Genomic DNA, 53,674 nt, shown 5'->3' on the forward strand with positions numbered 1-53,674 from the left:
TCCTTCTAGGAGAGAGGAGAGGGAGCTTTGAGACACAGACGCAGAGGAGAAGGCCGTGTGAAGATGGAGGCACAGACTGGAGGCGCCACTGCCAAGCAACATTGCGGATCGCCTGCGGCTGCCAGAGGCTTGGAGAGAGCTTGCCACGGCCCTCCCTCAGAACCTCCAGCAGGAACCCACCCTGCTGACACCTTGATTTCAGGCTTCCAGCCTCCACAACTGTAGTGGAATGAATCACTGTTGTTTTGAGCCGCCCAGTTTGTGGCAGTTTGTACCTCAGTCCTAGGAAGCTAGCAGGCAGTCCAGATAGGAATGGGTGGTGAGGCAGGAGGCGGCAAGGGGGCCCAGCGTGTACCCCAACCTAGACCACCCATCCCTTCTGTCCCACCAGCCCTGGCCCTCAATGTTTTGCACGCTTTGAGCCCTGATCCAGGGGCCTTCCCTTTCCATGATGCCACGGCTCAGCACCGCTTCCCCGGGGGCCTGCATCTTCTCAGGACGCACAGCGCCACGGTCTCGAGCCACGGTGCCTGGTTTCTGTCCTGCACCACTGTTGGTGTCATCTCCCTTTCCTACCTCTCACTCTCTGTGGAAGTGCTTTGTATACAGTGAGTGCTTAATAAAAGTCACTTTTCTCTTCTCCGAGTCCCCTAACTCTTGCCCCAGCCCCTTTCCCTGCTCCAGCGGAATTTGTGCCCTAACCTTGTCAGAGACAAGGATAAGTCCCCCCGCCCCCACCGCTCCAGTGTGATGGCGTTCCCTCCCCTCCCACACAACGCCCCGGCCTCACGTTCCCCATAGGAGCTTGTGGGGTGATCATTAGCCCATGTGCCTCCTGACCCCACTCCCTGTCACTAATTTGTGGGTAAATTTGGACAAGTCATGGCACCCTCTGCTCCCTAGTTTCCTCTCAGGTAAAATAGAGGGTTGGAGTAGACGCATTCACCCATGCATTCCTCCATTCGCTGGAAAGGTCTTTACTGAGACCGTGTGCTGTACCTCTGCCTTCAAGGAGCTCTGGTTCTATAGGTTTTTTTGTTTTGTTTTGTTTTGTTTTTTTGAGATGGAGTCTCGCTCTATCACCCAGGCTGGAGTGAAGTGGTATAGTCTTGGCTCACTGCAACCTCTGCCTCCTGGGTTCAAGCGATTCTCCTGCCTCAGCCTCCCGAACAGCTGGGATTACAGGTATGCGCCACCACACCCAGCTAATTTTTGTATTTTTAGTAGAGACGGGGTTTCACCATGTTGGCTAGGCTGGTCTTGAACTCCTGACTTCAGGTGATCTGCTTGCCTCGGCCTCCCAAAGTGTGGGGATTACAGGTGTGAGCCGCTGTGCCTGGTCAAGATTCTATGGTTTTAAAGCTGCTGCTCTGGAAAATCTGTCCAGGTGCAACCCAGGCATTTCTTCCTGCCGTGTACCTTTTAGGAAGCAGATTTTGGCTCAAAATAAGAAAGACTCTTCTACCAGAATGGCCCCGAAATGGACAGGCTTCCATAGAAAGGGGTGAGTCCCTGGTCCAGAGGAGCCTCTGGGATTGCTTCCAACTGTGGGATCCAGATAGCCTCCATAAAGGGTTTATTGAACAGGAGGACCAATTTAACTCTGTCCACATGAAAATAAATGTGGAGATTTTACTTCAAATTCAGCAGCTCTGGTGAGAAGGCTCTCACATGGGTCCCGCTTAGACCCACACAGACTCCATGACCATCTGAGGCCACCGGTGCACGCCAGACGAGGGAAACGGCTCGGGTGTCAGAATTGCTTTTATTTTTATCTCCAGTCAGTCACAGACCCCAGGAAGGCGAGGCCAGGGAAGGGAAAAGGCGCGGACAGTGGGTTGCTTGCAGGAGCTGAGGCCAGTGGATAGCAGGAGTGTCTGGGGTATGGCAGTGGGGCCAGGTCCCTGGAGCTGTGTCTGCCCTCAGGCACTCAGGAGGGCTCAGGTGGGGGTACACTGTGTCTGAGAGATGCAACCGTCGTTCAGCAAAAGGGCTCAGTGGTGGCTGATGAGAAGATGGGTCTGGGGCTGTCTGAGAAGAGCTGGTGGCCCAATCCTGCCCCAGCCTCCAGCCACATGGGCCCTCAGTGATGCTCCCAACCAGGCCCCGCGTTTCCTCAAGCAGCCACCAGAGGGCAGAAAAGTGCTTGTGCAAAATCCCAACCCACCCAGGCGAGCAGCCAGGACACCTGGGACTTTGCCTCAGGTGGTCCAGGGAGGGAGGTACCAGTCTTTTGGAAAACAGGTGTCTGTCCCATCCTGACTCCTTCGGAAGGAAGAGTAGAGAATGGAAGAACTAAGATTCTGGGGCTTCCCCAGGTGATACAGAAGTAGCCATAGGTGTTCCCCGGGAATGAGTCCCAGACTTGCGTGTGCCTCCCTAGCCCCCATCTGCCACTTCTAGGAGAGGACTTCAGTGGGAGACCCCTCACCTCACATTGCAGACGATCAGATTCCTGGCTGCCTCCAGCTTTACAAAACCCAGCCCACCCCTTCCCAGGCCCAGCCCCACCCAGGCCAAAAATGTGAGGGGCCCGCAGGTTCCCTTCCTCCTCTACAGCTGTGACATCTGCTCAGCTGCAGTTTCCTGTAATCCTGCATTCCTGTTCCCCGCCCTTCTTCCTTCCGACACCTCTCCTAGTGTTTCGGGGCTCCCCACTGCCTGGAGATGGAACGCTTAGACTTTCGCTTGGACTCTGCTGCTGACACTGTGGTACCTGGGACCCCTCCGCTCAGGAACCAGGAGTAGGAGGCTTCGGCATCTTCTGCCCAGCCTCCTCAGCTCACAAATAAGCCATTTCTCAAATGGCTGTGATGCGTGCGCTTCATTGTTTATAGCTGAGGGCCTGCTCCTCCTCCCCGAAGCCTTTGGCACTCAGCCCTGAATAAGTTTCTAAATCCCCAGTTTCTGCATAACTTATCCCAGGGAAAGGAGAACTTGGACAAGTAGATTCTAGGAAGCATGACCAAGGCCATCTGACAGTGGCAGGACCATGAGGTGCTGGGGCTGACCCCTCTGGAACTGAGGCCAGTGCTGAGGAGAGGAAACCGAAGGGCTGGGAGGAGAGGAGGTGGAGGAGGGTGGGAGCCAGGAGAGGAAGTCAGTGGAGAGAAGTGTTCTGGTGCCTCTCGAGCCCCATCCTGGTTATGAACTTCCATGTGGCAGATGGAAAAACTGAATCCCAGACAGCAAAAAACCCTCATCTAATACCAGGAGCCCGCTGGCAGTGGGGCTAGGAACCAGAAACCAGAAATCTTGCCTCCCAGCTCATGTCTGGATGGTAGAAACCTCAGCGTGCAAAACCTGGCGAGGGGTTTTGGGAGAGATAGGAGGCCGGGGTGGCACTGAGGACAAGAAATCCCTAGGGACGACAGGGCCTGACCACCTCCCTCTCTGGGCTCCCATATGGTCTCATTCCGGCCCCCACCCAGGCACAGAGGCAAGTGTCATACCCCGTTTGCGTAAGGCAGCTGTGGGTCTGAACCCCAGGCCCAGCACTAGCTAGCTCTATGACCTGGGACACATTACTGAGCGTTTCTGAGCCCCTCGGCTTTTCCCTCTGCGACTGGCATGAGTGGAGTGCTGCCTCTGGGGGGTCACTGCGATGGGTTCATTTAGACCAGCACACAGTGGGCATCCCACCCGTGCCCCCAGCGCCTTTGCCGTACATACACCACCCGCCAGTTCGTGGCTCCTTTTCTCTTCAAATCCCCAAGATGGAACAAAACTTCAAATGCTTCTGCAGTGCTTCTTAAAAGTGAGTAGGAAGGGTGGGGAGGGATGGGGTTGGGAAGGAACAGTTAGTACACCTCGTTACCCTTCCCGGGGCAGATGGAGCTCCCAGCACCGGAGAGAGAAGAGGACCCCAGAGGGCGAAGCCAAAGGAGGGTCCTGCTATCCGCTCAGAGCCTTCCCATCTCCTCACAGTAACTTTCCACTGGCCTGAAGCTGGTCACTGCACATGCTGGCTGCACGCTCCCCCAGGTGTGGCCTCCTGGTCCTCTCCCTGGCAGGCGCCCCTCCGGGGGTTGGAGGACTGACGCACACCCTGCCTGAGATCCCAACCGCCTGGAAGCTGATAAGGAGCCCTGGCCTCATTACATGGGACCAGCTGGAGGGACTGGCCCTGGCTGTTAGCATCAGCTGGATGGCTTTCAAATTGGAGAGATGCAGAGATAAGCGGCATTGGGGGCACTTAGGGACTCTGGGCTGAGTGAGTGGCCAGTGAAGCTAGGAGAGATGTGGACGCTGCCAACTACGAAGGCCTCAGAAGGCCTGGCTGGGGACGAGCCAGCAAGCAGCAGCCCACGGGGAGGGTTTAGGAAATGAGAGGTGCAGAAGGGACTCTGCATAGCCTCGGGTTAGGGCTGGGGCAGAGCAGGACTCCTTCCAGATGGGGCTGGCCTAGCAGCTAGAACGATCGCCTCCTCCCCCAGAACATCCAGCTGGAGGGCCCAACATGTCTCACTCAGCCTCAGGCCTGTGCACACAGCCTGGCGGGTGGAGAGAAGAGAGTGAGAGGTTGTGGGGCTTGGTCCTGCAACCCCAAATGCTTCCGGGTTGGTGCTGGTCTGGGTGGACTGGCGAGGCTGGCAGAGCTCAGACCTTCTGACTGGCTCCCCTGCTCCTGCCTCCCTGGGAGCCCTAGGACAGGCCATCACTGAGGAGCAGGGCCCCCGGCCCTCACCTCCTGCCCCAATAGTGCTCTGTCATGACCCAGGAGGGTCATTCACAGCAAGCAGCAGACAGCACAGGCTTCAGTCCTCTCCCATTGCCCTTGGTCTCCCCATCCAAATCAGAGCCAAGAGAAAATGGGCAGCCTGGGACAACCATCCTGCCCGCCCACTCTACCTGCCCAGCGGCGTCCCCCACCCCCTTTCTTACAAAGTGTCAACACCTGACCTGGATGAGAAAGGAGGATATAGACTGGACGCAGGACAGTGTGCCCCAAGGTCACATGGTTGTACGGCCCTGGGAGGAATTGTGGGGGCTCAGGGCTCCGTCGGGCTCCGAGGGTCTCTCTCCCACATCTGAAATCCTGCTATGCCTCTCCCACTTGTACCTTGGGCCCTCAAACCCAGAGGAACCTTCAGCCTTGACTGTCCCGGTTTGGAAGATGTAATGTGGGGAACGGGATGTCAAGAGGGGGTGACGTGGCCTCATTTCCTCAGGGTCCCCATGGCGTATGTACAAGCAGCAGAGGGCTGGGCTGGGCCGGGCTGGGGTACAGCAGCCTGGCCACAGACTGGGTTGGCAGCTAGTTTTATATCTGGTCTTGCAGGAGCGCAAGGGAGGGACAGGGAACCAGGAGGGGGCACATTCTCTGGAGGATGGTGGGATGGGGAGGGTTCCTCATTCCCGGTTAGTGCCAAAAAGCTGCAGGAAGAAGGTGAAGATATAGATGATGTCTAGGTAAATGTTGAGGGCTCCAAAAATATACTCCTCGGGGCTCAGCGAGTGGCGTCGGTTACCCATCAGCAACTGGGTGTCCAGTGCCAGGAACTGGAGAAGTGAGGGGAGAGAGAGAGAGGTCAGAGGCCCAGGCAGTGTGACACTGACTATGGTACCCACCTTAGGCCTACTTCCAATTTTATTCCCCTCACCTGCTGCCTGTCTGCCCAGTGACCCTCCTGTGACATCTTCTATCCCTAATTCTATTCAGCAGCTATTTCCTGAGCACCTGCTATGTGCCTGGCCCAGGAATACAGCAGAGAACAAGACAGCCAGGATCCCTGTCCTCACAGAGCTTAGAGTCTAGAGGAATGACAAGTAGAACAGGGTTCCAGGGAGCAGTGGGGCTGATAACAAGGAACCTCACCTACGTGAGTGTGGCAGGGAGTTAGGGAAGGCTTCCTGGAGGAGGGGACCTTCAAGCTGAGGTCTAGTCTTCTTTCCATTCCCTCGGGACCCTGCTCTCAGAGAAGGTGAACGCTTCAGGTAATGGTGAGCAGGCCCCAAGCATTGTGCTGGACAGACATCAGCCCATCAGTGCTGCTGACATCCCCATCAAGTAAGAATCAGATTCTTCCTACAGGAAATGAGGCCCAGAGACCTTAACTATTTGCCCAAGGTTACACAGCTGGAAAGTGGCAAAGCCAAGATTTGAACCTGAACGGGCCGGCTCCGGAGCCCCAGGTGTAACCATTCTGCCCTGCTGCTAACGGCACACAGGGTTAATGCATTTCCTCCGAGGAAGCAGGCTCTCCCCTGGAGCCCTGCTTGGCCTAATGGACTATGAACAGATTCCCTTTGAGACAGCACTGTGCCACCCTGCTGCCCCCTGCCTACCCTTCCCATGTAGCTTTCCTCTGGGCTCCAAGCCTAGGAGCAGAACCCTCGAGAAGTAGCATCTGAAATTTGGCAGGCGTGGTGTGCTTTTCTGGAGAAAGAGGTAAAAAAGTCCACCAGTGTCTCAAAAGTTACGAAGCACTGGTCCACATGGGATTGAAATTCTTTACATTGATTCACGTTCTTGTTAACTGGGCTCTTCAGTCACTTGTGTATGAAAGGTGTGTTCCCTAGGTCCTCTGAAACTCATTCATTACACAACAAGTATGCGTGGGGCGACAGCTGCATGCCAGGGACTGTCTGAGAGCGGGAGACGAGAAACACAAAGCCGCGCCTGCCTTGGGGAAGCTCACAGCGTCATGGGGAACACTTACAGGTCATTACAAGAAAACCCAGGAAATGCACAATTAGGGCTATGAAGGAGGAGCTACTGATTGGGCCAGAGGAAGGTGACCCAGGAGAGGTGGCATTTCACCCGGGGCTTGAGTAGGGGTTTGCCAGCTGAGGAGCCTAGGGAAGCCTGGGAGGCGGGCTTTGTGTGAAGAGGGAGGAACTCCATGAGGGAGGGGCTATGGGAGAAGCAGGTAGAGGAGGAAGGGCTTGGGGCCTGTCGCAGCTTGCACCCTGCTCAGGAGGCAGGGGTCATGCCTAGTTCCCTTTCCTTCACCCCCGCCACGGACTCCTTGACTCCCAAGACCCAGACTTCAGAGTTACTATAGGTGAGCCCTGTGGAATCCTAGTGGAATCCCAGCCCCAGTGAAACACTCCCCACCCCATGCCCAAGAGGCCAGGGCTCCAACAGGGAGCAATTCCAGCAAGCGGGACATTGAGGCAGGGCCACCCCTTAAATTCGGGGAAGTGGGGGCAATTATGAGCACAGGCTTGAAAGTCAGATCCACCTGGACTCCAGGCGCTGCTCTATCACTCATTAGCGGTAGGACCTGGGCAGAGCATTGAACCTCTCTGGGCCTGAGTCCCTATGTGTAAAAGGGAGATGAGCCTCGTCTGCCTCCTGAGGCTGTTGTGGGAATGAGATAATGCATGCAAGGGGCCTGGCACGGTGCCTGACACGTGGTAAGCACTTAATGAACGCTTGCTATTATATTAATGTGGCTTCATTGTTATTATCTGCAGAAGGAGAGGTGCCCTCTTGAGGATGTGCCTGCACTGCTGGTGAGACTCAGGTGTCTCTTGCTTCTCATCAGGGAGGCAGAACTGTTCCTGGGGGAGCTGAGTGGCCTTAACAGAGCAAAAATGGGGAGCCGTGCCCAGGGCTGAGGGGAGCCCTGCACAGGGCGCATCAGGCTCCTGAGCTCAGTGGTATTGAGGGAAGGGCACCCCAGACAGGAGCAGGAGTTGAAATGCCTGGGGTTGAGGCCCGGCTCCATTGCTGGTAGCCGAGTCATCCACTTGACCTCAGTGTCCTCATCTACAAAATGGGATAGCAGCAATGCCCACACAATGTGGTTGTGAGGGTAGATTTATGACCGTGTACGTGGCATCCACTATTTCTATTCTTTTTTTTCTTATTTTTTTAACCGCGATCAGGAGAACACTATTTCTATTCTTGAGTATGATTTCTCTCTATTCTGCTCTGCTCCTTCTGCATTTGATTAGGATCCCCAAGCACATTTTCCTTCTGCAGAGAGAACGAGCAAGCACAGGGCCCGGTGCGAATGCTTCGGGCTGCTTGGCAGTCACAGCTGCCAGCATGCGTCCATAAACTGCTGATCTGGCTGATCAATCAGTAGCTTGCTTGGTCGGTTTCCCAGAGCCTGGTCACCCCTGGGTGAGCTAATGAAATGGGGTCTCTCAACTTGGAAGGCTTGGACTTGTCCAACTTTGAGGGTGGCCCTTCTGAGAAGCACCCACGCAGGAGACCCCCTAGAGCAGCCAGCTGACTTTTCTCTTGGAGAGAAGAGGAATGAAATGATTTCTGCCCAGCCCTTGGCCTATGGCCATGGATGCTTATCTATGCGGTGCTCTCTGGGATGGCCTGCTTCAAATTTCACCCCAGTACGACCTGTCACTGCCACCTCATGCCTATGAATCAATCAAAGTCTTTTCATCATTTATTCTCAATAATATTTACTGAACACCTACTATGTTCCAGAGAACATGCTCTCATAGAACTGACAGTCTAATGAAGGCAAAAGCCATGATCAGAGATTCTGCATGGCAGAATCATTTACAGGGGAAAGGTATCTGCGGCCATCTCCTTAGAGATGGAAAGCATTGTTAACTAACGTCTTGGTTAGAGTTAACATCTTAGTGGGTAGCTAGGATCTTGGCTGAGAGCTAGCAATCGAGTTGACTACAAACCCCTGAAAGGAGAGCAGGTAGTTGAGTTGGTGGCTAGCTGAACAGGAGACCCTGCAGGAGGAGCACGTGGGATGGGGCAGGAGGCCCCCTCCGGACTAGGACGCTATAACTTACATCTGAAGAGCCCTTCCCCAGGCCAACACTTGATGTCATCTCCCTCCCCGCATTTGCCCTAGGAGGTGGGTATCCTCATGGTCTTACACATGAGGAAGGGAGTCTCAGAGCTGAGTGACTTGCTGATGGCCGCTTATCTAGTGGTGACTCCTACATTGGTGGAGATAGGGGAGGGGCGGGCTTGGAGGGAGGAGGGGAATGTGTGCGGAGGGCACAGGCGCCAAAGGCAAACTTCCCTGCCTCACCTTACCGGCCAGCACCGGACCTGGCCAGGGCCCCGGTCACACATTTGGCCTGACCCTGCCATATCTGGGGCTCAGGCTTATGTCTGTTGTCCTCCCTGAATGTGGCCCCAGAGGTGACGCTGAGGGGCTCTGGGCAGTGCATGCCATGGAAAGGCCAGCTCAGAGCCACCAGCAGGCAGGCACTGAATACAAAAAGCTGGGGTTGCAATGTGTTGAGTCAGCATAAACAGTGACACGTGGACTGTGTCTGTCCTGCAGAAATGCTCCTGTGAGGGCGTGGAGGCAACCCCCCCAGCTGTTGTTTGCAGCATCGGTTCTAACAGTGAGATGCTAAAACAACCCAAACTCTACCAACACGGGGGTGTTTAAATAAGCTCTGGGCAGCAGTACTGAGGTGGAAACATCTGTGAGAAAAAAAGCAAGTTGCAGAAAAATCCACATCATATGATCCCATACAACTATACATGTCAGAGGAGCCAACATAGCAATATCTATGAAATTCATATAGAAAGGTCTAGAAGGAGAGACAATTGACCATCGTGGTTCCCTCTGGGGAAAGAGGTGAGAGACACGGTCAAAATAACATTTGCTTTTTTCTACATTTAAGATTTTCCAAAAGTGAAATCTGTGAATAAATGTATTCACATATTATATAATTAGAAGTTTAAAATAGAAGGGTTAAAATAGCACAAAAGAAGAGTTCGTGAACTCTTTCACTGAATTCTCACCATAAGCCTCTGTGGCTGGGGTTGCACTATCAGCTCCATTATTTGCTGAGGACACTGAGGCAGAGACAGTGTAAGTAAGTGACTTGCCCACATCACACAGCCCAGGGACAGCTAGAGGGTGAACTTGGGGTTTGGGGATTCTCTGGAGAACAGACTAACAGCCATATGTCCAGGTGCCCCGACTGGGCTGCAGGAGAGCCTGAGGGTGTACGGGAGTGGAGAGAGACCCCTGAGTGGAGATCTGGGGCCCATTTCTTGCCTGATGCCAATAGAAGATACTTCTCCCCATTGACCTGGGTGTCAAAAATTTAGATGTCACAGACGACATTTGCACCCCCAGGAGGGTCACCAAAGGAACAGGGTCTGGCAGGCATTTAAGTCAGAAAGCCTGGCCCAGGATGAAAGGGGGGTAGTATGTGAAAGTGTATTAATGACACAGCAATTATCTATCTACTTTTTAAAAAGTAGGCTGGGCGTGGTGGCTCATGCCTGTAATCCCAGCATTTTGGGAGGCTGAGTGGGGGGCGAATTGCCTGAGGTCAGGAGTTCGAGACCAGCCTGGCCAACATAGTGAAACCCTGTCTCTACTAAAAATACAAAAATTAGCCGGGTGTGGTGGTGGGCACCTGTAATCCCAGCTACTCTGGAGGCTGAGGGAGGAGAATCACTTGAACCCAAGAGGCGGAGTTTGCAGTGAGCCGAGATCGCACCATTGCACTCCAGCCTGGGTGACAAGAGTGAATCTCCATCACACACACATACACACACACAAAAGTGAACCAGGAGGCAAGGTAGGCATCAATAGCCTGTGGCAATAAGTGGAATAAAATATTTTGTATGAAAGAGCCATGTGTGGTCATAGGAGGAAGGGCATGAGTCCAGGATAATACAGTGCTTAAGAACATAGGCTGGGAAGTCACACAAACCTGGGTTCAAATCTTGGCTCTGACCTTAGGCAACTTACTAACAGGTAAGGGTTATTGATCACTAACCACACACCAGGCACTAAGTGCTTTACATATATGAATGCATCCAAACGTCACAGCCACCTACGAGGGAGCTATTGTTCTTGTTCCCATTTTACAGATAGGGAAACTGAAGCACAAAGATGCCACATAACTCGGAGAGTCCACACAGCTAGAATGTGACAGAGAACAGCTTTGATACCTATAGTGAATGATAATCTTGTCATTTAGATCACCAGTGTTTGAAGCCAGGCTAAACCTGGTGATCTAAATGACAAGGTTATCATTTACCATAAGAGTAAAAGCCAGGCCGGGCGTGGTGACTCACGCCTGTAATCCCAATACTTTGGGAGGCCGAGGCAGGTGGATCACAAGGTCAGGAGATCAAGACCATCCTGGCTAACATGCTGAAACCCTGTCTCTACTAAAAATACAAAAATTAGCTGAGCGTGGTGGCATGCACCTGTTGTCACAGCTACTCAGGAGGCTGAGGCATGAGAATCGCTCCTGGTGTGCAGTGAGCTGAGATCCTGCTACTGCACTCCAGCCTGGTAACAGAGAGAGACTCCATCTCAAAAAAAAAAGTAAAAGCCGTCATCGATTGAGAAATTGCCATGGGTCAAGTGTGAGGAGGCTGTTTTACCTTCATTTGTTACCCTGTTCATCCATTACAACAACCTGTGAGACAGGCAAGTTAGCCCCATTTTAAAGATGAGGCCAGTGAGGCACAGAGAGTCAAGTTGTTTTGCCCAAGTTCACAGAATGTTAAGAGGAGCAGTGAGGCCTTGAATGTGACTTGGTCGGGGGCACTGGCCAGCTGTGGAGCCCCCTCCCCACTCCACACCCCCATTGGCCCTGCCTGCGCCTATTCCTGGCTCTGCTCGGAAGAACCAGGTCCTGGATGTGGGAGCATAAGTTCCTTTCCGCCCTGCAGGCAGGTGTGGCGCTGCATCTGCCTCCCCTCCCTCTGTCCCCCACCCCAGGGCTTCTCCATCTTCTGTCAGGTTTGAGCAGGGTGTGGGCTGGGGGATGAGGGCCTCAGGAGTGAGACAGGAAGGCCTCAGGAGGGGGCCTGCACACTCTCCCCTGAAGAAGCAATCACTGATCAGTCCCCCACCCCAGCCTGGAGGAACCCACTCCACTTCCAGGTTGTCTGGGTGAGACCTCGGGGGAGGCGGCGGGACTGTTTGAGTGGCAGAGGGTGGGTGATGAAATAGAGAAGGTTCTCACTGGCTCCTTCAGCCTCAGGTAAGGCATTGAGGGAAAAGGGCCTCTAAGCTCTTTTTGAAGTGTCTTCCTAATTGTGAGGAAGGTAGGGCATATATTGCCATCCCCGCTAGAAAAGCAGGGTGAGGGGTCGGGGTAGACGGGAGTATTTTTCTTAAATCCCTGGGACGCTGTGGGTCTGGCCCAGGCTGGTCATGGTGTGTGTGTGTGTGCACGTGTGTGTATGTGTACATATGTGCATACATATGTGTGTATGTGTGTGCATGTGTATATGTGTATGTGTGTGCATGTGTGTGTACGTGCATGTGTGTGTATGTGTTCATGTGTGTATATCTGTGTATGTGTGTGCATGCATGCATATGAGTGTATGTGTATAGACGTGAGTTTATGTTTGTGCATGTGAGTATGTGTGTATATGAATGTGTATATATGTGCATGTGTGTATATGTGTTCATGTGAGTGTATGTGTGTATATGTGAGTTTGTGTGTGCATGCGGGTATATGTGTATGTATGTGTTTGTGTTTGTGCATATGGGTATGTGTGTGTGAGTTTATGTGAGTGTGTGTATATGTGTGTATGTGCCTGTGTGTATGTGTGTGAATGTGAGTGTGTGTGTGTCTCTGGGCATGCTGTCTTGGCTTCAGTGCATGCTCAGCTTCAGCAGCAGCTTCCTCAGGCAGGTTCCTGCCAGCTCTGAGAGCTCCAGGTCTCAGCCCTGCTTTCCTCCCAGAGACAAAGGACAGATAGCTGTGTGTCTCTCCATAGTCAGTGGTCAACACCGGAACTGGAGGTCCAGCACCCCTACCAAGTGTATTCCTATCCCAGCTCTGCTCATCCAAATGCTATTAGGCTTGCAGCATCCAGTGCTGACCACACACAGTCTCCCGCTGCCCCCCGCCTCAGCTCTGGGACACTGCAGTGACCTCCTAACTGGTTTCCCAGGCTCTGGCCTGTCTACTCAGCTTCTCACTAATCTGCCTTAAAGCACGAAGGCTGTGATGTTTCCTTGCAACTGTCAGTGGCTCCCAAGGTCCTCAAATGGGCCGGGCTGGGCAAGGAGTGAAGAGGTCTATTCCCACTGGGCCCATCACCTAATTTCTAATGTCTTATGCCTCGTTCCTTCCCAAAACTTGGGCTCCCGATTTAGGGGGCTCAGAGACCTTAGCTTTCCCAAGGAAGGACCAACTCTGAGATGGGGCAATCTGCCCCAAGTCCCCTGGGCCCTGGAGGCCAAGCTGTGGCTAGAAGCCAGCTGCAGGCATGGGCTCCCACCTCATTCCCTGCCCCATTACCCCAGCCCGGCCCGACCCTCATGCTCCCCGTGTGCCTTTCCATGAGTTTCTACAGAAAAGCACCCAAAGAAAGAGCACTAGGGGGAACAGGAGGATTTGGCCACTCTGAGGTCAGAGCCATTCAGCTGGCTCACCCACTTCTATTGGCATTTGGGTTCTGACATCCCAAATGGGGGTGACATGGGGTAGGGGTGAGGCCAAAAACCCAAGGCTCCCTGAAAATGTACTAAGGCTGACGTGGGCAAGGCCTCAGAGGGGCCTGTTCCTTGAAGCTGGACCACAGCCCTAAGAAGCCTCAGCTCCCACCCCCTCAGGTGCTGCCCCTTCTGGCTTGGCGGCCCTGCCCTCAAAGATGGCAGAATCTCAAGGGAGGGGCTGATGTTTTTAGGAGAGAAAAATCACTGGATTCTCAAGTGCTTCCAAAGCTCAGGTTGATGAGAGTTGGGGGGAGGGTCCCCCTGGGGGTCTGGGCCCTCCTCCTACCCTTCTCTTCACCACACTCTCGCAGTCTCCTGGAGGCAGCACACGTGGCAGGAATACCTGCGTGCAGCATGGCGGGAGAGGGCAGGCTGGGGAGACCAGGGGACCACAGAGTCCGAAGGCCCAAGGGGCAGGATGAGGTCAGCACGTTTCTGAGTTCGAGTTAACGGGAGAGTATGGGGATTTAGTTATGGGGCTGGGCCTCTGAGGGCCTTCATCTACCTGAAACTGAGAGGAGGGAAGGGGAATGAGTCTGGAAGCCCCTCTCCTCAACATTCCCCTGCCCCATGGGCCCCAGGGGAGCTGCAGATGAACACGGGCAGGGGATCGGGTGACTGGCCCCGTGCTCTCCACTGTTGTTTCTATAATCTGCAGGATGATCCCGACCAAGACCTTTTGGCGTGTTGATCTCTTAATGAGATAACTGGCACTGCGGCTCCTCCTCCCCTGTGACTCACGGAAGACTGACGGGCAGTGCTGAATTCAACCGAGCAGCCTGTGTATTCTCTGCCTGGCTCCGTCTACCTCCGTGGACCCGGCCCTGCCCCCTGCCACACCTCAGTCATCCGTTCATGTCACAAACATCTCCTGGTTGCCTACTATGTGTCAGGCCCTGTTCTGGGCACTGGGGCTGCAGTGATGAATAAGCCAGGCTACAATTCCTGCCCTTAGGGAACTTGGATTCTGCTGGAAGGAGAGAGACAGTGAGCAACAGATCAGAAAAATACATAGTGTGTCAGGATGAGATGTGCTACAGAGGGAAACAGAGCAGGGATGGGGAGGGAGGGACAGAGCTGCGCACACCTGAAGGATGGGAGAGAGGGCTGTGAGCAGACCCTAAGAACAGACCGAGGCAGGTGCAGAGGCCCTGGGTTTGGAGACAGCCTGCCAGGCTCAGGCAGCACGAGGCCAGTGTGGCTACAGCAGAGGGAAGCGGGGAGGTCAGAGAGGGCCTACAGGCTATGGGAGGTGATTGCTGGATGCTCAGTGGAGGAATGGAGGGGACCTAACAACTCCAGCTGCTGTGCTGGCATGGACGTGGGGTGCAGGGGCAGCCTGGAGGAGGCCATGGCAATAGTCAATCCAAGCTAGAGGTGACGGGGACTGGGACAGGGAGTAGCCACGGGGCCAGAGACCAAGTGGTCAGATTCTGCATAGGAGCTGGGGCCACAGCATTGATGCGGGGTGTGATGTTAGGGGTGAGGAGAGGGTAGGAGTGGAAGGTGTCACCAAGATATTTGTACTGAGTGACAGGAAGATGGGCAAGGCTTTGGGAAAAGCAGGCATCCAGGGGAAGGGGCAGGAGCTTGGTTTTGTACATGTAAAGTCCGAGGTGCCTGTGAGACTTCCTCACGCAGACCCTCACTAGCAACTGGAAATTCTAGTCTAGAATTCAAGAGAGAGATCCGGGCTAGAGATGTAAATGTGAGAGTGATCAGCATAAGACATGACATTCAAAGCTTTGAGGCTGCCTGAGGCCCTGAGGGAGCAGGGTAGGAAGAGAAGAGTCAGGCCAAGGGCTGCAGGATCAGGAAGGCTGCAGAGAAGCCCAGGCGGGTGGTGGCCTGGACACCAAGGGAGGAAGGTGGTTTGGGGAGGGCGGGGGAGGAAAGGAGCAGTTGTGTCCAATACTGCAGGGAGTCTAGCAAGATGCGGACTGAGACTGGGTTCCTGGATTCAGCCACATGGAGGTCCCTGTGACCTGGTGAGATGTGTTTACGAGGATCAAGAGAACGGCTGGGTGCCATGGCTCACGTCTATAATCCTAGCACTTTGGGAGGCTAAGGCAGGAGGATCATCTGCGGTCAGGAGTTCAAGACCAGCCTGGCCAACATGGCAAGACCCCATCTCTACTAAAAACACAAAAAATTTGACTGAGTGTGGTAGCATGTGCCTGTAGCCCCCGCTACTCAGGAAGCTGAGGCAGGAGAATTGCTTGAACCCAGGAGGAAGAGGTTGCAGTGAGTGGAGATCGTGCCACTGCACTCCAACCTGGACGACAGAGTGAGACCTTGTCTCAAAAAAAAAAAAAAAAAAGAGAGAGAATAGGAGGAGAATTATGAGGAGAGTATGGAAGAAGGAGAGAGGGAGGAGAGCCACTGGAGAGAGTGAGTGTCGGTTCTCTTACAAGCAGCTTCGCTGTATATGGGGAGCAGGGAATGGGGCAGGAGTGTGAAGGGAGATGTGTGCCACGAGTGTTTTGTGGGTTTTTTTCAGATGGGAGAAATTGCAGCATGTGCCTATGCTAATGGGACTACTCCATAGAGAGGGCAATACTGATGACAGAGAGACAGAGAGAGAGAGAAAGAGAGAGAGAGAGGAAAAGTCTTGGAGAGACCTTTTCAGCCTCTCGCCAACTCCAGGCCAATAGAACCACAGAAGGTGTCCTCTTTGAAGGGAACCATAGGGGCACTGGAAATGGCACCAGGCTGAGCACAGGATGCCTAGGTCCTGGTCCTCAATCTGCCTGTTTCTGGCCATAAGACTCTGTGCCAGCCCCTTCACACCCAGGGCTTCAGATGTGGAAAGCAAGTCTTACAGCATCAAGGCTGCCTGCCACTGGCCCCCGGCTGGACTGTGGTAGAGATTCAGTGAGAAAACAGGTGTGAAAGTGCTTTGTAAAACGTTAAAGTGTGGAACGGAGGGTGGAGACTATTGTTATTATTCTAATAACACTAGGGCTTATCAAACAAATTTAAGGGATTACTGTTCACCCAGCCCTACTTTCATGCATGGCTTCCTCAGGTAGTTCACACACTCACTGGAACCTGATCCACGGGAAGCCAAGTAGACTCCCTGGCTGGACCACATGGGTGCTCACTGCCTCCATCATCACCAGCCCGTCGTCTGCCCTGGCTTGACTTCTCTTCTGTTCCCTGCAAATGCCACCCTCTAGGGCCTCCAGGCGCTGTTGCCCAGGCTAGCTCTCCCTATGTGGCCCTCTTCTTTATTCCCCACCCCATCCTTTGAAACCTTTCTTTAGGAAGTATTGCCTGCAGGGAAGGGCACTGGTGTGAAGCTGCAAAAAGTTAGTGTCTTAGGGTGACCAGCCTTCCAGTGTGCCCAGGATTTAGAGGCTCCTCAAGAAGTGGGGCTTTTGGTGCTGAAACTGGGGAAGTCCTAGGTGGCCTGTGCTAAGCAGACACCTCAGTCTTGCTCAAGGCCATATTTAGCCATTATCTTGCCAGGAAACCATGGACAAATCATTCCGTTTCTCTGGAATTCAGTTTTCTCATCTGTAAGAAGAAGGCTGAGCGTTTCACTAGATCCCAGCCCTCCAGTTCCAAGCCTGGAGGTCGTTTATCCATGCTACAATACTGACTGCGTGCTACTCTGAGCCATGCACTTCGTTCTCCCGGCTGACCGGGTATCTGGGCAGCCGCCCTGCACGTCACACACAGTAGGTGCTCTATAAAGACCATGGAAATGATGCATGAATGAACCTGACACACCCAACTCGGGCTTGATACCTACCTAAACCCCCCAAAACCTCTGCTCACAGCTCTGACCCCACCCTTTCCCCCATTTCAGCTCCCTCAGCCTGTCACCCACAAGCCTCTGAAACCTGGACTAAGCTGCAACTCTGGCCACTGGAATTGAGCTGAACATTCCAGCGAGGGAGGGGAGAGTCTGGTCACTGCTTCCATTGTCAACAAATGTTGACCTTGAATGCCTTTCCAAGAGGATGTCACCAACACAAGCTTGCCCTCCTGGGTGGGTTCGTGGAGCCCACCTGAGCAGGCCTGTGTTGGGCAGCTCCAAGCAGGTGTCTGTTCCTGGTCATTTCTTTTTCCTTCCTTTTCTTTCTTTCTTCTTTTTTTTTTTTTTTGATGGAATATTGCTCTGTCTCCCAGGCTAGAGTGCAGTGGTGCGATCTCGGCTCACTGCAACCTCCATCTCCCAGGTTCAAGCAATTCTCTCGCCTCAGCCTCCTGAGTAGCTGGGACTACAGTTGCGTGCCACCATGCCTGGCTAATCTTTTGTATTTGTAGTAAAGACAGGGTTTTACCATGTTAGCCAGGATGGTCTCGACCTGCTGACCTCGTGATCTGACCACCTCGGCCTCCCAAGGTGCTGGGATTACAGGTGTGAGCCATTGTGCCTGGCCTCGTCCCTGATCATTTCTTATCTCCTGGGCATCTGCTTCCAGCCATGCCCCACTTAGCCTTAGACCCCAAGTGGGACTCACACCAGAATGTCCAGGTTCTCAATTTGGCCCTATCACTTCCTAGGATGCTGTGTGATCTTGGGCATGTTATTTGATATCTCTGAGCTTCAGTTTCCCCATCTTAATGTATTAACGGTAGAACCTATCTTATAGACCTATGACGAAGATTAAATGCACATGGAGAGCTGGCTGGGGGGAAGCAAGTGTTCAATAAATATTAGCTGTTGCTGTTATCCTAACCATCATCATCATCATCAACATTCTCAATTTCATGAGAACAGCAAAGAACAAGCTTAATCTAACAGTGTCTCTCTCTCTCAGGGTACTTGGAATCTCCCCAGCTCCAAGAAGCCTTTCCAGATTCCCCCTAGGAGGGTAACTACTAACTTGGTCCACATGGCCAGGACGCCCCGATGCCCCCGCCCCCGCAAGCAGCGCTGGCCCTCCCCTGGAGGAAGGGACTCTTCCCAGCTCTGCTTCTGTCTACAGCTTCCATCCTGCTGTTACAATCTTCCTTCCCTCCTGCCCGGGTCAGCTGGTCTGTCCTGGAGACCAGGTAGAATTCCCCGAACAAATGCAGCACTGAGCCTAGCTCCACCTGCAGTGCTCCTGAGGATCCAGGGAGAAGGACTGTGGGGAAGACGGGAGGAGAAGGGGACTGGGGTCGGGATGCTGGGAAGGCGGCTGCCAAGGAGCCAGGCCACACTCACCAATGTAAACACACCCGCTCCCAGTGATGCGTAGACTGCATGGAGCCAGGGCACCTGCGGCAGAGGAAAAATGGGCTTAGGGATGGTAAGAAGGGGCAGCAGTCAGAGGGGCACAGAGGAGGGCTCAGTCTAGAGAATGGAGGACGTGGGGTAGCCCTGCCCAGGGCTCCCTAAGGAGACCCAGGACTGACAGGGGCCCCTGATTCTCTGTGTGCCAGAGTGGGTGAAGGGAGCCCTGGAATAATAGTGATTCTGGTGCGACTGGCGGGAGAACTCCCCCGCCCCCGTCTACCCCCCACCTCACCCATCCTTTTTCCCACAGCACACAGCCCCGGGCTCAGGGCAGATGAAGATGACTCTTGGTGGACCCTGTTCCCGCCCTAGCCTGGGACTGCTTGAGGCTACTCCCGCCTCCCAGTGTGTGCTCATCCCTGGGAGGATGAGCATAGGGTCTGTCTGTCCTGTGTCAGGGTACTCCTGGGCTCTGCCTTGGGGGCAAGGAACTCAGGTATAAAGGGACAAAGACTTGACCTCAGGGGTGTCTGTGGGGGGCATCTAGAGTCTCTGCCAGCTGTGCATGGTGGACTCGCCTGCACAGGCTGGAACAGCACCACCAGCCCTCTGCCCCCTGGTCTCCCTCCAGGTCTGGGGCAGCCAGCTGTGGGGGAAACTCTGCAGGAGGGGCCTCACTAGGGCCCTCCATGGGGCCTTCCTCCAGAAGACTCAGAAACAAAGGCATCCCATCAAGCAGACCTGGTCAATAAAGGGTTCTTTGAAGTTCTGTGGCCCCTTCCTGTAGCCCTCCTCCCCATTCTAGATACACAGAGGGCCCCCAGGCCAGCTCCGGCCCTCCCTTCGTCAACAGGATCCTGGAAGAGCCAAGGAAATGCCAGCACCGATTCTGACGTCCTGGACGGGACGCCAAGTGCCCAGAGGCTGGGGTTGGGCAGGATGGAGGTAGGGAGGGGGAGTGAGGACTATTGCTCCCAGCTCTGCTAGAAAAGGCGGTGGGGGACCATGTACCATGTGTGGCTGTGGGGGTAAGGGGGATAAGCACTGGGCCCCCAGCAGTCCAACAGCTCATCTCTTGGGTTCCCAGGACTCAGACCTCAAGGGCTTCCTGTGATGGCCCCAGTCTGCCCCTTCTCCACATGCAGGGACCTGGGAGCCTGCAGAGTCTCAGTTGGATTCCCCAGGGCAGGCTGGATGCTTCTAAAAGAGCGGAGATTTGGCCACCAGCTGGTGGATGCTCTAAGGATGAGGGTATGCTCCGAGCCCTACTGCCCCACCTCCTGCGTGCATGGCCAGCTAGATTCTGCCTCTTTGGACTTGGCTGATTCCCCAGTAGCTCCCAGAAGACCCTTCCTCAAGGCCCCTCTGGGTCTGGTGGGCCTCATGGAGCCCCAGTGCTCCCTTCCCTGCCCAGGGTTTAAATGCCCCATGCCCTACCCTCGGCCTCACCTCCACCCCACAGAGGAGGATGGGAAAAGTGAAGCCGGATGTGGCTTGTGGAGCCAGGCCTGCCAAGAATAGCTTCCTTGTTTGCTTACACTGCCAGCATGCCCGGGGCAGGTGCTGGGGCGGGGCGGGGGGGAGGTGAAGGATGGCAGGCTGTGGGGCCTCAGCTCCTGGCCTTCCCTGGGGGCAGGGGAGGGAACGGCACCTTGGGCCAGTGGGGCCCCTCCCTCCCCATGGGGCCTGCCGCAGGACCCAGAGACTCACATATTGGAAGGGTAGGAGGATGGCCAGGATGAGTCCGCTGAAGAAAAGAGTCATGAGCAGCACGAAGAGTACGCCCTGGCAGGAGGTGAAGTCAAACTGCAGGGACAGGAAGGGGTCAGCTGCCCAAGCGGCCTGGCCTTCCTGGGGCCCAACTACAGGCTGAGCCCACACAGTAGGCCACAGTCTTGTGCTCACCCCAAGAACCTGGCATTCCTTCCCTTTCTCCCCCTCAGCAGATGTCCTCCCCAGACCCAACTCACTCCGCTTTACTTCTCTCCCCAGCCCCGGGTCCGAGCTCTGAGCCCCTCACCCCACCTGCCTTCCCCTGCTCAGCCTCAGGCCCCAGAGCTGACCTTGGTCTGGAAGCTGAAGACGGTGACTGAGAGGCAGACAAGGGCCGTGATGCCCAGGCACAGCAGCACAGAGGTGGTGTTGTAGTAGCTGAGGACCATCAGGCCGAGGGGTCAGCTCCTGGGCAGGGCATCTGGTCTCCTCCACCCTCCTAGCAGCCCCCCATCTTCTGCGAGGACCTGGTCTCGGGACCCCTGGCCCCAATCTGGTGCCCTTTCCCCAGATCCCTCCGTCTGCCTCTGCAGCCTTTCTTCTGGGCCCTGCTCCTCCCAACAGGTTTAGACTCAAAATCAAGTTAGAAGGATCTTGATGAGGTGGGAGTAGGAGTGGGGAGGGGTCTGTGCTGGGCCTGGAGGTGGTTTACAAGTAACTGAGGGTCCTGAGTCTGGAGGCTTGCAAGCTACAGTTTGGGAGGGGGCACCTTGCTCCCCACCCCCCATCCACCAGGCCAGGTCTTGCGGTCACTGTTCAGCTGACTGCTCAAGGAGAGGACCCTAGGCCAAAGCCTCCAGCCCCATCCACATGCTCCCAGGAAGGACGGTGTGTGGGGGCAGCTCCCCCCGTGTGTGGCCGGTGCCTGGCTCCAAGCCTGGCCTACGGTCCTCCTCTCCTTCCACCTGCTACCATTACCTGGACAGCATCCCAGTGAGGTAGGCCATGGACAGGGTCTGAAAGGAGAAGCAGGGTGAAGGAATGCTCCAAACTCAGACTGTGGGGTCCCAGGCACCCTTAAGATCCAGTCCAAGTCTCCACCCCTTGCAGTTACCCCTCAACTCTTTGTCTCCGTCACCCCCACGCACACTGACTTTCAGGAGTCAGGCCTGGCTAAGGAGTGTCCCCACTGCCAGCTTCAGGGTCTGTACCAGCTTTCCCTTCCTTTCTTCTGCAGCCACTCTCCCCGCTTCTAAGACCGCCCCCCCCCCCACTCTTCTTCATTACCATAGCTCTAGGATGCCTCAAATAACCCCCTTTAAGAAGTCACAATGAAAAAAGACAGTGGATAGAGAGCAGGGCTAGATTAAGCCCATTTGGAAAGAGAAGGTGGACTGTGTTTGTGGAAGAAGTGGGGTGAAAACACCCCTGACCCCGCAGAGATCTCACATTGGACATCCCCAGCCCAGACTTCCTGGTCCTCAATCCACCCTGCTTCCCTCCTTCCTCCATCTCCATTCAGCATCTGTCCTCAGCACACCCCAGATCACTTACAAAGACGGTCAAGAGAATCAGGTTCCAGGGGAAATGCCTCCTGCAAGGCAAGCCACAGAGTTCAGGGGAGAGTGTAGGGGAGCAGTGGGTGCAGGCCATGTCACCGCTGCAGGGAGGGTCTCTGATCAACCCCCTCCACACTCCTCAGAGCCTCTTCCTCCAGCCACATCCCCATGTGCCCTCTCTCCATTCCCCTTCTCCCTACCTCAGAGGCACCAAGTAAAGGAGGGAGGGGCCGGCCTGCTCGACAGAGGCCCAGAGAGGGACAGGGCCCTCTCAGAGGTGCGCACCTCACTGGTGGCAGGCAGCTCTGGGGCCAGAACTTTCATGATCCTGCTCATATTCCCACAAGTTCCCCCTCAAGCCATTATCATACCTGGGTCCAGAACAGCAAGCCAGGGTCAGGTAGGTTGCAAAGAACACAGCACTGTGAGAGATGGACAGATGGGTGAGTCAGCCAGCCCCTCCTGTGGCCCTCCCCCCAGACCCCCTGCTCACGCCACTCTCTGCCACCCCTTGCCCACAGAGCAGCCGGGCAGGAAGGGACAGGGTCATCCTAGAACCTGGCAGTGGGCAGGGTGGCAATCCAGTTCCAAAAGAGAGCAGGAGGATGGGACAAGCCTGCTTCTAAAAACAAGGAATCTTGGGTCACATGAGACAGCTGTTCCTGACCACCTAATCCAAAATGGCCTCCCCAGACAATCTTGTTATTTTATTTTATTTTTTAAGACAGGGTTTCACGATGTTGGCCAGGCTCGAACTCCTGACCTCAGGTGATCCACTCGCCTCGGCCTCCCAAAGTGCTGGGATTACAAGTGTGAGCCACTGCGCCCAGCCTATCATTTTAAAAGTCCATATAGGCTGGGTGCAGTGGCTCACACTTGTAATCCCAGCACTTTGGGAGGCCGAGGCAGGTGGATCACCTGAGTTCGGGAGTTTGAGACCAGCCTGACCAAGATGGAGAAACCCCATCTCTACTAAAAAAAAAAAAAAATGAGCTGGGCATGGTGGCGCACACCTGTAATCGCAGCTACTCTGGAGGCTGAGGCAGAATTGCTTGAACCCAGGAGGCAGAGGTTGCGGTGAGCTGAGATCCCACCATTGCACTCCAGCCTGGGCAACAAGAACAAAACTCCACTCAAAAAGAAAAAAAAAGAAGCCCATATAGAGCATTTTCCATGTGCCAGGCAGTTATAAGTGTTTTATGAATATCAACAAATGTAATCCTCATATCTTTACAGCTGAGACACGGGGAGGTCAGGCGGCTTGTCCCAGGCCATCTAGCTACCATGCTGCAGAAGCAGGATGAGAACCCAGGCATTCTGGCTCCAGAGTCCCTGCTCATAGCCACTGCACGCACTGCCTCATTCAGGCCCTTCTTGGGCCTCATCATTACCTGGAGTGATCTTGTTAGTTACCTAACTGTTGATCTAGCCTACTAGATTGTAAACTCAGCAAGGGTAGGGCCCTTGTCTGTCCTGCCAGCCCCTGACACAAGCAGGAAGTGGCACCTGTTGGATGAAGTTTTGGATCAGGTGGCCATGTCTAGTGGGAGGCTGGCAGGTGCAATCTCTGCCTGGGAGCAATCCAGAGCTAGAGATGGATTGAGGATTTTCTGAGTAGTGGAGGCAGAGGCCAGTCCAGGAGGTGGGAGATGATGGCTGGAGACCCAAGGGTGGGGCTTGCCCATGCCTACCTAGGTTAGTGACACCACCAATGCATAGTTTCCAACCCCCAATGGGCCTTCAACATAGTATTCCTGTGCTTTCCCCATCTCCTTTCTCGGTTCTCTCACCCATCACCCACAATTTCAAGCTTCCTCCTCCATCCACAAACCTCTCAGGCCCTCTCACTCTTCCTGCATAGTCTGCCTCAGGTGCACCAGAAAGACTGGAGATGAGGTGGGCTCCCTTGGCTCCCTGCCTGCCACCTGCAGATATCACGTGGTGCTACTTGCCCTCCTGTGCCTCCTCCCATCCCAGGCAAATCCTCCCACCCTCTTAATTGCACAGAGATCTCCATTACTTAAACCTTTCCACTGGTACCTCTCCTCCCACACAAGCCTCCTCAGCTGTTTTCTATCTTCAACCAACACCTTCCCTGCTCCAGCTACTGCCACTCTATCCTCTCTTGCAGCCAGGCTTCTTGAAAAAGTGGTCTCTATTCACCGTGCCCCTCCTCCATCTTCTCAACCCAACACACACAGCCTCAGCACTACTCAATGGGAGCTGGCTTCGCCACATCACTGGGACCTTATTGAGTGCAGTGGATACTTGTCAGTCCTTATCTTGCCTGACTTCTCAGCATCTGGTCACTATCATTGTTTCCCTGGTTCCATATGACCCCTGGGTCCCTCCTACCTCCCTCACCACTCCTTGGTCCCTCCAGGGTCTCTCTCAGTCTGCCTGGTTCCCTCAATGTGGGGTTCTCTCCTGCTCTTGCCCCATGCTCTCCCTAGGTGGGCTCACTCATTTATATGACTTGCTCACCCATATTTCTGATCTATATTTTCCTTCTCAACACTGGACTTGAGTTTCCAACTGCCTACTGGGCAGACATGACTATTCAGACACAAGTAATGCTCAAGAGGTTAGAGGGGAGCTCCCTGTCTCCCCTGCTCCATCTCCTGCTTTTCCACCTGCAGAGGATGTCATGTACCCTCCAAGTCACCCAATCAAAGACCTCGGCATCATCCTTAACTCTCACCCTGCTATGCCCAGTTAATCACCTGGACTTGCTGATCTTCCCACCCAGGTAGTTCTCAAAGCTGCCCTCTTCCTTCCATCCCCACTACCACCCTTTGAGGTCAGGGCACCTCTCTCTCTCTGGCTCGGACCCTTGCAGGAGCCCACCTTCCTTCTGCCCTTCAAGCTGCAGGCAAATCCAATCATGTGACTTCCCTGTATAAAATTCCCAAAGACCTGGTAATGCCCCTTCTGAGCAATCAGACAATGCATTCCCACCCACCCCTTCAGCCCTTCTCTCACTGCACTCCGCCCCTCCACTCCACCCCTCTACTCCACCCCTCTCATCACAACCTGCTTTGCTCCCTGGAAACATGCCTGCCACACTCTGCTCCTGCTGGAAGGGACTGACTGGCAAGGATGCCTGAGGCCTGGGTTACAGAGGGGCAACCCCTGTGCACCACAGGCACGCCTCAACCAAAGTCTGAGCCCCCGCACCCTTCAGGCCAGCTCCTCTCACTTCCCACCCAGGTATAGCATCTGGGGGCCAGCCTGCAATTTATTAATTTTCTATTCCCACCATCTGACCCAGAGCTTGGTGCCTGGTAGGTGCTCTTCAAATATTTCTGGATGAAATGCAAAAAAAGTGGCTTATGCCTGTAATCCCACCACTTTAGGGGGCCGAGGCGGGTGGATCACAAGGTCAGGAGTTCGAGACCAGCTTGGCCAATATGGTGAAACCCTGTCTCTACTAAGAATACAAAAGTTAGCTGGGGGTGGTGGTGTGCACCTGTAATCCCAGGTACTTGGGAGGCTGAGGCAGGAGAACCACTTGAACCTGGGAGGCAGAGGTTGCAGTGAGCCAAAATCACACCACTGCATTCCAGCTTGGACAACAGAGCGAGACTCCGTCTCAAAAAAACAAAAAACCCCAAAAAACAAAACAAGAGATGCAATTGAGACAAGCATATTGGATTCGGTGAGTAGGACCCCTTCAAGTTAACCCTTTCCTGGTCTTCAGTGGTTTTCAAATAATGAGAAACTGTTGTCACAGTGACCGGAGGGCTCTTCTGGTAGCTGATGCCAGAGGCTGCTGAACATCCTGCTCCGTGCAGGACGGCAGGGCCATCCTGCCCGACTTAGGAAACACTCGGCACCTGCTCTCTTTCAGTCTCACTTGAGTCATTGGTCAGCCACTTCAGCAATAATCTAATAATAATATCTGTGTCCATGTGGGTGTGGGTCCCATCTCCCCAGCCAGACTGGAAGCTTCCTGAGGGCAAGAGCCCAGCCTCTTTTTCTCTCTGGATCATAGCTCTTCAACTTTCAAGACAAGGGGTCCAGAGGACGGGCAGAAGGGCCAAAGACCCTGGGATTGTGGTGCAGCTTGGGAGCCTGACACCCCGCATTCACATCCCAGCTTTGCCACTACTGTTGTGTGACCTTGGCCAAGACCCAGTTTCCACCTTTGCAAAACAGAAATACTGGTACCAACTCACTGGGCTGTTGGAAGGACTGATGAGACAACACAGATCAAGCGCTTCGCGTGGGCCTGGCACAGCGGAAGGACTCCCCACGGGAGTTATGATAATTAGAAGTTGGCTGATGGACAGCTTCCTGGAAAGGCTCTGACCCACCTCCACCCATTTCTGGTCTCACACTTTTCCTCCTCTGCCTGGGTTTCCCCTGGCCCACCAGCCTTCTACCTCCGTAGGCAGGCACAGTAGCTCAGTGGGCGCAATCAGACAATAAAGTGAGAACTGATGGAGGGAGGCATCTAGGGCCTTGACAAAGCTGGGCTGTGAGTTGGGGATGGGGAGGCTGGCAGCCCAGGGGCCAGGCAATGAGTCACTTAAGAAGTGAGAGAGAGAGAGAACCACTGATTTATGATCAGAGCCGAAGCCCCAGGGCCTGGGCAGGAACCATAGTCTGTTTACAGAATGTCAGGACAGGGAAGTGAGGCTTAGGCGCAGGCCAGGATCCAAACCCAATGCCTTCCCCCAGCTTGTCCTGCTCTAAGACAAAGGAGGCAGCAGAGCACAGAGGGTAAATTCCACCATCAGAAAGACCTGAGTTTCTTTTCTGGTTATGCTGCTTTGAGCCTCACTTTCCTCATCTGTAAAATGAGTATAATAGTAGTGTCTGCCTGGTTGGGCTATTGAAAGATCAAACGAAAAATACATGTAAAGTGCTTAGCACGGTGCCCTCCTTACAGAAAAAGAGCTGCCTGATTCTCAATTCTCCTATTGTTATTCTAAAAGGAAGAGACCAGGATGGAGTCCTTGGGGAGCACATGATGTGTTGCAGGAGGTGAGACCCACCAGGACTCAGACACAAGGCTAACTCAGCGGGTAGGATGGAGAGAGCTGAGGGATGGGGAGGGAACAGGGCAGGGCAGGACCCCAGGCAGGGAAGGTCCCCAGGCAGATTTTTTGGAGGAAAAGGGCAGCATCCCATTGGTGAAACTCCCAAGCACCTTTCACGCTTCGGGGCACCCTATGGAAAGCGCCCAGTCCACACCCACCTCCCACTTCTGCCAGCACCCACTCTGGTAGAAGCCAGAGAGAGCATCTCTGTTTTCTGCCCAGAGATGTTGAAGAACAGGGACTCCAAATCTCACCATTCAGAGATTAGATTCTCGCACTCCACCCTCCCAATACCCCCATCCCACCCGATGGAATGGACTCTGCCCCGCTGAGCCTGCTCATTCCTGGCCTGTCTCCCTGCTACCACCTGCTAGGGGCAGACTCCCACAGACTCTCCCCCAGAAGGCTCAGAGAGAGGCATAAGAATCTATTCCCAAGTTCTCAGGGGCCTAAGGCTGCCAGGCAGTGCTGACGTACCAGAAGCCATGCCAACCTGCCACATGGGCTGGCCCAGGTGGTAGTCTCTGGGGCCTCATTAGCTCTACTGTACAGCACCTCCCAGTTCCCCAAGACACATGTCTCCCCACCTGCCTGCAGACAGGCCCTCCTCCGTCCTCTGCCCTAGGAATGACTCTGGAACCCCCAGAGGCCAGGTGAAGGTCCTTACCATCAGCCTCTGGTGGGCCCCGTGTGAACTCTAGGCCCATCTTTGAGGCTGCTCTGGGCTTGGCATGGTCCAGGGGGCTCTGAGCTGAGCCCATCTCCCCACCAGAGCCCCATCCAGGAACAGACTTGGGACAGACACAGTGTGCAAGCTCCTTGGCCAGGCAGTCAGAACCTCAACTCCACAAGACCCCACTGCTCTCCAGGATGCCTCGGAATTCCCCTGCATGGAGCCTTCCAGCCCTCTGCCAGAGAAGTCCCAGTTTACCAAATGTACCATGTGCATTCTCGCCCCACGCTTTTGCTTAAGCCACTTCTCTCCTGGGAACGCTGTCTCCAGTCTTCATGGCCCATCCTTTGAGGGGCACCCCTGATGTGGGTGGTGTGTGCTGGTATACAGGCTCACTCCTTCCCTCCTCCCCTCTCCGAACGCTGCATCTGTTCATGCTGCCTTGGGCCACCCAATAACTTCCCCTGCAGAGGCCTCTGCTCCTGCAGCCCTGGTACAGGGCTGGGCTCACGGTGAGTGCAAGAGCAGTTCTGCTCTGAGCCCCAGGATGGTTCTGGCCTGGAGATATCCAGGATGACCCCTTAATTACCCAGAAAGGAGGATCAGAATCACCTATACCTTCAAACCTTCTCTCCCAAGTTACCGGCTGGGTTCCTCAAAGGATATAGGACAAGCCAGAGCCAAGTGGCTCAAGGGCTGCAGGGAGCCTGCCAAGTGGACGGATTAAGAACACAAGCCTTAACCTGAATCTGGGTCTGAATCCCAGTTCTGCCACTGACTAGCTGTGTGACTCCGGGCAAATTCCTAATTTCTCTGAACTTTAATTTTCTAAAGTAATCATACCCAGTAGATGTGAGGACTGAACGCAATTCTGTACGTCAAGCACACGAAACAATGCCCAGACCTTATTAAGCATTCTTTAAGTGGTAGCTATTATGATTAATATTTCATAAGCATTAATAACAACATTAATAAGAGTAGCAACATTATCATTAGTGTAGGCCAAATTGTTCCAGTCCCACTTCCTCTTAGGACCGAGGTCTGGGTCTCTCCAGCTACAGCCCCAGCCCAACCCTTCCCAATTTGTGCAGGCAGCAGAACCTACCCCCATCGCCTCTGTGCCCCATCAGATTTAACACCCCAGCAAGGTTCTTCTGGCCGTGCTCTGAAGCCGGCAGAATGGGGCAGGGTTGGAGGGGATCTGTGACAACAGTCCCTATGGGGCTGGGAGAAGCTATGGGCTCAGATTCAGCCAAGAAAGACACAGAGGTCAGGTGCAGTGGCTCACGCCTGTAATCCCAGCACTTTGGGAGGCCGAGGTGGGTAGATCATGAGGTCAGGTGGCCATGGCCAGGCCTGAGATATAGACCATTCTGACCAACATGGCAAAACCCTGTCTCTACTAAAAATACAAAAATTAGCCAGGCGTGGTGGTGGGTGCCTGCAGTCCCAGCTACTCGGGAGGTTGAGGCAAGGAGAACTGCTTGAACCTGGGAGACAGAGGTTGCAGTGAGCTGAGATCGCACCATTACACTCCAGGCTGGCAACAGAGGGAGACTCCGTCTCAAAAAAAAAAAAAAGACAGAGATTCCCTCTTCTGGCCACTAAGCCGTCTCTGAAAGGGGACTGGGGTATACTTACTAGGATGCCCAGTACCAGCCTGGGTTGGCCTGGACATAGTCCTTGACGGGGTCACTGCAGAAAAGAGAGAGAGGGAGAGAGAGTCAGAATGTACCCTAGGTCTCCATTTCTGGTTCAACATCTGCATCTGTCCCACAGAGGAAGCCAAAGGAAGGAATGCAGGCCCTAGAGGCTCAGGGAGTCCCAGTCCACAATCCTCGGCTGGGACCCGCAGGTGCCTGGGCGCACAGCTAGTGGATCAAAGCGGAAGGACTGCCGCACAGACACCCAGAAGGCACCCTGGGTCCTCCCCACACTGGACAGAGGACCCCTCGCCCACGGCACTCTCTAAGGCTCTTTCCCAGCAGGAGGAGGCCCACTGCCCACAGGCATCTCTCCAGGCCACATTCCAGCAGGAATCTGATCATGGGTTCCCTGGCCCCAGACCTGGCCATGGACACCCCTGGAAGGTGCTGATCTATGCTGCCAACTCACCAGAAGGTAAAGAGAGCCACGACAGCCAAGGTCACCAGCAGCTGGATCAGCAGGATGGTGTAGACCTGGGAGTGGGAGGGGATTCTACTCAGCTTGGGGAGTTGTTAGAGACCTGTCAGTCCCCCAGCGACTCAATCACCTCTCCAGGTCCCCATCCTGTGCACTCCACCCTCCTTTTTGGAAGTCACTGGAGTGAACCCAGGGCAAGGTGAAAGGAAAGCAATGATGCTGCCAAGCCCAGCGCACTCCCCAGCACTGGGAGAAAAGAGGGGACGGTGCATTTAGGTGTAGCAGGGGGTACTGGAGTGACATCTAAGGAGGCAGTTCCTAAGGAAGCAAATCCCAGCTATCAGCTGGGATCACAAGAGAAGAGGGGAGGGATGGCTTCTGCAGGCAGAGGGTTGGGCTAGGGTTTGCTCCAGGGGCTCCCCAACTAAGCTTCCCAGTTCCAGAGGGCAAGGGAGGGGCATTACTTTTCTGATGAAGACTCGACGAACTTTCTGGTCGTCCCAGCTGAAAGTGGTGAAGAGCTCGTGGTCTCCGGTGGGGAAACCGTTGTCATAGCTGGAGCTGCTACCTGTGTGACATATGGAGGGCATGAGGGTTCTCCCTACATAGAATTACTGTCCCCAACAGACACCAACTCAAAGCTGCCTTTTTGTCAATCTGGCTCTCCGGACCCTGAAGTCTTTCTCTCCAGCCCCATTATCAAATACCCAGCCCCAGCCCAGCCCAGCCCAGCCCAGCCCCAACCCCCAGATCTCTCTCCCTGGTCACTTCTCACTTTTCTTACTCTGGGTCCTGGGAAGAAACTGTCACCCCCTACCTCTCCCTCCATCCCAGCTGGGGCTTCTTGGGAACCAGGCTCTGCCATGTGAATGTGACCCTCCCATCTTCTCCCCACCTCCACCCTCCTCCTTGGACATTTTGGCTCGCTTGCTCTCAAGGATCACAGGGGGACAGCCACTCTCTCTGGGCCACCCAGCAGCAAAGATCCTGACCCTGGCTCATTCTTTTCTTTTTTTTTTGAGACAGGGTCTCACTCCTGTCACCCAGGCTAGAGTGAAGTGGCATGATCGCAGCTCACACTGCAGCCTCTACTTCCGTGGGCTCAGGCAATCCTCCCATCTCAGCCTCCCAAGTACCTGGGACTACAGGTGCACACACCATGCCTGGCTAATTTTTTTTTTGTATTTTTAGTAGGGATGGGGTTTCATCATGTTGCCCAGGCTGGTCTCCAACTCCTGGGCTCAAGCAATCCACCTGCCTTGGCCTCCCAAAGTGCTGGGATTACAGGTGTGAGCCACCGTGCCCAGCCCTGACCTGGGCCTTAGGCTGGGAGTTTGGGACTGGTTGGCTGTGGTGGGCCTGCTGGGGCTTCAGCTGGAAACCAGGGCTGCAGGGGGGCAGGTGCTGGAGGGGAAATAAAGCCAAGACAAGGGCAAGAAGTAGGAGTGGGGATGATGGTTCCAGGCGTAGTCCAGAACCCAGGCTTTCAGAAGAGCATGGACACCATAGTCAAACAGAGCTGGGGCGGATCCCTCCCCTAGAACTGACTAGATGTGTGACCCTGATAAAGGTACTGGCCTTCCCTGAGCCTCTTCTGATACTGGTTAGTGACACCCACCTCCTGGGGACCAAATGAGATAAAAATGGAAGCCTATGCTCTGTGAAATAAAAGCCTACAAAAAAAAAAAAAAAGAAAAAAGAAATAAAAGCCTATGTTCTCTGGTGGGAACTACCCTGCCTCACCCTCTCCCTGTGCCCCTCATCAGGGCCATTTCCAAGTCCTCCAGTATGTTCATTCTGTCCCCTCCACTGTCCCCCACTAGGTCTCCATGATCTCCTTTGCCCCTAGCAATAGCCTCTGTCTTGGTCTGTCAAAGCTGACCATGGCATTGCCTTGCTTCGAGCTCTTCAATGGCTCCCCACTGCCCTTCACTCAAGTTCAAGTTTCCTTTTTTTTTTTTTTAAAGACAGGGTTTCACCATGTTGGTCAGGCTGGTCTTGAACTCTCGACCTCAGGTGATCTGCCCGCCTTGGCCTCCAAAGTGCTTGGATTACAGGCATGAGCCACCACGCCCGGCGAGTTCAAGTTTCTTAACAAAGCCTCCACGGCCTCCCTGAGCAGCGCCCTCCAGCCCCCTATACATTCCTCCCCCCGACCTTTTTCTCAACCTGAGTATATTTTTTCGACCATGTGTTCTCTTGCCTCTGCGCCCCTGCACATTCTATTCCTTCAGCCTTAAACACTCATTTTCTTGCCTCTTCACCAGGCTAACTCATGCCCATCCTTCGGGACTCAGTGTGGATACTCTTCTTCCAGGAGGCCTTCCCTGACTGTCAGGTGGGTTAGGTAAGGTGCCCAAACATCTGTCACTGATTTGCTTCACTGTGTGGTAGTTGTTCAATTACTTGTCTATACAATCAGCTCTCTGAGGACAGAGATCCCAGATCTTGCAAATCAACACATCCTCCAAAACAAACTCAGACACAGACCCTGTACCTGGCACACACTTAGTAAATGTCTGTCACAGCTGCCTTCCTGCCTCCACAGTTCCCTGGAAAACATTCCTTAAAGCAGCAGTCCTAGCAACCAGGATATGGGAAAGTAAGAATGGGAGAGAGCTGGACCCACTGCGAAGCTGAGGCCTGGAGACCCTCGCCCTCTTGTTCTTTCACTTCTCCCTTGTGTCCTGTCTGTATCCCCTGCCAAAGCCCAAGTGGCCAGGCCACAGAGGGAAAAAGAGAAGGAAAGCGGGCCCGCGGGTGTGTAGGGCAGGAAGGAGGACCCCCACAAACACCAGACCTTCACTGACCCTCCAGTATGTCACTGTGGGGTGAGTCTTCAGGGGTCTGAGCCCAGGGGGTTTGTAGTGGGAGGTGTGGACCATGGCGGCTACTCACTGTGAGTGGAGGCTCTGTCTGGGGCATTATCTCTGGGATCCCTTTTAGAATTCTGCTGGGGGTAGGGGTGATAAAGTGGGGGAGGGGAGGGGCTGCTAAGGGAGGCTGAAGGGGCCGAGGAGGGTATCCTCAGAGCTTTTGGGAAGCTGTATGTTCCTGGCCCTGAGGTAAAGCTCCCATAGGCTGCTCGACGCAACAGAGCAGCTCCCACCCACTGGGATTCTCGGTCTGCAGGAAGCTGGCATCCACCTGAGTGAGTGTGCCTGTGAATTAAGCCTGGTGTGGGGGACACTGAGGCTAGCACCCACACTCCCTTCCTGAGTCATGCCCTCCTGCCCCAGCACAGACTCAGGGAAGGGAACAGAGATGAGGACAGTGATTGGTGAGGTGGGTCCCCAGACCCATATCCCCCAGCAGCCCTGGGGCCTCCATGAGGACCTGTCCCCACTGAGGTTTCAGATAAGCTAATTCACAAACACTGCACCTGCACTCACAGGGGCCAGGCCCAGTGAAGGCTATGGCCAGTGGCTGCCTCATATACCCCTCCTTCGCTGCATCTCTTTCTTCTAGGAGGGTCTTTCCTGACTAGCCCCCAGCCTTTCTCCCTCATCTGTCCCCTTCATTTGCTCTAGCATGGTGACTTGAAAAAAATGCCCTCTGCCGGATGCAGTGGTTCATGCCTGTAATCCCAGCACTTTGGAAGGCCGAGGTGGGTGGATCACGAGATCAGGAGTTCAAGACCAGCCTGGCCAAGATGGTGAAATCCCATCTCTACTAAAAACTACAAAAATTAGCCAGGCACAGTGGCAGGTGCCTGTAATCCCAGTTACTCGGGAGCCTGAGGAAGGAGAATCGCTTGAACTCAGGTGGCAGAGATTGCAGTGAGCCGAGATCACACTATTGTACTACAGCCTGGGCAACAGAGTGAGACTCTGTCTCAAAAAAAGAAAGAAAGAAAAAAAAAAGAAAAAATGCCCACCGGGCGCGGTGGCTCACGCTTGTAATCCCAGCACTTTGGGAGGCCGAGGCGAGTGGATCACGAGGTCAAGAGATCGAGACCATCCTGGTCAACATGGTGAAACCCCGTCTCTACTAAAAATACAAAAAATTAGCTGGGCATGGTGGCGCGTGCCTGTAATCCCAGCTACTTGGGAGGCTGAGGCAGGAGAATTGCCTGAACCCAGGAGGCGGAGGTTGTGGTGAGCCGATATCGCGCCATTGCACTCCAGCCTGGGTAACAAGAGCGAAACTGCATCTCAAAAAAATAAAAAAATAAAAAAATGCCCTTTTCTCTATTGAGAGCACCCTGATGCAGACATTGTATGTCTCTCCCTTTTCATGGAGTCATCTCTGACCTACCCTCAGAAGTCCTCCAAATCCTAAGCCTCTAACAGCTTCATACAACAACCACACAGTGCACCTCTTTCTGGGCAACTTCCTCCCACTCAGGTTTTCCCTCTGGGTCCACACCCCCACCCCCACCATGATGCTCCAGGTTCCAGGAGCTGAGAGACTTACTGGGGTCCACATAGGCCCAGCTTGGGTGGAGAGGCACCGCCGTGGGGGCTGGGGGGAAGGCCCCTGCCTTCATCCCCTCCCCAGAGGTGGCCTCCTCATAGGAAGGTGGAGCTGAGGGCACTGCTGGAGCCTCCTTCTTCTCGCCATGTGCCTGCTGCTGCCCCTCAGTCCCGGGGGCCTTGTTAGCCACGGAGAGCTGTGGAGTAGGGGCAGAGAAAGAGAGAGACAGTCACCAGGGAAAGGGAGCCTTCCAACTCCTCCTCACCGACTAACTTCTCAATTCCTGGAACTTCCAAGGGTCCTTCCTTACCTGCACTCAGAAGGCAAGAGTGCAGACAAGAATGTCTCTTTGTTACAGACAAGAGAACTGAGCTCCAGAGGAGTCAGGGCTAGCCAGGGCACACGGTGGAGCTGGGACAGGAATGGAGGAAAGAGAAAATTCTTAGGAGTGCCCACCATTGGTTGTCACTGTCGCTGTCCCTGGGGCAGGGCCTCTGTGGTTCCAGAAAAGGGCCTGGAACATAGTAGACTGTCACAAATAAAAGGTCTTGTCATTTAATCTTCCTGACACTTGCTACTTGTATTCTGACCCCTGCTTTAAAATGAGAAGAATGAGGATCAGAGAGGAAAAGTGACTCGTCCAAGGTCACAGAGCTGCGTGTGGCCCACTGAGAGGCAGGGCCTAGGCACCATCCACTGGGATTGGCCTCCTCCTGTTGGGCTGGAAATGATGCAACGAGAATGGAGATGGGGGAGAGAAAGGCAACAGAAGGGGAGGAGGAGAGGGAGAAAACAGAAAAGAGGAAAGGCCGTCAGGGTGGAGGAAGGGCAAGAGGACCGTGGCTATGGGTCCTTCTGGCCTCATCCTGTAGGAACCTCAGCCTCTCCCCTAAACCAGAACAGACTCACTGTAGAAGGTGCCTCAGCTGAGTCTCTTCCTCCACTGAACAGATGAGGAAACTGAGGCTCAAAGGGAAATGTGCCCATGGCAGGTTGGAAACTCGAGTCCATTTATACTCAGATGTGCCCCCGCCCCCGACCCGTGGTGAGAGGAGGAGGGCCTGAGCTGGGAGGGCCAGAATGAGGCAGCCAGAGAAGGAAAGATTGGGGTGGAGGTGGGGGGATGCAAAAATTAAAACAGCAACAAAAGGTCCGGCTCTCAGAAAATGGGATTTAGGTCTGGTTCCCAGAAGACTGTTAGAACTGAAGGGCCACTGAGGAAGACTGCAGACTTCTTTCTTTGCAAGGGGCATCTGGCTGAGGCGGCCTGGAGACGGGCATGCACCAGAAGACTCCTGGTTCCATCCAGACCCAAGGACTGCTGAACTAGAAGGGGGCTCCTCCATCCCCCAGCAAGCCTGTGAATGAGCTGGGGACAAGGGGCAGAGGAGGCAGAGGTCCCCCTCATGCCAGGAAGGGAGCAGTGCCATGAAGTGCCTGGTAGAGGTGGGGTGGGGGTGGAAGGAGAGACTCAGCAGAGGGGGGCTGGAAACTGAACACTCCCCAGGCCTCCCATTCCCTCCCACTCTCCCACCCCCCTCATCACCCAGATCTGCAGGATCATGCCCACCAAAATCTAGTTCAGCCCCCAGCCTGCCACTCAGCCCCCCAGAGCTTCCTGGACCCTAATGCCCAGTTCCCCCACATATACAGCACTCCCAAGTGAGGTCTGACCAATGGCAGGAGGTAGTATCACCCAATGACATCACTTGAGGCCCAAAGAGCTCGCACACAGGAGAGGAGGGTCTGAGGGTCCAGGGAAGGATGCCATTGGCTCTGAAGCTCCTCTCAGAGAAGTAGGGGGAGTGTAGGGGAGGTCCTTCCAGTGTTTTCTCTGCCCAATCCTTAGCAACCCCAAACAGAGGTCCAGAGGACCCTCCCCCTTAGCCCCAGGCCCTAGTGGTTGTATAATTCCACAGGCTGTTGACGTTACATAAGCCTACTAGGCCAGCCAAGTCTCTGCCCCAACCCCTCCCCTACAATTCAGGCCTAAAACTGGAGAAGAAGAGATGCTTCCTCCAGACCCATCCATGCCTGGCCAGAACCAAAACAACAATTAGAGCATCTGGATGCAGTGCTGCCATAGCAAGCCCCAAGCACAGGGATGGAGCCAAGACACCCAGATGTGGCCTAATGGCAGGGAGTGGGGTGGGGTTGTTTCTGCGGAGGGTGGGAAAGATGAGCTTATATAAAGTGGTTGGGTTTGGGATTGGAGGGTTGGGCCAGGAGGGTTGCCTGATAGGCACTACCCCTCAGGGTTCACCCTGGCACACACATACCCACGCACACACATACAGTCATACCGGATGCCCAGGCCGACTCCTTACGGGGGGCCTGGGCATCTGTGAGGAGCCTTGTGATACCAAAGCATGGGGTGGCAGGGAGACAGGGGAGGAGAGGCGCGCCTGCGGGAGGGCGGGAAGAGGGCCCGGTCCATTCCTTGACACGGGCCTTTCAGTCCTCTGACTTCAGCAAGGACCACGGAGGACCTTCGAACTAGGGCCAGGGGAGGATGCTTTTGTGGTCCAGAGGGCTTGCTGAGGAGACAGGGAGCTGGGAGCCGGAGGATGGAGGATGCTGTAGGCGGGGGAGATGCCGGTACCTTTCCCTGGGTCATGGTGCCGTCTCTCGGGGAAGGGGTCCCTGAGGCCGGGGCGGCCGCTTGGGTAACCGCAGCCTGCCTGCGTCTCTTCCTTCCTCCGCGTGGGTTCTAGCAACATCCACTGCAGCCGGGCCAGGCGGGCCGGCGCGTACCATCGGCGCGGGGGGAGGAGGGGGCCGGGCCTGGGAAGATGCTGCGGAGGAGGCTGCGGATTCGCGAGTCCGGGGGGAGGTGGCCGCGCACCGCCCCGCTCCTGCCGCTCCCCCTTCCGCCCCCCCACCTCCCCCCTTTGCCCTCCCTCGGGATGAGAGAGCATCGCGCTGCGGAGCAACCCCAGTGGATGGATCCGCAGGGGGATGAGGGGGCGGGGGACGCGGGAACTCCGTGACACCGATCAGCTGACGCTGCCCTAGTGAAACCAGAGCCAGGCGTCAGGGCCTCCTCTCTCCACTGTCTCTCCAACGTCTCTGCACCTCTCTGCAGCTCCAGCTGCCCTTCTGCCTTTTCCCCTCCTTCTTTGGATGCGGCCCTGATTTCTGTCTCCATCTCCACCTCCCCTCTCATCGTGTATTTCATCATCCATGGTACGGGGGAAGGTCTGGAAGTGTTACATGCTGCCCGCATCTAGGGGGCCTGCGCCCCTGTGGGCCTGAGGCAAGCCAGTAGCGACCTCTCCTTGCTCCTTTTTCCTGTGAAATGCACACAGTAGGTCTCTCCCTGCCTTCTTTCACAGAGACATGGGGTGGGAGGACACCTCTTTTGTTTCTTTCAACCCTGCTGGGACGTTTAACGGGGTCTTTCTGGAGACACAGCTAGTTCTGTCTCAAAGCCTCTCCAACCCCTGCCAGAGCTCTCTTCCTGCCTCCATGCTTAGCTTTCATCACTCTGTCTCCATCTTCCCCCGTTCCATTCCTCCCACGCCAGGGTTCGTTCTCCCGGCTTCCCCAGACGTGTCCTTGGGACCCAGCCATCACCAGGCCCCATTTTCTGTAGCTGCTGCAGTGTCACTATGGGGTTTGCAATCTCCAGAGCTGAGATCAAGTCCCAATTTAGTCACTCACTGGCTGCGTGGCCTTGGCAAGGCCCTTAACCTCTCTGAGCTGCAGCATCTCCTGTGAAAAAGAGGCTTAGAACAGAGCTCTGTCCATCCTAGATTGACTGTCAGACACACAGGTTATGGCAGTAAAAGCACATTAAAGACCACGAAGTGCTGGAAGTATGCGAGGTATTATTAACTGAGGACCCTCCTACCAGAATGCCTTGGGCTGCCCCAGAGCGAGGACCCACAGACCTGCCTAAAAGAAGGATCTGAACCTGCTAGGATGGGATGAGAAACCAAGACTTGGGGCAGGTGGGGGTGGCCACTTACTTTTTGCTTCCCTCTTAGCGCCCAGGACCCTCCGAAAAACCTGGAGAAAACAGGGCCCGGGGTGGGCAGACAAATTATCAAAGTTTTTTTTTTTTTTTTTTTGAGATGGAGTCTTTCTCTGTCACCCAGGCTGGAGTGCAGTGGTACAATCTTGGCTCACTGCAATCTCCGTCTTCCAGGTTCAAGCAATTCTCCTGCCTTAGCCTCCTGAGTAGCTGGGCTTAAAGGTGTGCACCACCACGCTTGGCTGATTTTTGTATTTTTAGTAGAGGCAAGGTTTCACCATATTGGCCAGGCTGGTCTCCAACTCCTGACCTCAAGTGATCTGCCCGCCTCGGCCCCCTAAAGGGCTGGGATTACAGGCATGAGCCACCCTGCCCAGCCTAATTATCAAAGTCTTATCCTACCCCTTTTTGCTCTTTGTCCCCCACTCCATAATCACCAATTTTGCACAAACACACTTAAGCCTGGGCCTCCGTGTCCAGAGGCTCTCTTGACCCTGCAAGCCTGAGCTCTTCTTCCAGCAAGCTGTGCCCTGGCCCCCAGCACTGCTGCTGAAGCTTTGCACAGCTGGTCCAGGTTCTGGCCTGCCCTCCTTCTCTGCATCTGCATCCTGGAAGTGTTTTCCTTTTCCTGCTTGACAGCTTGAATGCCACCTCCTCCAGGAAGCCTCCTTGCCCATTAGTTGGGGTTAGATGCTCCTCTTCTGTAGTTCCCTAGCACCCTGATGTAGTGCCTGTCATATGGCGCTGTGAAGTTTCTTTGACTCACTCTAAGATCCTATAGCAGTTTTTGTGTGAGCTGGACCGAGTGTAGTACCAGGTGTGTGGAATGCACTCCATCAATTGTATCTATTAATATATTTCAGATGTGGCATTATGCAGAGGCTGACTTTCATCAGCCTCAGCACGTTCATGCTTGTGAATCCCTCCTGATCCTTCTCTCCCGTTCACTCTGCGCTCCAGCCACACAGACCTCTTGGCTGTTCCTTGGACTGGGCTGAGCATGCTGAGGGCCTTTGCACGGGCTGTGTCCTGTTTGGAAATTCTACAGAGCACTGCATGGCTCCCTCCCTCACTAACTTCACTGCTCTGCTCAGACATCACCCACCTCACGGGTGGTTTTCCTGGTCTTACACAAAGGAGCAATGCCACCCACATGCTCCCACCCACCACATTGGACAGTCCCTTTTTTCCGATGAAGCTTTATTTCTCCTTTTTCAATTGTCACCTTTGACATGTTATTGTTGTTGTTGTTGAGTTCTCCCTCTCTCCCACTAGAATGTGAGCTACAGAGGAGGAGGAGTTTTGGGGTGTTGTGTCGTTGCCCTATACCTGTGGGTTAAAATAGTGCCTGACATGGATGTAGTAGGTTGATAAATATTTGGTTAAGTACAGCATTATACAAAATCCTTATATTCCTCAGACATGCTGACATTGTCAGTGCTCTCATGCTTCTCAGATGTTGGACTCTATTACCTTGACATTGCTTATATGTCCCTCACCTCTTTTTTTTTTTTGAGACAGGGTTTCGCTCTGTTGCCCAGGCTGGAGTGCAGTGGTGTGATTATGGCTTATTGCAGTCGTAATTTCTGGGCTCAAGCATCCTCCTGCCTCAACCTCCCAAGTAACTAGGGAGGTGTTATACATGTTCCCATGAGTTGGTCTTTTGACGTTACTTGACAAAAAATTTTTTGAGACGTAGTCTCACTCTTGTTGCCCAGCTGGAGTGCAGTGGTGTGATCTCAGCTCACTGCAACCTCCACCTCCCAGGTTCAAGTGATTCTCCTGCCTCAGCTTCCTGAGTAGCTGGGACTACAGGTGTCCACCACCACACCCAGCTAACTTGTATTTTTGGTAGAGATGGGGTTTCACCATGTTGACCAGGCTGGTCTCGAACCCCTGTCCTCGGCCAATCTGCCCACCTTGGCCTCCCAAAGTGCTGGGATTACAGGCACGAGCCACCCCGCCCGGCCGACATTACTCAAAAATTAAACATTTGTGTAACATTCCTCTGGCCTCTGGCAACAGGTGTGGTAGTCAAAAGCCCAGGCTACAGTGGCAGGCAGCTTTGCTCCAGAGCCCGGCTCCCCTATTTAAAAGCTGTTTGGCTCTGGACAAGTGAGTTCCCATCTTATAGCCTCCATTTCCTCATTTGTAAAATGGGGGATCATGATAGTACTAACTTCATAGGATTGTCATGAGGATTAAATGATAATATATGCAGAGTTTAACACAGTGCCCAGCACACAATAAGCTCCTGGTGTTAGCTGTTAGTGTTAGCCTTAAGGTTCCACAAATATTGTTTAATGAAATAATTAATTTCTTTTTTTCTTTTTATCTTATTTTTCCCAACTTCCTGTTGATTTGCAGAAATAATTAATTTCTACCACATAAGGCAGCTCAGTCCCACAGTTACTCATTTGTTCATTCATTTGTCATGTCTGTTGTCTCTGTCCCTGTTGACGCAATTGGTAGAAGCCAGTTTCCAGAAGGATGAGGTCCCTTCAGATTCACCGCTGGGCAGGAGGGACGGGCAGTGCTGGGGTGGCTGAGGGCTGGGGGAGGGGGCCTCAGGGGAGTCAGAAACAGTAAGGGGCTCCCCAGGGTAGCTGGGGAGGTTGTTGGGGTCACATCCTCAAATCTCCACACCCACGATAGGCTTTATTTTATTTGTACAAGGCGGAGAAGTAATGGGGAGTTTCAAGCTTTATTTTATTTTATTATTTATTTATTATTTTTCTTAGATAGAATCTTACTCTATCACCCAGACTGGAATGCAATGGCATGATCATGGCTCACTGTGGCCTCAACCTTCCAGGCTCAAGCAATTCTCCCTTTTCACCCTCTCAAGTAGCTAGGACTATAGGCGTGCATACCATGCCTGGTTAATTTTATTTTTTGTGAAAACAGTATCTCACTATGTTGCCCAGGCTGGTCTTGAACTCCTGGGCTCAAGCAATCCTCCCACCTCACCCTCCCAAAGGCTGGGATTACAGGAGTGAGCCAATGTGCCTGGCCTCAAGGTTTTTTTTTCTTTTTTTTTAATCCTCCCACCCTCAAGGTTGTTTTTGAACAGGGAAATGACATGTTCAAAGTCATGCTTCAGAAAGACCAACCAGGCTGAGCACGGTGGCTCATGCCTGTAATTCCAGCACTTTGGGAAGCCAAGGAGGATGGATCACCTGAGGTCAGGAGTTTGAGACCAGCCTGACCAACATGACAAAACCCCGTCCCTACTAAAAATACAAAAATTAGCTGGACACAGTGGCACATGCCTGTCATCCTAGCTACCTGGGAGGCTGAGGCAGGAGAATTGCTTGAACCTGGGAGGCAGAGGTTGCAGTGAGCCAAGTTCATGCATTGTACTCCAGGAGCCTGGGCAACAAGAGCAAAACTCCATCTCAAAAAAAAAAAAAAGACAAATAAATAAAAGAAAGACCAACTTTCTATAGTAATTTTTTTTTTTTAAATATATATATACATATTTTTTAGGCAGAGTCTCACTCTGTCACCTAGGCTGGAGTGCAGTGATGCGATCTCGGCTCACTGCAACCTCCGTCTCCCAGATTCAAGCGATTCTCCTGCCTCAGCCTCCCAAGTAGCGGGCTGGCGGTGGGGAGGGGCAAAGGTGTGGATGGACGTGATTTCTCATTTTACAGACATGGAAGCACAAGGCCAAAGAGGTTGAGTGACTGTCACAAGGTTACATAACACGCTGGGGTCAAGGCCGGTAAGAAGAATGCATTTGACCCCAGCTCAGGCACCATCACCTCTAGAGGGATTCAGTGACAACACTGAGGATGGGAATGGGAGGGTCTCAGACCTCCTAGGTGAGTAGAATCAGAGCTATCCAGGCACCTCTCCTTGGATCCTCTCCAATAACACACACACACAGTCCCAAACACCCAGCCCACACCACTCTCTGCCTCCCCACTGCACTGGTAAAGAGAGAACCTGTGCTTTTGAGGCCAGTGATGTGAGGGGCAGAGGCAGGGGTTAGATAGGGCCCAGCTCACCCACAGTAAGAAGGCTCTCAGGGCCACAAGAGGCAAATGGCCTGGGCCAGCTCAGGCATCAGGCTGCTTTCTCCCTCCTGGGTATAGCTGGGCCTCAACTGCGGCAGCCCTCCACTTCAAACCCTGCCATCACCCTGCAGGCCCCTGGCCCCTACTCTTCTCACCTGCCCTTCTCGCTGTTCTTCACAGGGGTTCTTCCTGCTTCTCTCATCTCCCTGCAGTCCCACAGCGAGGAACCTGACACTCCTGTGCTGGCCACCCAGAGCCTGGTTGCACAACCCCTCTCTGCTGCGGTCCCGTTCCTGCCTCCCCATGCCCCTTGCACTGTGCCTCCCTAGACAGTCTCTGAAATGCAGGACACGAAGCAGAAGCCTTTGGCAGGCATCAACATCCTGAGTCGCCATGCTTCCCAGCTGCAGGAATTATGAGGGCCAACTACACGTCAAGCACTGATGTGTGTACAACTGTGACTGCGACAGACACAAATCCCAGCCCTGTGGGTTACTTCTTAGTGGGGACTATTGGTGCCTGACCCAGAGAGTGATTGTGAGGACTCAGTGAGATGACATTTGGACAGGGCTTAGCACGGTGCCTGGCACACGACAGGCCTGACAAGTTAGAGCCACTGCTGTGAACATCCATACTGAATCACAGAACCATTCGCTGAGAACTTACTGTGGGCCGGCACCATGCTAGGTGCTAGGGAGACCCCACAATCTAACTAAAACCCAACTGGCTAACAACTTAAAACTTTTCTAAACAGGTAAAGGCAGTGGAGAGCTGGGACATGTCTGTGAACACGTCCAGCACAGATATCTTGGTTAAAGTACAAGGACATAGAATGTACTCCGTGCCTGTAATCATGGCATGTGTAATAGCTACATAGGACAGGGCTTAACAAAGAATTATTAGCATACTTATTCTTTAACAAGAAAGGAAATTTTAAAAAGGAATTTTTCTACTTCCCACAACATGCAACAAAGAACCATAACATTCTAGAATGTCAGGTACAGCAGAGACAGCTGTTTGGACCCCGATATCCTTCAGACAAAGCCATACATGATTGATGGTTATCAGCGCTGTGCTTTTGGAGGATTCAGAAGAAGGAGAAGTTATATCTGATTGGGAGATCAAAAAGGATTGGCCTGGGGAGGGGTGCCTTTTCAACAGCATCTTGAAGAAAAGGGTAGAATTCAATAGACAGACGGTGGTGTTGGGGTGGGGGAGAAAGAGGCCCTGCAGGGGAGCAGAATGGCATACAAATGAAGGCATGGAGGAAGGAAAACATGAGGCGCCAACTTTGAACTGAATGCTAGGAGGAAGGTGGCCTAGCCCTGAGTGAGGTTGGAGGCCGATCCAGGCAAAGCCGCTGTATTCACAGGGACAGGAGGCAACTGACCAAGAGGTGGGGTTTGAGGGACCCCTTCCCAGCTGTCTACCCTTGGCTGAGACTAGAACAGACTTAACATTCCATCACTAAAAATTCATTTCCTTGGGTAAGCCTCTGGTGGGAGATAAACATCCCCAGAGGAATAACATTAAAGGAGAGGTCTGGGTCAAGGAGGGAGTGATGTGGAAAAGACACCTGGGAACAGCGGAGAGCCAGGCGGGGCCAGGGGCCGGAGCCCTCTTGCGTGACCCCAACTGCACAGGCCATCAATACTGACAGAGCACTGCTTGGCTGTGGGAGGAAGGACAGTCACCAGGAAGGGGTGGGCAGGTGTTGGTGCTGTGTCCATGACCTCTGCTTGCCTGGCCAGGGCACCTTAGCCCTTCCTGCTGTGTGTGCGCGAGGTGGGCAGGGCCACGTTCACACAGCAATGCCATTTTTCAGTGCAGTTTGGCCCAGCAGCAGTGTGGGTCACTCCCCACATACTTGGGTGGGGACCAGAACTCATTTATACAACCAGTGTATCCAGCCCAGCCTGAGAGTCATGCAGTGAGCTAGGAGAGCAGAAGCGAGCAAGACACCCTCCCCGCCTTCCAGGAGCTCACAGTCTAGAGGGGAAGCAGGTCTTAAGTAAATAGCCACACACTGGGGTACAGAATCACACATAGGGAGTGCCTCAAAGCAAAAGAACAAGCTGCCTTCCGTAAGAACAGGGCAGTAATGTAGATGGGAGGAGGGGCGCGTCCAGGGGAGGCCTCCAGGAGCCCTGAATGATGAGGGGGAGTTGGTGAGAGAATGAGTGTTCTAAACAGAGGAAATCCCATGCAAAGGCTGTGAGATGGGGAAGTACCTGGGGCATCAGGCAGATTATGCCAGCCTTGTGGACAGGGGAGGGCTTTGGGAAGTTACAGAGTAAGAGAGTTGAAGGGGTGGGTACCCATTCAGATGGACAATTTTATTTTATTTATTATTTTATTTTATTTATTTTTTGTTTGTTTTTATTTTTTGAGAGTCTCACTCTGTCACCCAGGCTGGAGCTGGAGTGCAGTGGCACGATCTTGGCTCACGGCAACCTCCACCTCCCAGGTTCAAGCGATTCTTGTACCTCATCCTCCTGAGTAGGAGGCATGCACCACCATGTCTGGCTAATTTTTGTATTTTTAGTAGAGACAGGGTTTCACCATATTGCCCAGACTGGTGTCAAACTCCTGACCTTAAGTGATCCTCCCACCTCAGCCTCCCAAAGTGCTGAGATTGCAGGTGAGAGCCACTGCGCCCAGCCCAGATTGGCCATTTTAGAAGCCCCCTGGCTGCAGGACAGAGAAGAGACTGGAGGAAACTACCACCGCCAGTGTGGCCATCGGGGAGAGGTGATGGTGGCCTGGGCTTGTGTTGAGCAGTGAAGGTGGAGAAAATTCACAGATTCAGGGCCTGCGTAAGCGGGGATTCTGGTGAAGGGCTGCCTGGCGGCAGAAGGCGAGACAGAGGGAGAGGTTTTTAGCCTGAGTGGACGTGAGGAAAACAGAGGAGGGTCTGGCCTGTTCCTGGAGGGCTTCCATTGCTAGTGAGTGGCCTCGGCTCCTTCCCAAGCCCCTTTGCTCTTTTGTGACCAGGCCAATAATGATAAAAATCGCTGACATTTATGAAGCGCTTAACCTGTGCTAGGCCCCATGCTAAAGACGCTACGTGGATTGTTTTGTTTAATCCTCACGACGGTGGCAGGTCTTCTTTCTTATCTCCATTTTAAAGACAGGAAGCTGAGACTCAGAGACGTTAAGTAACTTGCCCAAGATAGGGTGGGGACGAGAACTCATTTATTCAGCCAAGTGTATCCAGCATGGCCTGAGAGCCATGCAGTGAGCCAGGAGAGCAGAAGCAAGCAAGAGGCCCCCTCCCCACCTTCCAGGAGCTCACAGTCTAGAGGGGAAAGCCCACAGCTGGCAGGTGAAGGGGCCAACTTCCCAGCCCTGCAGTCAACCCCCAGAGCCCAGCTCCCAGCCACGATGCCGGCCTGCGTCAGGGACGCCGGGTCTCAACCTGCAAATGAGGTCAAATGAGGTCAGTAGCAGCTCCTTCAATGAGCCGGGAGGCTCCCTGCACGGTGAGAGGTGACACGTACAGGTAGTTAACGAGCGCCACATCCCTTCCCTTTCTCCCCAGCCAAAGCTCTGTTTCACAAGCCAGCAGCCTCGTAAATATTTCAGCAATGTCTGTGTAGTTGAGGCTGTGAAGCCTGTCGTCTGCGGCACTTGTGACAGCGAGATCTGGGAGATGTCTCAGGGCCTGTTGCAAGTGTTTGATCAGCTGCATTTTCAAACAGACCTTTCTCTGAGCAGCCGACAGTCTCTGGGGTGAGAGAGATTTGCAGAGTTTTTCTGGAGAGAGCCTGGAGCGTGAGTAGGCCCAGAGGCCCAGTTGGAGCCTTTTGACTATAGCTGGCCTCAGTCACTCAGTCCACAACACAGAGAGAGCCCCTGCTGGGTGGCTGACACTGTGCCAGGCTGCACCCTCGAGATGCTGGAGAAGAGATAGGACAGGCCCAGGTTAAACCCAGTACCGGGCGGCCTGTGCAGTAAGGAAGGGCTGCAGCAGAGGAATGCCATGCAGACTGAGGGTCCCACAAACGCCATGAGGGTCCCACAAACCCTCAGGGGAGTTGGCATTTTAACTGGTTGTTAAAGACCAGATAAGACTTTGAAAAATGTATATTAAGCAAATTACTTTTCCAATTATATATGTAGTCAGTACATGTTCATAATTTAAGAAATTTAAAGAAGGCCGGGCACGATGGCTCACACCTGTAATCCCAGCACTTTGGGAGGCCAAGGAAGGCTGATCATGAGGTCAGGAGTTCAAGACGAGCCGGGACAACATGATGAAACCCTATCTCTACTAAAAATGCAAAAATTAGCCGGGCATGGTGGCAGGCACCTGTAATCCCAGCTACTCAGGAGGCTGAGGCAGGAGAATTGCTTGAACATAGAAGGCGAAGGTTGTAGTGAGCTGGGATCATGGCACTGCACTCCAGCTTGGGAAACAGAGCAAGACTCCATCTCAAAAAAAAAAAAAAAAAAAAAATTAAAGAAAATGTAGAAAAGTGAAAAGAAGAGGGACTGGCTTAAGCCTGTAATCCCAGCATTTCAGGAGGCTTTGACAGGAGGATCACTGTCAAACACCCAGGAGTTTGAGACCAGTTTGAGACCAGCCTAGCCAACACGGATAGACCCCTGTCTCTACAAAAATAAATAAATAAACAAACATTTAGCTGGTCATGGTGGCACATGCCTGTAGGCCTAGTTACTCAGGAGGCTAAGGTGAGAGGATTGGTTGAGTCCAGGAGGTCGAGGCTGCAGTGAGCTATGATTTCACCACTGCACTCCAGCCTAAGTGACAGAGGGAGATTCTTTCTCAAAAAAGAAAAGAAAGAAGGAAGAAAGGAGGAGGGAAAGAAAGAAGGAGAAGAAGGAAGGAAGGAAAAGAAGAAATGAAGGAAGGAAGGAAGAAAAAGTAAAAAGGGAATAGTTACCTAGTTCCAAAACCTAGAGAAAACCATGGCTAAAACATAGGTGTGTTTTCTTCTGGTCTCTTCTCTGTGTTAACTGCTTTGTTTGCCGAATTTTATAGCTTAAGCATTTCGAAGGATGACGTTTTGGCAAATGCAGTCGAAGGAAGGGGTGGAAAAGCATTCAGAATGGAGGAGACGGCAGAGCAGGGGCGTGGCATCTACAGGCTCTTTACTTGCCCAGATCAGAAGTGACAGAGCCCACAGGCAGGTAGGACCCTTGAGCTTCCCAGACGCACCCCCTCTCAGCTCTCTGATTGGTTAATGGACCACACCCTTGGCCCAGCCTCAGCCCATTTTCCTCCTTGGTACCCCAGGCTGGAGTTCTGGGCAGGGACACAAGGCTGCAGCCTCCCTTCTTCCTGGCAAAGTCTTCCAGGGAGGTGGAGCCTGTTTCTTGGATAATGAAGTTGTGTTTTCACCTCCGAAACTAAGTAAAGAGGACCGGATCCCAGGATTGATCATCTAGATCTGTTCTGTCCAACGTGGTAGCTACTAGCCACGTGTGGTTAGGGAGCACTTAATATTCAGCTAGCCCAAGTTGAGATGTGCTATCAGTGTGAAATGCACACTGGATTTCAAAGATAGTATGAAAAGCAGATACAAAATATTTATAGTGTTTTATATTGATTACACGTTGAAGTGATCACATTTTAGGTATATCAGGTTAAATAAAATGTTATTAAAATTAACTTTACCTATTCTTTATATATTTTTTTCCATGTGGCTACTACATTTATTTATTTATGGAGATGGTCTTGCTCTGTCACCCAGGCTGGAGTGCAGTGGTATGGTCATGGCTCACTGCAGCCTTGACCTCTCTGGCTTCACTGATCCTCCTACCCCAGTCTCCTGAGTAGTTGGGACTGCAGGCACATGCCACCATGTCTAGTTAATTTTTTTTTTGTATTTTTTGTAGAGGCAGGATTTCTCCATGTTGCCCAGGCTGGTCTCGAACTCCTGGGCTCAAGTGATCTGCCCACCTTGGCCTCCCAGAATGCTGGGACTACAGGCCTGAGTCACCACGCCTGGCCTAAAACAATTTAAATTATGTGTGTAACTCACACGTATGTCTCACGTTATTTTTCTTTCTGTTGAACTGTGCTCATCTAGATGGAACCGTTCCCCACTCTCCAGAAGGCAAACCTACAGGGAGATTCAGATGGGGAGGGATTATGACATGTGGGAGAAGGATCAATCCAGACCAGGCTGGAGACAGAGAGGGATGTGAGGGGGCTGCACAACTCAGCCTGACCAGGCTCCTGGGAAGAGGGGACCATGGAGCAGGTATTTCCTCCTTCACCGTCAATAGACTGTGAGCAACCTGAGAGAAATGAGACAGTGCTTTATTCACCACCACACCCTCAGGGCCCAGCGCGGTGCCTGCCATAGAGCCAGTGCTTGAGAACATGGCCTGAGTTAATGAGTGAGTGAGGGATAGGATGGGGGAGAATCCAGACAGCAAAGAACTGTGCTGAGATGGTGCCAGGCCTGCCTGGATGGCTCCAGGGCACAGGGTGTTCGGAGATTTTAATCCTTAAATCCTTTTGGCTATAATCGCCCAAAGAGCAGCGTGGCCACAGTCTACACCACATATGCACTTCCCAGTAGCTGGAGACAGCTGAGAACAGGCATTGAGGACAGCTGGGGGCATCACATCCAGCCTCCTGCCCCTCTGCGTCCCTTCAAATGAGTGGATTCTTTTCTCTCCTGCAGAGCTCCAGCCTGCTCCTTCCCCAAATGCGTGCACACACACACACACACACACACACACACACACCCCTGGGAGAAAGTTCTGTGGGTCTCCCCACACTCAGGCTAGGATGGTAAAGGGCATCCAGGCAGCCGGGGGAAGGAGGTAAACGTGCAGCTGCCTCCACCCAGCATGGTTCTGCCCACACTTCAACCTGGGACCCCACCCTTGACTAAGTCATGGGTCAGCGACTCTCAGGAGCACCTTCCTCACACACATTGACTCCAGGCGAGGTACCACAGGCAAGTTCTTACAGTCCTCACCCTTAGCAAGCCTCTTCTGGCCCAGCAGTGGGCAAGGTAGGGATGTGGCAGGATGGGGAGGACCTGTGAATACAGAAAAGACGCCACAGGGGCTCATACAGATGCACTGTTAGTTCTGCACACCGAGAGGCAGCCTGTTGTATAACATGAGCACAGGGCTCTAGAGTTCCTCCACCTGCTGTTTGTGACCCTGGGCAAGTTAACCAACTTTTTTTTTTTCTTTTTTTAAGAGATGGGGTCTTGCTCTGTTGCCCAGGCTGGAGTGCAGTGGCGCAATCATGGCTCAGTGCTGCCTTGACCTACTGGGCTCAAACCATCCTCCTGCCTCAGCTTCCCAAGTAGCTGGGACCACAGTATGCACCACCACACCCGTCTAGTTATTTTTTTTAAATTTTTTTGTAAAGATGGGGTCTCCGTATGTGAGCCAGGCTGGTCTCAAACTTCCGGGCTCAAGGGATCTTCCTGCCTGGGCCTCCCAAAGTGCTAGGATTACAGGTGTTAGCCACCACACCCAACCCACCACTAACTTCTTTAGACCTTGGTTTCCTCCAAAATGGGCACAATACAAGTCCCCTGCCCATAGTGGGGCTCAGAAATTGACTGAAAACAAATCAAGTTCTTGGAACAGTGCCTGGTACCTAGTGAGCGCTAGGCACTGGTGATCACCATGAGACACTTTCCCTTTACAGTTGGGGAAATGAGCCTCAGAGAGGATCAATTCCTAGAAGCAGTTATAAAGGCAGAACGCTGGGCCAAGAGCAGTGGCTCATGCCTGTAATCCCAGCATTTTGGGATGCCAAGGTGGGAGATCATGAGATCAGGAGTTCGAGACCAACATGGTGAAAGCCCGTCTCTACTAAAAACACAAAAATTAGCCGGGCGTGGTGGAGTGCACCTGTAAGCCCAGCTACTCAGTAGGCTGAGGCAGGAGAATCGCTTGAACCCGGGAGGCGGAGACTGCACTGAGCCAGTCAAGATGGCGCCACTGTACTCTAGCCTGGGCAGCAGAGTAAGACTCCATCTCAAAAAAAAAAAAAAAGAGGCTTTTACATCATTCAGATTTTTCTTTTATTTTTTAATATGGAAAATTTCCAACATATGCAAAAGTGGAGAGAGTAATGTAATAATCTCATGCACTCATCACCCCACTTCAATGATTACAAACTCACGCCAATTGAGTCATCTCTAGCCCAGCCATACCCCCTGGGTTCTTTTGAAGCAAATCTCAGACATTGTACCATCTCATCTGTAACTATTTCAGATGTGTCTCTAAGAGAAGAGGACTTTAACAAATGGCTACACTATTATTATTACACCTAAAAAAGAACAATAATTTAATATTAAGTACTTAGTAACTGTTTCGATTCTCCAGTTTTCTCATTTATACAATTGTTTAAATTAGAGCCCAGATAAAGTCCATATACTGTATTACAAATGGTTAATGTTTCTTAAGTCTCTCTCTCTCTCTCTCTCTCTCTCTTTTTTTTTCTTTTCATGCCTGGCTAAATTTTTTAATTTTTTGTAGAGACGAGGTCTCACTGTGTTGCCCAAGCTGGTCTCAAACTCCTGACCTCAAACGATCCTCCCACCTCAGCATCCCAAAGCACTGAGATTACAGTCATGAGTCACCGTATCTTAAGTCTCTTTTATTTATTTATGTTTGAGACAGGGTCTCACTCTGTCACCCAGGCTGGACTGCAGTGGTGTGATCTCGGCTCACTGCAACCTCTGCCTCCCAGGTTCAAGCAATTCTCGTGCCTCTGCCTCCCAAGTAGCTGGGATCACAGATGTACAACATCACACCCAGCTAATTTTTGTATTTTGGGGAGAGACAGGGTTTTGCCATGTCTGCCAGGCTGGCCTCAAACTCCTGACATCCTGTGATCCGCCTGCCTCAGGCTCCCAAAGTGCTGGGATCACAGGCATGAGCCACTGTGCCCAGCCTTAAGTCTCTTTTAAATTATAGGTCCCCATTTTTCTCTTTTCCCTCCTTACAATTTATTTGTTGAGGAAACCAGGTCGCTTTTGCTGTAGAATTTCCCACAGTCTGGAGTTTGATTGCATCCCTAGATCTAGAGGCTTGAAAACCCTACAGTTTTCAAAATAATGAGCAAGTTCCCTAGCATCTCTCAAAATGATCATTAATTTTTATCATGAACTCATGGATTTACATATATTTGAAATGTTTCAACCCATTGCCATTATAGTTAGGGTATTTTTTTTCTTGAGATGGAGTCTTGCTCCGTTGCCAGGCTGGAGTACAGTGGCGCGATCCGGGCTCACTGCAACCTTTGCCTCCTGGGTTCAAGTGATTCTCCTGCCTCAGCCTCCTGAGCAGCTGGGATTACAGGCGAGCACCACCATACCCAGCTAATTTTTTGCATTTTTAGTAAAGACGGGGGTTTCACCATGTTGGCCAGGTTGGTCTTGAACTCCTGACTTCGTGATCCATCTGCCTCAGCCTCCCAAAGTGCTGGGATTATAGGCATGAGCCACCACGCCTGGCCAGTTAGGGTGTTTTTAAAAAATTGTTTTTCCAGGCCAGGCTCGGTGGCTCACACCTGTAATCCCTGCACTTTGGGAGACCAAGATGGGCGGATTGCCTGAGGTCAGGAGATGGAGACCAGCCTGACCAACATGGTGAAACCCTGTCTCTACTAAAAATACAAAAATTAGCTAGGCATCGCAGCATGCACCTGTAATCCCAGCTACTCGGGAGACTGAGGCAGGAGAATCACTTGAACCAGGGAGGTGGAGGTTGCAGTGAGCCGAGACTGCACCACTGCACTCCAGCCTGGGCGACAGAGTGAGACTCTGTCTCAAAAAAAAAAAAAAATTTGTTTTTCCAGCTTAAATTTGGGGAGTGAGAGTGATTACAAGGAACAGAAAAATTAAGAGAACTCTGACTTTGGAGGCAAACAGCCCATGGGTGGAATCCTGGCTCCACCACTTACAAGCTGGAAGACTTTGGTCAAGTTACTTCTCTTTCCTTCTATTTCCCCACCCCCCAAATAGGGAAATGATTAATAATAACTTACATTTCCTGAGTGCTTACTATCTTCCATTTATTGTGCTCACTGTCTTAAAGACATGATGACGATTTAATCCTCCTATCAGCTCAGCGAAGCAGGAGTCATTATTGTCTTCACTTTAGAGGTGAGGAAGAAACTGAGGCATGGGGTTGAACAATCTGTTTAAAGTTACACACCTAGAAAGAGGCGTGGCAGGGACCTGAACCAGTACAGTCTGACTCTACAGCCCTCTGTCCTCTAGAGGTTGATGTGGAGAAGAGAGAGAGTGATGGTGACGCCTCCTGCAGGCCTTGACAGATGGGAAGATCAAGCCAGAAGGTGAGCAGGGCCATCCCTGCCACTTCCCCTCAGGGCTGGAGCACAGCCAAGCCTAGCACGTGGCGGGAGGAACCCCTATTGCAGCTGCAGTCTCTCCCCTTCCCCAGACTCCCCACTCCTCTGTTGTGACCCAGACCCTTGCCTAAGAACACAGCTGTTCTTGGTGAGTTCTGTTTCCATTGCCATTATGGTTCTCCTACTAATTGCTTGATCAATCAGAAAGGGTTGGTTGATGCTGGGAGGCCAAGGTGGGAGGATCGCTTGAGGCCAGGAGTCCAGCCTGGGCAACATAGTGAGACCCCTCAGCCCCCCGCTGCCTCTACAAAAAAATTAAATAAATACAATTAGCTAGGCATGGTGGCATCTGCCTATGGTCCCAGCTACTAAGGAGGCTGAGACAGGAAGATCGCTGGAACCCAGGAGGTCAGGGCTGCAGTTCCAGCCTGAGTTGACAGAGCAAAATCCTGTCGTAGCAGGTGGGGGGAGGGGGCTGGTGGGGGCAGGGTACAGGGAAAGAGAGAGAGGTGGGGAAGGAAGGGAGGGAGGGAGGGAGGGAAAGAGAGAGAGAAAGGCTGACTGCAGGAAAGCTCCCAATGCCTGTGTTTCCCCAGAATCAGCTGGCCTGAGTGGTCCTTGGGTCATCTTAGAGGGCAGAGATCCTGAGTGCAGCTGAGCAGAGTGAGGTATTGCTAGGAACACTAAGGGCAGCGCTAACAGCCATCATTTACACCTCGTGTGTGCCAGGAAGGGACCAGGTCCCACATGATCTCAGTTCATCCTTACAACGCCCCTGAGGATGGTCTTGTTATCTTCTCCATTTTACAGATAAGGAAACTGAGGCTGAGAGGGTAGAGAACTTTGCCTGCGGTCACTCAGCAGGTAGGTGGTGGAGCCAGGGGTGTAACCCAGGCCGAGGGACTCCACATCAGATACAGACAGACCAGGAAGCAGCATGTTGCAGAGGCTGGTGATGCTGTGATTCTCTGGGTAGCAAAGGGAGGGGACATTCCTAGCAGAGGGAACGGTTTGTGTAAAGGTGTGGAGGTGTGAAACGGTGTGGCTTGCTCAGGTGTGACTAACTATGGCCAGAGTGAAGGGTGTGTAGAGAGGAGTGGCAGCAGATGAGGCAAGGGGTTGGGGACTGGGGCCAAGGTGGAAGAACTTCAGATTCCAGGCCAAGGAAATGAACTTTGTCCTTGGGTGGGGGGTGCCACGGGATGCATTGAGCAAGAGTGCAGCCTTGGGTTTGTTTGGTGAGCCTCCGGCAATACCTTAGCAGGTGAGA

The 53,674-nt window shown here is 53.1% G+C and overlaps 1 protein-coding gene across 1 annotated transcript; it reads right to left on the reverse strand.

The window, feature by feature from the left end:
- Positions 1-1,746: 1,746 nt before the first annotated feature.
- Positions 1,747-36,818, reverse strand: FAIM2 (Fas apoptotic inhibitory molecule 2). The gene is made up of 12 exons (XM_012441430.3): positions 36,685-36,818; positions 34,083-34,278; positions 30,131-30,234; positions 29,658-29,722; positions 29,184-29,237; positions 22,196-22,246; positions 21,820-21,859; positions 21,244-21,281; positions 20,616-20,703; positions 20,263-20,358; positions 18,541-18,594; positions 1,747-5,502 (listed from the first exon to the last, which is right to left on the reverse strand). The coding sequence occupies exons 1-12, from the start codon at positions 36,697-36,699 to the stop codon at positions 5,353-5,355; spliced, it is 951 nt and encodes a 316-aa protein (XP_012296853.1). The 5' UTR covers positions 36,700-36,818; the 3' UTR covers positions 1,747-5,352.
- Between the last annotated feature and the right edge of the window lie 16,856 nt (positions 36,819-53,674).

Source organism: Aotus nancymaae, unplaced genomic scaffold, assembly GCF_030222135.1.
Source record: "Aotus nancymaae isolate 86718 unplaced genomic scaffold, 86718_ANA_hifiasm-v0.15.2.pri h1tg000016l, whole genome shotgun sequence".
Classification (NCBI taxonomy): Eukaryota; Metazoa; Chordata; class Mammalia; order Primates; family Aotidae; genus Aotus; species Aotus nancymaae.

Bases quoted from the DNA above. Each gene is read 5' to 3' on its own strand.
- FAIM2 (XM_012441430.3), bottom strand. The intron at 29,723-30,130 runs GTAATGCCCCTC...TCCCACTCCCAG, and splicing joins GTCGAGTCTTCATCAGAAAA to GTCTACACCATCCTGCTGAT. The intron at 5,503-18,540 runs GTGAGTGTGGCC...TCACTTCTCCAG, and splicing joins GAGCGGGTGTGTTTACATTG to TTCCTGGCACTGGACACCCA.